Source organism: Siniperca chuatsi, linkage group LG12 (genome assembly GCF_020085105.1).
Source record: "Siniperca chuatsi isolate FFG_IHB_CAS linkage group LG12, ASM2008510v1, whole genome shotgun sequence".
Taxonomy (NCBI): domain Eukaryota; kingdom Metazoa; phylum Chordata; class Actinopteri; order Centrarchiformes; family Sinipercidae; genus Siniperca; species Siniperca chuatsi.
Genome location: NC_058053.1, coordinates 10,715,521 through 10,767,252, shown reverse-complemented (window position 1 = coordinate 10,767,252; position 51,732 = coordinate 10,715,521). Strand labels below are relative to the sequence as shown.

Sequence of the window (51,732 nt, the reverse complement as noted above, 5' to 3'; positions counted from 1 at the left end):
TGTTTTTGTTTGTTTTTTGTCATTGGAGTGGCCACTTTTCAAGGTGCCACTGCAATAGTAATGACAGTAGGGCTACCATTGTCTGGCTTTTCCTATTCCACCCCTGTACATAGATAGGCTACATAGATCTCTGGGTGCAAATATACACGTTGGCATTCAGGTGACATTCTTCTGTAGGCCAGACGTTCATATAGACGGGTGACACCACCGAGTTGACATTTGTCATTAATTAGTTTTCCGACGGGTGAGATACACTTTCCTGATCTTGATGGGCCATTTTACGAGGCACAACTGAAGGCAGCAAGAGAGTCCCGCCGTGACGTCACCCGGAGCCGTTGAGTCAGTCAGCTGAGGGAGGAACTCCCGACAACAGAAAGTCAACCAGGAAACCGAAGCAGCTAAACTGACCCACCGCCCCGGTGTGACGGCTTAACGGCGGCATTAACGATAGGAAGCACTCAGTATATCAGTACAGGATTTGTATTTAGTATTGAAGTTGATACAAAGTAGCGACATGGCTTCCCTTTTCAAGAAGAAGACTGTGGACGGTAAGTGCTCTGTGTAAAAAGCTAGCTAAGTTGTTTTTAGCCCTGCTGTACAGACTGCTGTGGTGTTCCCATCTCATATCAGCTATCCCCGTTTAACGCTAACTTGTATAACCTGTTCTGGGTCTAGTTGAGTCACCAGTCTGCTGACTGAAGTCTAAAACCAGCGTTGAAGCGATGCCAAACTTAATGTAGTTTAGGTGACCATGCTATTTCTGTCACATATAAGCTATGGCTGGATAACAATGTAACTCTAAACAACAATATGTGGTGTTACGTGCTTCAAAGGTCGTTTTAGGTTAGCTCCCACTTGCTGATGAAACTAATGTCGATAGCTATCTGTTAACGTTAGGTCCATATAGCAAGCAGGTGTCTGTATTGCTACACTGGAGCTAAGGTTAAGTAGGCTAATTGTATTTCATTGACTGAACAGAAACCGGAAACATAAACCCAAATTACCATAAAATGCATGTGAAAACGTTGAATATGTCATGTCAAATGGATATTACCAGATATAATACTTGTTTTAACTTGTATATTCTATCATTTGTTTTAATTTATTCAGATTAATCCAAGTGCTACTCTACCTCAGTTCCATCTCTCACACTTTCTTTCTCGGGAAGACATTAATTAAGATACATTACTGTCCTTTTGTGTTTGACACATAAACTCTAAAGTAACTGCCTTGCTGCGCTCTGGTAAAATAACTAAAATTTTATCCCAAAACAGTGTGATACAATTCTGTAATGTAAATGAAAGGCTGTTAAAATATGAGATTATGTCATGCTGTCTTCATACTTGGATGTGGTAATTTTAATCTGTAATATACAGGGATGTCAAAATTCTGAAAAGCCTTTCAATCTAAATATTTCAGTATTTTTCTCCAGGCTAGGTAATCAGCCTCAGAAGGTAAAAATGGAAAACCAGCCTCTCTTTTATCAAATTTAATGAATCAATTATTCTATTTCAAATGCTGATTATATTGACCCCTAGGGCTCGATTTACAGAGGGAGGGCAGATTAAACTTCATCTCTTCTGGACCCCAAACTTGTGTGTAGAGAATTACATAAACATATCAAATTATCTGCAGTTTTAAAAAAATAGGCTCTGTTGGTTAAGGCAAATCTTTTCACAGCACCGCCTACCTACTCCTCCCATCGCTGACATTCCAATTTCACCTATACCGATCATCTGTATACTGTACTTACTGTGCTGCGTTACCTCCACTCCATGCCAAGCCATATTCAGGTCTTCCCAGCTGTGACATTTCACAGTCTCCATCTCATGTTCTTAATTTCTCTCATCTCTCGCTCTCTCGGCACAGTGTCTTCGTTGCTGCCCTAGGTAGGGTGGTTGAAGTGGTTTCTGGTTATTTGGCGAATGGAGGAGGGGGGGTTAGATCACACATATTTGTAGGGCGATATCCCTCCCACTTTGAGACGTTGTCGGCACGTCACCTTCTACGTATACATGCGTCGTTCCCGCAAGTGGTTCAACGCACTGACGAGTCTTGACCAAGTTCATGATTGCTGAACTTTTCAGAAAGAATAAGCGTTTTTTGGCAAAAAAAAGTGATATTTCCTGTTATATTATGTAGCAACTTATGAATACAGAGCTGAATCAATTCTTTAGAAATGTATTGTTCAGTTCTTTATATTTTTTTTTACCAATATAATGTCTAAACTCTACACGTCTTCCCAGAGAACCTATTAATTGTTGTGTAATTCTGTACTCTATTGTCATCTGTCCGTTCTGTAAGAGGGATCCCTCCTCTGTTGCTCTTTCTGAGGTTTCTCCTTTTATTTCCCCTGTTAAAGGGTATCCGCAAATCTGTAATTAGTGATAACAAAATTAATTCAAATCGACATTATTAATTAAGTTATGTATTTATTTATCCTGAATCTTTACTTTATTTAATAATTGAAGATTCATTATAGATTTAAAATGTCTAAAAAGATATTGTGTGTCTATTGTGCTGTATATTGCATATCCAAAAGCGCCTCCAAATTTAAACTGAATCTGATTTAAGTTTTAAAGTAGCTGATTTCAGATAAATCTCAAAACTGTATTTCTTCTGTAGTCAGTGCCAAGTGTACAGGAGAGTGTACAAAGCACCACAACTGCCACTGTATTTGTTTTCTTTCTGTAGGTCCTGAAGGTGTGTGTGTGTTTCATGTTCTTATATACCGGTGCAGACTTTAACCTGAATGCACACTAACCCATGGGGACTTGTGTCACTGTGGGGACAAAAATTGAGGTCTCCATGGGTAGAGACTGCTTTTTGAAGGTTAAGACTTGGTTTTAGGGTGCAGGTTACAATTAGGTTAAGGTTAGGGTGACTGTCCCCCATGAGGATAGTGAAGCAAACATTTGTGTGTGTGTGTGTGTGTGTGTGTGTGTGTGTGTGTGTCACTGTTTGCTTCTGTTGTTCCTCACTCAGAAGTCATGGATGAATGTGTGACTTCAGGGTCATACTTTATCTCACATGATGCCACTTTGTGTTTGTGTGGGTGGCTTTGAGCTGACTCAGTATTGGTGTGAGCTGCCCGGCCCTTCCACAGTTGGCAGTGTCAGTATGCATTCTCAAAGTGCTGCTTATTAATCTGTGGTATTTCGCGTGCATGTGGGCGCACACTCAAACATGCCCACCATTGAGCCTCTGAATAGATGTTTTAGATTTCTTCCAAAGCCGTGCAGCTGACATAGACCCTGCCCTTTTTAACTGCATGGCAGTGAAAACGAAATCTTCTTTTCTGTTTTTTCAGTTCATTTTTTTTACCCCTTCACCTATACTGCACTGAAAATAAATAAGAAAAAAAGAAGAAATGGTAGAGGGCGGTCCATAATCAAACCACACAGAAGAAGAAAAAAAGATAGTACTCTATATTCTTGCTGCTGGTCTTTATATGCGCTTTCTGTTCAGCTGTCAGTCTTCTGATTATGTAGACAATGTCAGTCATGAGTGATGCCAGATTTTGAGACTGGAGTTATCTTACCACCACTCCACATGGCACATAGCTGAATATTTAATTTTTCCTTTTTTTAGGGGGGGTGGGGGGCCACCACAGGGGAGAATTTTGACCAAGCTAAAGTATATCAGCTTGACTTTCCTGTTGAAATTCAACTGATGTGAATCCATACATATTTGATAAGCTCAAAAGTAAAATTCCATTCATGTCATCTTGGGTGTTATAAATGTTCAGGTGTTTTAGCTTTTACGAAGTATGAATTGATCTTTCTTTTTTTCTGTGTCTCTCCTAAGATATTATCAAGGAACAGTCGAAGGAGCTGCGTGGCACTCAGAGACAGATCACCAGGGACAGAGCAGCGCTGGAGAAACAAGAGAAACAAATGGTGGGATTACACACACACATTCAAAGAGTCTGGGGAACAAAAGTGTGTCTACGCAAAGCATTTCCCATAGATTTCAACATATTGCATCAATGCTTTAACAAGACCCCCCTGCTCTCTGAACACACACACACACACACACACACACACACACACACACACACACACACACACACACACACACACACACGTAGCTAGAGATGCATATTACATCCAGTTCCTACAATCTGGGATTGAGCCCGATTGGTTAATGGATCTAAATGAATAGACAAGATTGATCTGGTGTGGTGGCTTTGCTTCAGGCAAGTGAGACCACTCACTCACTCACTCACTCACTCACTCACTCACTCACTCACTCACTCACTCACTCACTCACTCACTGACACACCACACACACACACACACACACACACACACACACACAGAGTTACACGATAAGGCAATATTCACAGGCGCCTATAACATTTCCCCTCTCTGAAAGATGAAAGAAGATGACTGTGTCCTCTCCCCTCTGTTGTATTAAGTAAATATCATACAGGACATAATTACCTCCCTGGGGAACCAGATTTTTATTCCTCATTAATGCTTTCTGCTAATTAGTCTAGTTTTTTTAAAAGCTGTTTTGCACATTCTGAATAAAAGATACTTTCGCTAAGAAATGGAAATGACCTACATTTGCAGTTTAGCACAATCATGACTGCCTGTTGCCCCCCACTATGCATGCAAATGTGAGTGTATGCACACACTCACACATGCAAATGCCTATACTGCATAAAAATGGCACAGGACAGAGGTTATCCCCCAAAAATGAAAGCACATTTTTAGTCCGATTGTTGATTTTCCATGTAGTTTTATAGGACTTGATAAATTAGAAAGGGAATGGAAACAGACATGTCAAGAAGGTCTACATTCAGGAAATCATGGCACGCAAAAGTCCATGACAAGTTTGCAAAAATAAGTAATGTATATTATTAAATTATTATTATTATTATTATTATTATTATTATTATTATTATTATTATTCAATGTGAATGTAAGGCCTTAAAAAGTGTTAAATACCTTACAGTCAGTTAAGACATATGCCATGTCTCTTCACAATGACGTTTTTTGTTACATCTGTTTTACTAAATCACAGTTGGACTTGGTTAGTAGTAGCAGACTGCATATTTATCCATTCTCTTTGAGGTCTGAGGTCTTAGTTTTTGTTGTTAAACTGGTTTTAGGTCAATTTTAGATCATGCAGAGAACATATTGAATTGTATGAATTTTGGCCTCCTGAAACAAAAATACACTGAAAACACAACCTGATTTTTAAAAATGTTTTGTAGCAACATCTGTAAAATTTGCACGATAGTTGGATTGATGCTGCTGTTGCAACACATTGTCCATCTGTTGTTCGGAAACATCTTTGGCCCTTCTTTATACATAAAGATTCCCAGTTCCTACCAGGCAAAGTCAACCTCACATTTGTGTGCCGTATTCCTCCACATCTAGGAGAGCACTATTTATCCATCACACCACTTCACCCCCTTCCTCCTTTTCTGACAGGGCAGTAAATAAGACATTATAAGCTTCTCATCAGCAGCAGTCCCACTGCTCTCATCTGTGTCTTTTCCCTGTTAAAGCATTTGTTTTTCAGATGACAGTGCAGTTGACATTATTATTGTTACTGTGTGCCTTTTATTTCCTCACACAGCTCTACAGTTTTGGCATGGCATTCATTTGAATTTTTTTCTGCTCACAAGCAAGCAAATATAGACTGAACCTAATGCACCTGTTCTGTGTGTGTGTGTGTGTGTGTGTGTGTGTGTGTGTGTGTGTGTGTGTGTGTGTGTGTGTGTTAGAAAGAAACAGAGAGACACTGAGCTGAGTGAGGAATGTTATTTGCTCATATATGAATAATTGATTGTTGTTTCCTGAAGATGCTTTTAGCTCACACACAAGAAATAAACAACACATGCTGGGGCTGTTGTACGTAGCAGTGCTGAGAGGCCTGGCTAGCTTACTGTAACCCGGAGCTCCTCTCTTGTCTCTTGGGATGCTCACACACACTCATGCCCACACACAGGATCCCTGTGGGCATCAGTTTATTTTCTGATGTTTACCAAAGCTAAAAGCATGTATTTGCTTGCCAGTGTGTAAGGCCTGATCCAGATGACTTTATTTACTATGTCTATATTTGCAAACACACTGGTCTCTCGGGAACTTTGTGGATATGTTTATTTGTTTAGCAATATATAGTGTGCATATGCATGCATGAGTACTTGTCTGTGTGTGTATTATGTGTTATATAGTACAGTCAGAGGAAATCATGGTAGCACTTTGCAGGTCATGAGATCAGTAGCAGCACAGATAAATTATTTACATAATAATGATAACAATATCATGGAACGTCAGTTAAAATGGTGAAAACGAGTAAAGAGATCTAAAATAATAAAATGTTCCTTCAAAAATGGTATTGGTGTGGATTGCCCATTTAATACCCTCCATGGCACAGACACAGGTCTTCTGGGTCACCAGTGATCTCCTTGTAGTTGACAAGGCTCCTGATTATTCCATCCTGATTCTCCACGATCTAAATGTGGCTTTTGACATGGTTAATCATGTCGTATTACTGAAACAGATGGAAAATTGGTGGTGCTCACTGATACTATAAAGCTCACAAAACATTACTTTGAAAAGAAATGTATCTGTTGTGTGAGGTAGCTGCTCAGCTACAGCTAATCTGCAATATGGACAGCCTTAAACCCTCTATTTTTCTTAATTTTTATGCTTATACGCAGGAACATTATTTCTAAATATAATGGTAATTTTCACTGTTAGGCCGATTACTTACTTACCCATGAAACCAGGAGACACTAGAGCTCTCACTAGCCTCAATGGATTTGTTCCAGATATCTACAATATAGTAAAATTTGGAGCTTTTAGTGGCTGCTCCATCTGTTTCCTTTTCTGTCATACAATACCATTCTATAACACGGAACATGGAATCCATTCTTAGAATTTTCATCCATATTTCGTGCATACTCAGACTAATGTGCTAAATTTGCATACTGACATTGCACATACTAAAATTTACACGCTAGTAGCATGCTCAAATTCAGACACAGCTGAAGAGTCTTGTTAGTGTCAATAAAGTGTCCTTATATGCCAAATTCTCCTCTTCCCCCTCCAGGAGGCAGAAATCAAGAAAATGGCTAGGAGTGGTAACAAGGAGGCATGCAAGATTCTCGCCAAGCAGCTGGTCCAGCTGAGGAAGCAGAAGAACCGCACATACGCCGTCAGCTCCAAGGTCACCTCCATGTCTACCCAGACAAAGGTCATGAACTCCCAAATGAAGATGGCTGGCGCCATGTCCACCACAGCCAAGGTAAGATCCTGGACCCTGTCCTTCAGTTCAACTGGTCTAAAGTCAGGTTTTAAATATTTAAATATTATTATACATCTTCAAATGAATGAATGAACTGCGCATTCCTTACAGATGGATACAGTGTATTTTCTAGCAAACAAAATGATGCTCTTATCTACAATATTTTAAAAGTGAACAGCTAGAACTCCTTTGTTGCATTATTTTGCCCACACTTCGCTTAATACTTGAATTGGCATTTAGACATTTGATAAACAACATTGTTTTGCACATGAACTAGTTTCAGTGTTTACTCGTATCAATATTTTAGTATTTTCATTAAAGTATTAATGTGGGATCTGTTCATGTTTAAAGCCAAGTCTCATGGCGTTGTTGTTAATGAAGTGTGAGAGGTAGTAGCTGGCCAGGAGCAATGTACTGTACAGAGTCAGACTTAGCAAACATAGACAGGTCAAATATAATTAGGCTTCAGATTAATGGAGTGTGATGAGGTGGGTGTGAGAGAGAGAGAGAGAGAGAGAGAGAGAGAGAGAGAGAGAGAGAGAGAGAGAGAGAGAGAGAGAGAGAGAGAGAGAGAGAGAGAGAGAGAGAGAGAGAGAGAGAGAGAGAGAGAGAGAGAGAGAGAGAGAGAGAGAGAGAGAGAGAGAGAGAGAGAGAGAGAGAGAGAGAGAGAGAGAGATGTTAGGGTTAGTTTGCTTATACTCAGATGCACACACACACACACAGATTTTTCTAGAAAAAAGTTGCAGCTTCCATTAAGTTTAATCAATGAATAGTGCAGTTTTGTCCCACAATATTGGGAGCTATGGGTTAGCATGGTTTGGAGCAGTATGCCAACGGCAGTAAAGTGGGATATATCTTATCTGTTGTGTCAGGTTCAGCTGTGGAAGTAAGCCACGTTTGTGCTGATCTTTCACAGGAAGGAAGGAGATGCATAATTTGTGAGATAGTCTTTTTTTTTTAGTATTTCTATTACCCTATTATGCTAATTAATGCAGAGCAAGTCTTCTAAAGCCCTTTTTCAACCAAACTAATATTTCCTTGGGACATACATTGATTTGTGCAGAAATCATCTGGACTTTGCTCCTTGGGAAACTGCCTTACCTGTAATATGAAAGGTAATTTACCTGGATGACCATGTGAATCAGACTTAAATTAGCTTAATTTAGTTTTTTGTACTTATTTTACCACCTTCCTATGATGAAAAAGAAGACGGTGTAAGAACTAACGCAGGAAACTCCAAAAAAACAGTCCGGCATGACGTTTTTGCTCATTTGCTACATCCTTTTACAGCCGTTTTGTTTCTTTGCTCAAGAGCAGCTCTTACAGTATGTTGCTTCTCCTCAGTACCAGCTTAAAAACTTTGAGATTAATTATCTAACCTTCTTTTAATAATGTGTACAGACAATGCAAGCAGTGAATAAAAAGATGGATCCGCAGAAGACCCTGAAGACCATGCAGGACTTCCAGAAGGAGAACATGAAGATGGGCATGACCGAAGACATGAGTAAGGACACGTAACACACACATGCACACACAAAGGGCTCTGGTATATTTACAGACTTGCAAAAACCAGATTGTCAGGATTTATGTAAGTGGTGTAAGGAGTGACATATGTTGCAATCTGTGTTTTGATGAGGGCAAGAGCAATATGAAAGTATGATTGTGTGACATGTTTATAGAGAGGCCTTTCTGATTTCAAGTGCAAATGCCAACACACAAGCATCCACACATACCTTTACTAGCTTGAATGCAACATTTTCAGCTATCTCACTCTAAAGTCCAAACTGTGACTGAAAATCAATGTGTTTGACTTGTACTTCATTGATCTGTCTGTCTTTATCTCCTCCCTCCCTGTCTCGCTATCTGTCCAGTCAACGACACTTTGGATGAGATCTTTGATGAGTCTGGGGATGAAGAAGAATCTCAGGACATTGTCAACCAGGTTCTGGATGAGATCGGCATTGAGATCTCAGGAAAGGTGAGAGAGAGAGAGAGAGAGACTACCACTGACCTACCTTAACTTTTTATACTACGTACTGTTTGAAAGCACTTAAGTTTTACACATGTAACTAATCTTAATCAAGTGCACATTCTCTAGCAACATGAACTGAACAATAAGTGTTCCACATGGCTTTTACTCGACTGTTAAAATGTATTCCAGCTGCCACATGGTGGGGCTAGCCCTCAGCTCTTCTAACTCCTATGTACTGTAGTCTGTGTAGTTGCCAGGCTGCCCATCTGCTGTGTGTCTGTCTCCCCCTGGGGGGCTTCATGAGTTATTACCTCTCATAACACAATGTACAAATACTTAAATATCCCCATAAACAAGCCCACAGCTGGAGAGAACAAACATGCAAGTTCCAATAAAACCTGCAAAACTGTGTTTGAATTTAGGGCGGGGTAATTATTTCCTTCTCCATCACAATAAAAGACTGAGCAGATAAATCTCTGAATGTTCTCATATCATGCACTTTCTTGGAAAAGCAAAACAATAAAAGCTTTTTCAATCAACCCTAAAGCTGAAAGGAAGTTACGAGACTCATAAACTATGGTAGTTTGGGATAAACTAACGTAACTAAATAAACAGCCATATGTGTTGTCATATTCAGTGAAATTATCGTTCAATGTATAATGGTTTTAAGTATGGAAAATAACAAAGCAGAAAATGGTTAATTTTTTTCAGAAAATACGAAGGTAATTTAATAATAGTTTGAATTAAGATCCTCATCATTTAATTATGCCTTTTGGTGGTGAGTGCCAGATTGTTGCAACACTTGTATAACACTAGTTAAAAAGCCTTAAGCACAGACAATAGTCGACTATTAACCAACAAACATGAAAAGTTAAACTTGAAAAGTGATTTCCTACAACTTCATCCTGTTTTATTCTTGCAAATGAAGGATGATTAATGCTGTAAAAAATAATGCTTGTGTAACTGACACCCACTTGCATTAAAGCTGAGGAGGGCTATAGTAATTTAAAGAGACAAGACGAAGTACATTGTCACAGCCCGGCTCAAGGGAAGGAGAAAGACGAAAGGACAACACGTGACTTTTAACTTTATTTATTTAACTAAATATAAGTTAAACAGTGCCAATATAAAGAATGTAAATCAGTAACATCAGCAGTGTTTTGTGTGTTTGAATGAGTATACAGTGAAGTGTAATGAACAAAGCCATACGCCCAAGGAGAGAGACAAACTGACTGAATCCACTAACTTATATAGGTGAGGAGCAGCAGGCACAGGTGATAATCAGTGATGCACTTCCTGCTTCCCTCCTAAAAGCGAAAGACAGCCCAAACAGTAAGTCAAGAGGGCTGTCACATTATGCAGTATGAATTGTTATGTGGAGTTAATAGTTTTCCAATATAATTGACAATAGTTATCAAATTTGAATGGATCTTTTACATTTGGCTTAGGAGCTGCAGTAGGCAGTTGTACATGGCAGCCAATCTTACAACAAGGGCCAGGCTTTGTGATAGTGTGTGTGTTAAGTTTGAATTGAATGTGCCTGCTAATGGGATTTTTCTGCCTATGTGCATTTCCAGATGGTGAGAGCTCCAGCTGCAGGAAAGAGTGTCCCCAGCGCCGCTTCCTCCAAGCAAGCAACCATCTCTGACGACGAGATCGAGAGACAGCTCCGAGCTCTGGGAGTGGACTAATTGTCTTCTTCGTATTGATGTTCACATTATAAACCTGTGCAACATTAGTACTTACTGATACAGACTGTCAGACACATTGCCTTTGTCATCATTCAATTGCTACAGGTGCAACAAAGGGTGCACAGCAACACAAACACACACACACACACCCACGCATTAACATTGACATTCGAAGGCATGCAGGCAGACAGATGTATATTAACACATACATATTCATGCATTCTTCGGTAGGCTGCCTTACAGATCATTAAGGCAGAACATCTGATCTATTTATGCGAAAATAATATTTATTATGACACAGGAGTGGCCACAGCCTGAAGGTGAACCAATAATAGATGCTTGCCCTAAAGAGTTCTGAACCACCTACACTGTTGTTTACCACCCATCTGTCTTTATAAGGGCTACAGTATATGTGACCTTGGCTTTTCCCAACTGATGTTTTGGCCAAACTTGAGTTAATCATATAATCTATCATCTTTTACATGACTGAAGATGGATGGTCTTTCTCCAGCAAGTTTAAATGAGTAAAACATAAGAGCTTAGGGGTTGTCAGTAACCAGATGGAACTTGTATTTTTCCCACTCACACAATTTACCTCCTGTCATTGTTGCCACTGGTTAATTTAAAGCCCAATCTGATTCACTTCCTCTGAAGCAAACTACCCTCCGCTATATGTACATGTTTTTCATTGTTATGTGGGTAAAATATCCTGGGGTGTCAAGAGATGGGACACAGTTACTTAGCCATGCAAATGAAAGGGAGAAAAGGCATTGTCACACAACTGGTCAGCTAGCTAATTATTAATTATCATGTTTTTAAAATCCTTAGGTACGCTACCATAGATACTGGAGATGATGTAACTCAGACAAACATATGCATGTGAAATGTGTAACTGACACTGATGCCTTCGGGCTAGGGTAAGGCCTTCACTTTACTTCAATATAATGCATGAGATGGTGAAATGGATTGATCTGAGGACAAGCATTTAATTGGCACCGCTGAAGTCGTGATGCTGTACAGATTGTGTGGCAAAACTTAATATACAAATACACATATCAAAGAGTCGATTGTTTGATGCTACTGGGTAATCAAATGAGTTTTTTTTTTTTTTTTTTTGCTTCATTGGTTCATGTTTGCTCTCTGATTGTGTATCTTATATTGGACATGGGATTTACACTGGTCCTGCAGTCCCTCTTCTCTTTCAGCTGCTGTGCAGTTACTGTCATTTGTTATTTTAAGCTGCCTCACTCACAAACATAAACGCACACTACAGCAGCAAAATGATGGAAGTGTTTGCTCTAATGACACTGTGATCCAAGAGATGTTTTCTCTTCTTCAGAGCTGAGGCAGACTCTATACAGTGATTTGTTAATGTCAGACAGCTTGAGAGTGACAGAGACATAATATTAAGTCTTTGTCTTTCTCTGTCTCTGGCCTTTTGTTCCGATATTGATTCCCATTGCCAAAACAAATTGAAAATGTTTTCATTCCTGCATGTATCTGACATTTACAATACATAACTCATTGAAATTTTTGTAAATCACTCTTTCCTCTACCTTTTTAACAGTCTATTGTGAATGTGAGCGGAAACAATGTTTTATCAGATTTTGACATTGAGTGCAGCTCCATGGTTAGGAAATTTCCACACTTTTTAAAAGGTGTATGTATACTCCTATTTGTTTCTTTAGTCATTGTAAAGTGACTCTGTAAAGGGTTTATGGCTTTTATAAGGAATAAAGTTTCTTCAGGTACAGTTTGGTGAGCCTCTATTATGTTTTTACCTTTTTTAAAGGACCATACCAGCGTTTTTGCAAGCTAAGCTCCTTAACAACGAATGTATACTTTAACTATACCTTAACTACATATGTATACTTTACATTTCTACAGACCATTTTCCAATTCATGCTGTATATTATAGGTATTCAGATGTATTGTTACTCCCATTCCAGACTGCCATTGGTTACCATTTCCATATGAATGGCAGACTTTTAAAACTTGCTCAAGTTCCATCACATCGAGCATCAAGTCTGCATTCATTTTTGTCAAAGTGGCATCATCGTAGTAAAGTGCAGACTTTTAAAATCAATTTGCAATAAAACTGCATTACCAAGAGTCTGCTAATAGATTTTTATATCATACAGAAATACATTGAAGTCAGTAGATGAGTGGAATGGTAGGAAAAAAACACAGCATGGTCGCTGTAAAAGCATTAACTGATATGTGATTTGTAGTATTTGAATAGCAGAAAACATGCAAAATCACCAGTATGATCCTTGAAGCACAAGACACCAGAATACAAACTGACTCAGAAGAGCACTTTGCATTTACTTAAGCAGATTTGTTTAGTAACGTATCACATTTATGCATTCAGATGTATGGAAAACTAATTGGCATCTTGTTAAAGTTAAACAATTAAGTTGTATGGCCACAATGTTCTCTGAATACATAAACAGTGAAGAAAAATACCAAGAGTCATTTTAAAGAGGTGTATCTTGAAGAGCAGTCGTATTAAGGCTTTAGGCATCTGTGACACCAGCACTAAGAAGCTTCTTAGTAGCTTTGTCCTATTCAGTATACGGCGGCAATAACTTTCCACCGTACAGCCTCAGAAATGTGTCAGCAGTCGATGACCCCGCTGCATTTATTTCCCCTGACAACACTCCAGTTAGACAGCTGTACATGAATCACAGTGCAAACTGCTTGTCTCTGAATTAAGATGTTTATTTATGAATCTGCAGCGACACACCCATGAATTGTACAGTTCAATGCTGTACACGTGACCAGTCTCTCTCTCCTAATGTATGTATTCATAGGGTAATATTACGACATTAGTAAAAATGAGCGATGGTACATGCATCTCTTCATGATACCCAGCTCTCCTTTATTGTCAGAAATGAATTAAACTGATTTACCTTCCAGTGCCTGGGAACTGCAAGACAGTTTCTCAGTACAAGTGCAAATTTTTGTACTAACCAGCTATGTCTTTGGCATATTTACTGGATATTTTCTGTCAAGTTGAATGAAGGCACTTCTTATCTGCCTACAATACATTCTTACACGGCCTATCATTTTCTACACTATATTAATGTGGCATTCTAATTTCCATCTCTTCCAGGCACCAATTAATAGTACCTGATGTACGTTGAATATAAAGATTTTGTCTGAGAGGTAAGTTGTGGTGTGTTGGCTTGTTTCTTCACTTTAGACATTTCACATCAGTCATCCCAACGAGGTCAGATTCGTGACTGGCTGATGTTCCTCTTTTTTTGCGTGACATTTTGTCAAGGCAGCAACAACAAAAGCATAACATCAACAAATTTGAAAAATCAAATCTGTCTTACAACAGAGAAACAGCAGACCTCAGATCCATTTGTTGACAAAAATGTCAAAAAGTTTTACATATCTCTGACTTCAAACCATAAATCAAAGAGTTTGCATACAGCAAAGTAGATCAACACAATATATTAGGTCTCAAATAAATAGGTTGTTTGTGTGAAACTTTAAATATATTACTGTTTTGACCACGGCTATATAAGTTGAATAAAACAAACATTTTTTATAGGACAGGTAATTAATGAGAGGACACAGAGGCATCAGTTTGAATCACAAATACACAAACAAATTCAACTACAACACAAACAAGAACAAAGTGAAGGACAGTATTACTAACATCTGTTTTTAGAAAAGCACAGGGCTTGTCTGTATATGAGTACTCATCTGCATTCTGGTGCTGATGGAGTACATTATATTTGGTCTCTGTGTAATTAATATACTTTCAGCAAACAAGGCACAGCTAAGATTCAGTACATTTAAATGTTAAGTCTGGTAGCTGCAGCGTCAAACCAGCACATAGTATGTGGTTAATGAAAACCTTTTACCTTCACAGTTTCAACTTCAAGAGAGAAAAATTACTGGCCGATTCAAATACTGTAAAGAAACATTTCTATTCAAGTAAATAAGAAAAACAAAACAAAAATGGCACACATTTTCACTAACCTCCATCTGACTAGATGTGAACTGCAACTCTTTGGCTGAACCATAAATTACGTCATCGCTCTTTGTGTTTTACTCATCTGTGCGATGCAGTTTGGACTAATTTTGGTCAAACAGGAGCTGAGGTTGAGGCTGGTTTTCACCCGTTTCTCTCTTTGGCGTCTGTTGCAGAACCAGACTCTGACCACCTCCTTCTCCAGATGGAGGCCTTTGGCTATCCGGGCTATTTCCTGGGATGACGGCTTACTTTTTTCCACAAAGCTGCGCTCCAGAGCCTCCTTAGCTCCCAGGCTGCAGTGGGGAACAAGGGAAAGAGAAGAGAGGATGAACTATGAATTAAAACATCATTGTATGGTACGCATCTAATCTTTGCTCATTACAGTTGATACCTGATAGTTGTTCTCCTTTTCCTCTTCCGCTCATTCATTCCTATTTTATCATTGTATAAGGCTGCAGGAAGGAAAAATAATATGTTGTTACTTTAGTGTGCTTGTGGGTTTCAGTAAGGATAGAATTTTAATTACTACAAAATAAAATTAAGCAGGTCAGCTGACCAATCATTTGAGTCACAGACTGACTGAGTGTATGCTAACTTCCTTTAAGCTGCTGGACCTTTGACTGACTTACTGATTTCCAGATCAACTGCCTAAGTATCATTGGAATGATTATCTGAACTATAACCTTTGGAATAAATATAAGTGTCTTGCATCTTAAACAAATCTAATACCTCAGCTGTTAAAATGTTCTTACACAATTTTTCTTAGACCAGTGGTTCCCAACCAAGGAGGTGAGTAACAGAATAGGAAAGAAGAAAGAACATAGTTTAGATAGTTTTCCCTCTTCAGGCCTTTAAAACGTATTCAAATGAAACAATCTGCTGTATGCATCATGTGATGAGGGGTCATGGGTAGATAGTACATTTTTTTAAGGGGTCATAAGGCAAATTAGGTTGGGAACCACTGTCCTAGATGATGTACAAGCCAGTGGAGTAGAGTGGATGTGTGTGACTCACCTCCAGCCAGCTCAGCTTCGTCAAGCCATTTAGCTAGAATGGCCTTGAGTTTGCAGGCATTCTTGAAGCTCAGCTGCAGATTTTCAAAGCGGCAGATGGTGGTCTGGCTGAACTCTGAGCCGTGTACTGCAGCAAGAGCCTCGCCTACGTTAGTCTGTGTGTAGCCTGGAGGTCAAAATGAAACAGAAATAGAAATATTTTATAGAATTCACACAAGCAGAGAAGCAGCAAGGCGAGTGCAAATTATTATTATTATTAAAATATTATGATTATCATTTTAGTAATAATACTCACCAAGTTTGATCCTCCGTATTTTGAAGTCGTTGGCAAACATCTCCAGCTCTCGTATCTGTGGGGAGTCCATGGCGGGGGCATCTTCTGAGTCCCGCATGTTCTTCCTTTGGGCATCACTTTTTATCTCTAAAACACTGGGGCCCCCAGGGGCCTCATCAGTTGAGAGGAAGGCCGACGGCAGTGAGGAGAAACCATGGCTTAATGCACAGGAACCACTGCTTAGACCATGATCCGGAAACTTGTACAAGCAAGGAGTAAGAGACCCTAGAGAGAGAGAGAGAGAGAGAGAGAGAGAGAGAGAGAGAGAGAGAGAGAGAGACGGGCAGGACAGAAAGAGAGAGGAAGCTTGAGAGAGGAAAATTAGTTGGTAGGAGTCACAAGGGAGACCCTCAGACGGTCAGAAGGGCACTGAAAGCAACATGGCCGCTATTTCCACATGTATCCTGAGAGCCTTTATTTTCTGTACCCTTCAAACAGAAGGGTTTGTCATACTTGGGTAACACACCACATGCTATAACCTTAACTTTCAAGATTCTTCGTTATTTCTACAGGCAGCTGTTAATGTTAAGTGGTTAGATGCAGTGGAGCTGGTGGCTGTTGCTGCTAATCACTAGTTTTTTCCTTTTGTTAGTATTAATGGCAGATGACTGCCAGAGTACCAAATGGATGAACAATGGTAATTTGGAATATGATGCTTCTCATTGCATTCACTCAGTTGATGCACAGCTGCAGTGGGGAAAAAAAGTTTAGTCCACTCTGAACTATCCCATAAAGATTGCTTGGTTTTTATAGTATAAACAGTGCTGAAACTGTATCTATATCGAGCAATGCAACACTCCCCTCTTGTGTTAGGGGGATTGTAGTGCAGTGCAAACGATATTATACAACTGCAATACCTGAATTTACAGATCCAGTGATAAGGGAGATTAAAAAATAACTAAATTAATAAAATAGATAAACAAATACATCCATACTTACAAAGACATATTGGACTCTCCCTGGAGGAATTTAGTGGCAGCAATGCTAAATGCAGTAACAGCTCTCACAACCCCCGTGTATAAAGTGATTGGGTTTCCAAAAGTGGAGTGGAGAAATGGATGCTGTCATTGACCCGCTGAATTGTTTAGTCATATCTATACACCAGCTGGAGAGCAATGTGGCAGATTCTACGCCAAAACTGTATGCATCAGTGATTTTCTCTTGTACTGAAGGTGTCAGGGAGAGGTTGGATTCACTCTTTTAAAATCTCTTCTTAAATCTAGGAGGTAATATCTGGGTACAGTATATGTCTGCCTATAGTTTCAAAGCCCTTTCCATAGAGCTTAGTTGGCAGTGTCTCTTAAATTGCTGTCAGTTTAGATGCTACTGTTAACATCAACACCTGAAAAGAGAGGGAGCACCCTATGAAAAGTATCCCTGTACCTTGTAGTTGTTTACTATTGGTGAGGGATTTGGGATGCAACTCTTTACCCCTGAGAACATCAACGGTTCTTATAAGATCTGGATGATTCAGCTAGAAGCATCCTGTTCTCCTCACCATGCTGGAGAAAGAGAAAAGACTTTACCTTGTTTGTGGCTGATGCCTGCACCAATGCTCCCTGGGGAGTGTACACACAGCTATGCTGCAGTGCACACAACAGTTGTTTGTGTGCTATGGAGACAGCGAGCCCCGTTCAAAACACATGTAGGCGAAGTGGGTTTGTAAAAGCACCTCGCGAGCCTTTGTGTACATGGACATGGACTAGCTGCTATATATGTGCACCATCCGAAGAGTGTGCATCAGCAGCTTTATGGTGAGCAAAGATAGAAAGCAAACAATCTGACAAACATACTTAATTCATGCTGTTGTCATTAAATTTATTTTTTTTTGCCCGCTGAACAAGCTGAAACCACAGCATTGATCACCCTATAAAGTTGTTATGGCTAACGTCTTAGCCAATAGTTACCTATTTATACATCCAGCAGATAGGGAGCAACATTAGCATTTGTTTGGAGTCGTGTTTCGGGCCACCTGATGAATGTAAGTCCATATTCACTTTAATTTTAGCTCTGTTTTTGGTCTCCACCAACTACTGAGGAAGATATCTGGCTCTTTAGCTGCAAAATGCTCCACTGTGTGCTATTTTGTCCTGGGCAGGTAGCGTACAATGGGTTTAACAGTGTGTCTTTGCTGCAACAGTTGCCTGCTGTGACTGAAAACAAGGTTGATGATGTAAAGGAGGCTAAAAAACTCCATATAGCTGATGGGAACTGCAGAGTTGATAACTCTCTGTGGGCTCATAAAGCAACACCTTTCACATTACACTTAGTCACTTCCATTGTTAATTAAAAAAAAAAAAGAAAGCATCTTAAAAATGAAAGGGCCATTTTCTTCTCTGACCTCGTCTCATTCACTTCACATAATTAGTTCTGTTTAATGCTATTAACTCTGTTCCTGCCCTTTCCTCTCACATATCCTTCTGCTGAGTGCTGCTGTTGACCACTTTGAAAAGTTTCATTTTGTGATTCATCAGAGGCAATTTCTCACATGCACACCTGACATGCCTCCTACAAAATTTCTTATATGTTTTTTATACAGTTGGTTTGTTAGTCTTCTAAATGTAAATACTTCCCCCATTTCAAGCTAAGCAACACCACTTATCTTCCCATATACCATTTACCTTTCTTTTCAAAGGATGTAGACAAAAGTTGCAAACAAGTTGACTGTTATATTTGTGACACCTTCAATCCGTCACTTGACAGTTCATTAAAGTGACAAAAGACCTCCTGATGGTAATAAATGTGGCCAGCTGTTTCATTTTAATCCTAATGTGTTTCAGCACAGCCTTTGATACTGCGGCCCATACAATTTTATTAGAACATTTACAGGAGAGGGCTGATGTCACCGGGTCTACACTCGAGTGGTTAAAATCCTACTTTTTAACAGTCTTGTCTGTTAAAAGAAGCAATCTTATTTCCTCTGCAAATGTTAATTGTTCTGTGCCACCAGGGTTACATTGTATGCCATATTCATTTTGGTCTCTATTTGCTCCTGCAGTTCAATTATACTTTCTTTAACAAAGAAATGCATCAAAAAAATTGTTTTATCTACTTGAGGCTTTAAAAGGTTTTTGATGTCTTCATTCTTTCTTTTTTGTCTTCACTTTTGTCAGTTTTTCATTATTTTTAAATTATTCAGAGGAATTAGTATGCAGGACACCTGTACAGTGACATCCTGTCTAATAGATTCTACTTGTTGAATATGTCTGGGTGCTTCTTATAGTCTGTGTTCATGTCTGGGGCACAGAAACTACAATGCTGTAATATAGTGATTTAAAACTACAATATGTCATGGCTGATCCTGAGTTGCTAAACACTGAAACAGAAGTTACTCCCCCCTCCAAGAAGACCATTGTCCCTGACTCACTCACCGTGTGCACAGTAACAATTACTACTTACCAATGATTTCAGAAAAGGAGGGACAACGGTGTTAATTTTACTTGGACAGTAAATAAAAATGTAATATTTATGATTAAATAAGCAACAATCAAAGTTTAGAAAATGTATCCTAAATCAATATCATCGCTCTGGCATTTTAGCTTTAATATGAAAAGTTGCAAACTTGGAAAGGCCATGATATCAATAATTAGAGGGAGCTCCCTTTCTGTTTAAATTAGACAACTGTTATAAATGACATACAAAATCTGCTTTACTTGATCAATTTATTTGGGGCTAAATGTTGACTGTCAAAAATATTTTGTGGTGTAAAAAGACTGATGACTGACTTGAAAAATTTTTTAATCTCTAAACACCAATACTATTCCTGCTGACAGTTTTCAAATAACCACTTCCACATTCATGTTTCTGCTCTCTCTGCAGGACAGGGAGGAAGTGGCAAGCTGTCTTTGACAGTTATGTTTAACAAGTGCGCTAAAGAGCTCCAGCGTTAGGCAAAGTAATCAAGTCTGAAATTGATTTTAACTGGCAGCAATTAAATGGAAATAAACAAATTGTCTGCTCAATTTAACTGCAGGCCAAGAGAGGGAATGATTATGTGTGTATGTATGTGTGTGACAGACTGATAGTCAGAGTGTGTATCTGATCATTACCTTGCAATGGGTTTGCACTGCTCACCATGTTTGGGTGAGGGACCCCACATGTCTGCAGGATACGAGTCTGAGAAATACTGGCAGAGAGCATCTCCTGAGCTAAAGAGAGAAAGAGAGAGAGAGAGAGACGTCTTTATTATCATAATCACTACAGGCGTTACCATGTACAATATATTGCAATTTCCATTTTCTCAGAACCTCTAGCATAGTCATCATTGTTAGTACGATTTTGTAATGTCACTTCTTCAACAAGAAGTTTTGAATGGATGCCCCGGACCCAAACAAGAGTCTGAAAATGAAATAAAGTGACACATGTGACACTTCAATGTTAACACCTGTCTTTCCTGTATGTTAAATAAATTACATTATTTTTAGTATGCAGATTGTGACTAGATAATGTCCACACATGACTGAAACTGAATAATATAGTGAGTCAGGCCTTTTCAGACTGTAGATTTTAATTTAAATGCCCCCATGATCCAACACCCTGATTAACATGACTGGATGTGATCGGACTGTGCCAGGTTGGAATGAAAAAAAAAAACTCCCATCATCCTCTTAATCACCCTCATCCTAATCATAATCATTGTCAGCATCAAATAAATACCACCCTCATCATTACCGTTGTCATCATCAGCATCACTGTTTACTGTCAACATACTGTCATAACAATTATCTTTGTCGACATTGTAATTTCTGCTAAGTATTATTTTCATCAGAAATATTTTGATTCAATCACTGCTGTAACTGATATTTCCAAATATACTAGTATATGACAGTTAATAGTTTAATCTATAATATGTCAAAAAAGTGAAAAATCACAATGTCTCAGACCCCTTAATGACATCTTCAGATTGCTTGTTTTGTCTGACAAACAGTCCAAAACTCAAAGATTTTCAGTAAACAATGATGTAAAACAGAGAAAAGAAGAACATCTTCACAGCTGGAGCCAGAGTATAGTTGGCATTTTTGCTTAATAAATGAATTAAATGATTAATTGACTATCAGAATTGATAATGATTTTTTTTTGTTGATTAACTAGCAGTACTAGATTAATTACAGCCTTGCAATATTTGTCACAAATACCATCACCACCACTCACCTGCCATCATGCCATATGTGGTCTGCTGGTTGCTGTAGTGACAGGGGGTGACTGGGTAATGTAGGCTCGGGGGTCCGTTGCCAAGAGGGTTGCCGAGGGAAGAGGTGGACAGGTGCATGTGGGGGCGCTTGGAGGACTGACCCAGTGACAGCCCAGATGATACTGATGGAGAAAAATGTGGTGACAATCTGACCGCAGAACAAAAGATCAACAAACTAAGAACTGGAGAGACGTGTTAGTTAGGATCTGATCTGAGTACAGGTCAGCTTTAAATACACTTCAGACTAGAGTTTGACTTATGTGGGGTTTCGAAAACTATTATCGAAACATCTGCTATGTGTTGGCATAAGATACACTAATATCTTTAAATTTGATTTCATAACAAGTGGGTTCCATTAACGTCATGGACATGCAGTTTGTCACGCAGACTAAAACTTTCCACTAAAAAGCCCATTAAAGAGAGAAGAGAGACAGAAAGAGAGAGAAAGATGAAGCGTCTGATGCTAGTGCAGACAGAACAGAGAGAGATGTGATTACAGTTCAAGTTGAACACATTTTTTCTTTAAACTAGACGCTAGAAATGTCAGCTACTGTGTCAGCTGTCGAAGTGGATGCTAATACAGCTTAGAATTGCTCTGTAAATACAGTCAAATTCACAACCTTCTAAAAAGTGGTCTGAAATGAACCTATAAAGAACACAGAAGTAGCAGCAAACCAAAACATATGCTTATAAAACCAGGGAAATTAGACAACAGATGGTTTGCATTGTTACATTTGTTATGATACTGATTCCCAGCTAGATTGGGACTTCTCTTTGAAACCTCTGCTTTTGTGGGTGCTCTTCTCTGCTAAGTGTATTTAAATATAGCTGAACATTGCTCTGGTCATGTCCTCTGCTTATAACACAATTATTCATGTATTCATCTTTTTATACAGCTTGGTGTTTACTTCAAGCACTAATGCATGCATCCTCTGAGTTAGTACAGTAATACAAACACTCATGTACTTATTGTTCTACAATCCTGCCATAATTGCAAATTTGACTTATTTTTTCATTTATTTTAGACGTCCACATTTCACATTTTGTTCATAGACTCATTGGAAGACAGAAAACAAATATAGGCCAGGTCAAAATTTTGTTGCGGCAAAGCAACATCCTCAAAATAGAAAAAATTGAAAAATCCATTTTACAAGATATGTTTAACCTGCTGCAATATAAATGTATTGTATGACTAATGTTCTTCATGATATAATCCAGTCTATTCTAAACTGTAACAATCAGCAGACACTAAAACCCCCAGGAAGTCTTCTCCATAATGCTCCATCGTGAAAAAGACTTTGGGGAGTCTGTCATACTGATAACATATCCTCAAACCAATTATACAGTGAGTAGAGACAGCTGGGCGAAACCAGCTGATTAGATACATTTACATAATTTGGATCGTCTTTGAATAAATGTATTTTTCAATCTAATTCATCCTCCCTATTCCCTGAGAACACAACTAAACTGCACCTTGATAAGGAGGTATCAGCAGGGGGGGGGGCGAGTATGGTTGGGTCAATCAGAGGTCTATAGGAGCAACTTGCAGCCCTACATGAGACATAGCTCACCTGCAGCACCCACAGGACTTCCTATATAATCAATCAATAGTTAACACAAGCAAATTCCTGTTGAATGCCCTCATCTATGCTTTGTCACATCAAGAAACGGCACAATGCCAATACCCTTTCTTCGTGTAACTTCACAAGGCTGAAGTGGAAGATTGAAGTAGTTCTTAGAAGCTGGGATTTAACATCATGTCAACATTATGTGGGGTATGGTCCATATCATTCAGGCACTGTAATCTTCCATTCTCCTCTTACTTCACAACTGTGAAAGCCTATTTTTTGCAGAACAAATTAGGCAAAGGTAAAGCACACACAAGAAGAGAATGACACAAAAGAAAATATGTTTGACATTACAGGACAGAAGAGTATTTGAGCCCAGTTTACCTGCAGAAACCATGCTGTGAGCATGGGAGGTGGTTGGCAGGCAGTCACTGGCAGAGGCGTGGTGCATGAGGATTGGCAAGGGTGAGTCTCCAGCAAGTGGGGTGAAAGAGTCGGCACTAAATGCCTGGCATGCCATTCTTCTCTGGCCCCTCTCGAATGGTCCCAATAGTACACTGAAGGTTGACGTGATCCCTTAACTGGTTTCTTTTCTTTGCTTTGTCCTCTCTTGCTTTATTTGGTTTTGTCTCCCATTGTTGATTCCCTTGTCCTGTGTGTTTTTTTGTCTTGTCCTCTTGAAATCTGTTTCCTTGCCTTCCTTTCTTGTGTCTTGTATAGTCTTGTCTTACTCTGCCTTGCCTTTTGTCTCTGTCTCGTCTTCTTTGGCCTTCTCTTGTTCTGCCTTGCCTTTTTTCTTACTGCGTCTTGTCTTCTTTCACCTCCGGTATCGTCTTCTTGTCGTTTTCTCCCTGGCTCAGTCAAGCATAGTTCTCACTTCAGTCACTTGGGAATATGCAGGTAGAAAACTGTTATAGGTTACCTTTTTTCTCAAAGAGAAAAGAATGTCAGCACTTCAGCCAGAACTCTCACAGTTTTAAGCACTCCTGCACCATCAGCCAAGACGAAGATGAATAGTGATGAGCTTCAGGTTCAAGTTACTACCACTGGTATATCTGTTCAAAGGTGTTTCTCAGCTACTGAGCTTTCTCTCATTGGGGGCTCTGCAATGTATGTCACTGTCTCTTTTTCTCTATTATAGATGCAGGTAAGCCAGTGTCTTTCATACCCTCAGCAATTTGCCTCCCTTGTCTACTGCAGGTATTTATATCCCACCCATCTAAAACTAACCACCCCTCTCTCGACCTATGAGGCCACCTATATCCCATCAAGCTGCTCACCCCCACCTACCAAATCCATGTCAGTGCTGTTATTACTTGTGTTTGTCCTTACCTGCGTTCTCCTCATCCCGTTTTCAAATCCAGGATTAGGGTACAGAGCGGCTGAGAAACCCGATCTCCACCTCTCCTCTCCCCCCTCTTGCTATCTCTCTGTCCCTCTTCCTGATTACAGGGCTGTGTTGTAGTTGTGACGGGAAAGTGTGCAGTGTAGTGAGCACTCATTAAAACAACAGTTTAGTTTTATGTGATAATAGATAATAAGCTTTGGCATGAAGCACAAATTGTCTCAAACCAATTGTTCTACTTTCTTTTGCATGTGTGTACCCTCACTACACATGCTAAACTCGACTTAGAAAAACACACTTCTTTTACCACAGAGATTGAATTGCCTTACAGCAGCTTTTAGGTGTAAATTGGATGTTTTTTGTTGGATAGACCCGGCTTCACCTGGAGGTCAGGAGCACTGCTTTAGCCCTACCCCATTAGCCCACAACCAAAAACTCATGTAGCATTATCCCTGAGTGAGTAGAAGAAAAGGTTAGCATTGTTTCACTTTGGTGTCCATATTGTGTTGAACGCAGAGTGCTCCAAGTAAAGACAACAGGTCTCATCGGGGAGGACAAAGGTTAATCTGAGGAGCGTGGCCACCATGTGCACTCTGTTGTGTCTGTTTGTGTTTGTGTTTGTCTTGGGCTCTGCTTCACTATTGTTGATGTAGGTGGGCAGCAGGTGGAAAATAGCTTGTGGGTGGCAGGCACGATTCGACTCGCTTAAAGTGTAAATTTGGACTGGATGCACTTAGTACTTTTGACAAAATCTCTCCACAAAACGGATTTTAAACAAACATTTTTCACTTAGGTTGCTGACTTTATTCATTCACTCAGTTATAGGGTAAAGAAATGCACACGTTAATTGTGTTAAAACGCCCAGAAGTTGAAAATTCTTTTCATTTTTTGATAGTATATGGACTTCAGTTTGACCCATTTCCATATTGAAAGAATCTTTAGAGAAATGTCTTTTAATTGTGGCAAAAATGTGTCACATTTGTAGGCATTAAAATCCAAATATAAATCCGAATGGCGATGACAGGGAGTCACTCTTTTCCATCTTCCCTTCAGTATGCAACCTTGATAGATGTGAATCTTAAATCAGTTGTTTGATTAAACAAAACCCAATGAGACTGAGCACTGATGAAGAAAGCCTTTGTGACAAATAGCCAAGCAAATCAAAATGGACTTTGACAAATCTCATTTCACCCGAGCAGGTTTGAAATGAATAGAAACCAAATCCCCAATATCAGGGAGACAACTGAATGTAACGCTGTGCGACAATAGAAAAAAACAATCTCACCAACACCAGTATCATCCTTAAAATACTTTTCTCTCTTCTTTCATTTCAGCCAGCGACTCCCACTCAGGCTAAAGACCATCTTCCCTGCTGGCAAATGCAGACTTATTTTTGCACATAGAGACTGAACCACCTCTGTTTTATATCAATCTGTAAGCTAGTGTAAATCTCCCACAATTTAGCAGCAAATAATTAAAATTATTCTTCAGAAATGTATACTTTATACGAAAAGACCAGATTAATAATTCTTCATGATTGCTGAATAAGGAACAATGGTGTACAATGATGAGGGATTAAAAAAAACAAGTGTTTTCATACTTGACGTGCAGGTTGTGTGTGTCTACCTGACCATCTCTGTGTGTGCTTATACTTTCATTTCCATTTTTAGCTGACATTATTTTGTTAAAACATTTTAACATTTTAACTGCAGATAAGCCTTACATGTAAGCAGTTGATGTGGTTGAATCAATAGTAAATGTAACCACAACATAAATACAGAAAGTAGACTATGATTGGGAAACTCTACCTTTAAAATATTACCTTTAGTTTCTATATTTGACTTATTGATCAGACATGGTCCAGTCAGAGTTGTCTCACTCTGATATGATGAATATAGTTGTCTGATTGCACAGGATGGGTATGGGTAATCAGTATATCTTACCCTGAATTGGTTCAACTGTAATACTTAATTTTGCTGCAGACAAGTACATAAAAATGTTTTATTGTTTTCATTCCAAATACTCTCCTTAGTTTCATTGGAGATTGCTGTTGTCCCATGGTGCTCTAAACTGTTTCAGAGGTCAGTCAGCTGAAATTCAGGAAGAAACACACAACACTTGCACATATTGGAACTATAGCATTTGGAAAGAAAATGGCAAAATGTCAATGTTGAATTTTGATATTTTAAAATACCAGCAAATGGAAGCTTCAAAGAGCTTAGATCAAACTTGAGTAGACTGAATGTGCTTTTAGACAGGTAAAAAAAAAACAATAATCAAAGAGTGAGGGAGTGGAAAAACCAAACCTTTCCCATGGATAGACAAGTAGCCGCACACACACACACACACACACACACACACACACACACGCACACACACACGCAGACACACACATACATATGCACATAAAGAGCCTAAACTTAATTAGTGAAGAGACTATGAGTCAAAGGGGTTCTCTTAAAGCACCTGTCCTAGATCCCCCTCCTCCTCCTTTCCCTTCACACACACACACACACACACACACAGACACACACTCCAAAGACTACTGATCCATCCACTGATGCAGTGGGAACAGAGTGCGCTGAGACATTCTCACAGGTATCACATCCGTACATACATTGTACCAGGTGGACTGTGTGTTTGCATGTGTCTGTGTGCATGTGTGAAAAGTGAGAGAAGGCATTGAAAGTGAGATGGCACATCTCTGGTTGTTTATTACGGTGGCCCTGAGAGCTCAACGCACTGCCACTTAAGAAAACATGCAAATAGAAAAAACATAAGCAAATTAAGAAAACATGTGCAGCATTAAGAATAAAATGCTGCAAAGTGAGAAAACACCCAAATACAGAAATAATCTGTTTTGCAGTTTGCTGCATTTGGTTGTGTTTTTTCACTTTGCAGCAGTTTTTCTAAATACTGCACGTTTTCTTAATTTGCTTGTGTTTCGTCTATTTACATGTGTTTTCTTAAATTGCAGTGCGTTGAGCTCTCAGGGCCATCATAGTTCATCCTGATGTGTAATAAACTTGCCAACATGTGAGTGCATGTGGAGGTGTGTGTGTGCTTATCTGCTTAAAGACAATGTTTTGCCCCTTTACACCACATAAAGCTGCAATAAACAAAGCACCATGACACTTCTTATATAAAACTTAATTGCCTGCTCATTAGCAGTTTAACAGCCTTTGCCGGCAAGACACAGTGTGTGTGTGTGTGTGTGTGTGTGTGTGTGTGTTTCTATGCATCATTGTACAGTAACACCAAGTGAACAATGTTAGCAAGTGTCAAGAACAATACATTCACAGTCAGTACTCATGTTTACCAGACGTACAGCATGTGTGACAAAAACAGACAATTATCAAATACAGTGTACACAGTCCATCACTAATGTAGGTAATCATTTATAATGTAATTTCTGTGAAAATTGAATTCCCCATGGACAAAGCTGAAAAGGTAAATTGTGTACTAATCACTAATATAGCTGATTATTTGATCATTTGGTCTATTATAAAATGTTACCATATAATTTCATAAGTCTTACAAGCTAACAATGCTTATAAATCATTACAAGTAATGATAAAGTCACATCAACCATAATATTCTTTGGATTTTCAGAGGAGTAGGAAAAATGTTTGGACATGGACATCATTGAATGGATTGCACTAAAACTATTTACAAAACTATTGAGTGTTAAAGTTTTTAGCAGCCTATGCAGTGTGTAGCAAAAAGTGTCAAAGATCTCTCTCAGCCAACAAAACTGCACTCACTGCCGCTTTGCAGTGTTTCCTATTTTTTGAGATTCTTACTTGAGAAAGAATTTCATGGGTGATTGTGGGTGTGTGCATTTTCTTTTAATAATACACAGTGAACTTTGTCGATTGACCCTACGCTACTAGCAAATTCTTCAAATAACCAACCTTGAATTCCTTCTCCAAACCTACATAAACATTTAAACTGAATTTTTTCAGAACATCCCTGTTTTTACCCAAACCAAACCATGAGAGTGGGGAAGTGGGAGTGAAACTGAGAGCTGAAAATGGCTTTTGTTTTGTTTTTGAATTTCTGCATCCATTCATTATGCAGGGATAAACTCTGAGTGAGGTTTGTTTGGATGCTTGAATACATCATGGCAGAGGTCAGCTCTCCTGATGAATATCAAGCGTACCTTATGCACCAGTCTGACCACCATCTGCCCGGAGCTGCGCCTGACTCACCAACCACAGCACAAACACTGCCCAAACACATCCAAGAGGGCTAATTTCATCAACATATTCAACAAACAGCAAAGGTTAACAGTCCATAGGAGGAAACAGGAGCAGGTTTTGAAACTGCAGATTACTATCTCTCCTCATTAAGTAAATGTCAGCGTCAAATATTTGCTAGTTAAATGACATTATCCCCACCTTCATTTACAGCTCTCAGTTTAGTATATTAGAACCACTTAACTTTGTTGTCAAGTGTTTTTGGTAATCTTCTGAGATTCTGTTTCTCCGCAAATGTTTTTTATTTATTTTTATTTATTTTTTTGTATTTTTCTCTTCTAAGAGCAGATATATTAATAGAAAATCAACAGTGTGCTCACTATAGCTCTGTTCAACAAATTCTCATTTATTTCTACTGTACATGAAGAAATTATAGCTGCTATACAGCTGTGAGTTGGCATTTGGAGGAGGAGGAAGAAGAAGAAGAAAGAGGAAAAAATGAGGACAAATGCAGTCCATCAGCCAAAGTAACACTTCTTTAATCCACACACCACAATGGGCGAGTAGACACTAGCATTTTCATTCTGCATCACCCAAGACTCACACTCACAACTTCAGACACTAAGGGCAAGTCATAATCTTGCTGTGCTACCTGCCAAGCAAGAAGCTGTTTGTTGGTTTCGGGTCAAAAGAGCAAAAAATGTGAGCGGAAGCAGCTGAAGCTTGTCAAGGGCTGAATAACAAGTTAATCATTAGAATCAGGTGTGTTAGTGGGGGAGCTACCTAAAACATGCATGGCAGCAGCTCTCCAGGAGCAGGGTTGATGACTACTGACATAAGATGTTCATCACCAGGGTCTTGAACTCCCTTCCTTTGTCACCAATGGCACATCATGAGCACACTGAGCTACCCGCAGAAACAGGAGAATCGGAGGTGGCTTCACACTAAGAGTTATGCAACCGCCAGGGTTGTGCTAACGGCTTGAAGGCAGATTTAAAACTAGTATCAAAAATTCAGTTATCAAGCCAAAATTCTGAGAATTTGTGGACTTTTTTTTGTATCTAGACAACATAGAGGTGTCGATAATTTATTTTTTACAAAGATTAATTGCTCCATAAATGACAAACTGATGTTTAAAGATGCTCTATTTCCATTGACTGCAATGGTTTACATGAGGATAGAATTCAAAATACTGTCAAAAATTCTGCTTTTGAGATACAATTCTGAAATTTACCACATTACATCTACCATGACTAATAAGAGATTTATTTTATTGAGAATTTGCAGAAGCTGTTTACTGTACTGTTTATGGTAAAACATTTTGATGTACTGTGGGCTCAATTTTTAAAATTTCAAAAATCTGGCTGGGTCGTTTGTGGAGGACAGTCTGAAGACAAATTTGGTGTCGACTGAGTGAAAAAATGTGGGAGGAGATAGGTTTAATTAGTTTTACAGTTTTTGAGAAAAACAGAGTGATGGGTAATTTCTGACAGCTTGAAGCATGTGAACTATTCTGCCTACATTTTGGTGAAAGCTGCAAAGTGGTAGCACGTACAACTGATTTGTTATGAAAGTTTTAAACTTTAGACGGTTGCTGTAGCGCCACCATCAGGACTATTGGCCCACAATTGCTGTTAAGGACATTTGGCACAGGACTGGACCTGTCAAATAATTTTGTTTATTTTCACGCATGGGAAGGCAGACTTCCTAGAAATAATAATAATGATAAACATTGGCAAATCCAAAGACGTGAAACACTTTCAGTCACACAAAATCATCATTAACTTAACCCTTAGCCCTATTTCAACAAGACAAATGGCAAGCATTTTAAATTGGCAACTAACCTTTGATTCAAAATAAGTGCTCCAAGTCTTATCTCTTCACCACTCGTCCTACACTGTTTGTATGAAAGGTTCGAGACAAGGTAATAAAAGTGAATAAACCATCCAATTTAGCACCAAAAGTTTTCAAATGTCCTTGAAAACCGCAGCATACAAGTGCAAAATCAAATCAAATCAAATACATGCATCGCCTAACATCTCCAATAATTATAATCCACTGTAAAGAGTGAGTAATGATAGCAGTGCAGTAAAAAAAGAAATAGCATAAACCTACTGTAAAATTCCAGCTGGGAACTTCTTTCTTTCTTCCATTTCTCTTGAACCCAGCAGCCACATTTCAGCCACTAAGCCTCAGCCGAGAGCACACGCTGTCCCTTTGTACCTTCTGAAAAACACGCAAACATTATTGGACTTGCTAAATATATTTATTGCACAGCATGCTGAATGTTTAAAGAGACTTTTATTTTACAATCCATATACAGTTGTGGCACAGGATAAGTTTCACCCTCTGTCTTTACATAGTCAACACTGCTGCTGGCATACTGCTCTTTGTGACTATTTTTTTCTGCTCTGCTCTTTGCAGTGCTCACAGTTTAAAGGAGAAACCAACTGAATAACACAACGTTGCAGAAGGATAAGTACATCAGACAGTTAGATGATATAGAAAAAGACTGACAGGAAAAAAGTGACCGTGACACATGTGTCTACGATGGCCCAGATATGCTAAAATAATAAAAAAGAAATGACGCTGGATGTGCTGGCTGTATAGCGGGAACACTGCTTAGATTGAAGACACATTTGAAAGTAACACCTGTTGATTTGAAACCTTACAAAATCTGTCTTCACAGGTTGCAGTGTACTTGCACTGAGAGAAAACTTTCTCACTACATAAAGTTCAACATAATTAGCCTTATGTGCTTTCAGAAATCAGAATCAGAATCAGAAATACTTTATTGATCCCCGAAGGGAAACTCTTTGTTACAGCAGCTTGCCTTTACGTCAGTGCACTCAGGAGAAAGTACTAGCAAAAAATATAATAATACAATACACTATAAACACTATAAAAACAGGTCAGAAAATAAATTAAGTACCAGGTGGGTATAAGTATAAGATAAAATAAGTGTGAATTACCAAGTGGGTTTACCGGTTGATGATGATAATACAGTATAATAATACAATGTAATAATATAAGTAATAACTAATAAGCAGCACCATGTAGTAGTCCTTTAAAAACTAGACTGTTCCTGATACACAGTGGCATGCTGTCCTATGGTTTGCGATGCAAAACGTTAAAATAGGTGCGACATAAAGTATAGAGAAAGTATAGAGAGTTAAAGAGAGTAAAACAAAGAACTAAGAGGGAACGCCTGTAAAAGGAGGGACAGAATGAAAGAATGAGACATAATGTCATATACAGTACATGATGTACACATTCACATATGCATGTGATGTAATCATCTTAATTTAGATCTTCTCTCTACACTGGCAAAACAAGAGAAAAAAGAAAAGAAATAAAATAAAAAATCATAAAGGGCGGATGTAGGCGGTAGCTAGGCAACAGGCACCAAGGCAGGCCGTTTACTCATGTGCCCCATAAGTCTACAAGCGTTATGAGTTTCCATCTATCCCCTCATTTGCTGAACAAGGGCTTTGCCCTATAGGCATCCACAAATGAAAGATGCTGGGGATGGAAAACCATCTTCATCTGCATATCATTCTCAGTTATTGTGGGTGGAGTCTGCATGGAAGAAAAAATGCAATTCTGTTCAAATGTAACAATTGTTTTTGGTGACTGTGATAACTACTGATACACTGCAAAAATGCCCTATTAAATGTCATTGAAAACATTCTAGGTATGAGCTTTCTTTTGCTTAAAACAAGCAAATTTGTCTCCCAACACAGTAAGTCATTTTCACTTGATGAGGTTTCATAAAAGTAAGTCCAGCTACCGCAAGTCTTAAACCAAGATCAAATTACTTAAAATAAGATGAGTGCTATTCCTAGGTAACAAAATTTCACACAGACTTGTATATCCATATATAGCCTTGCTCAACCACGTTCAGAACATACAATTTTGAACTGGGGAGTCTCTTGTGCTAACCATTGGTGCTGTGGCTCTAGCCATGGAAATGTCTTAGTCTTGTATATTAACAATGGACATTGTGAAAATACACATACAATGGAGTTGCTTTAAAGTTAGTCCTTTTTCATGAAGTGTCTACATCACTTCGTCTGTACCTGGCACACATGTAATCATTGCTGTAGATGTATGATATGCTTTGGTTTATATTATTTTGATCATCAGAGAAGGGTGTTAGGTCTAATAATTATTCTGCGATGATAGGATTGTATTGTATTGAATGTCCCATAAACCGTATGAAACACTGCTGTTATCAATGGAATGTGACAGGTTGAAAAAAATGAACTCATGCGAACAAAAGTCTAAACCTTGAAATTAAATTGCCCCAAGATAAAGTTGAGAATATACTGTCATACAAGCCATAAGACTAAAACTCGAAATAAGATGTTTTTGTCTTGAAACTTCAGAACTTAAAATAAGTGTCAAATCATGCTGGAGGCCCTGTAACAGATATGTACCTTGTATGTAGCTAAACATATCCCCAAATAAGATTAAACTGCGAGTGAAGACAAGGCAAATGGCATTTACTTGAATTAAGTCAAACAGCTTTGCATAGTCAGCACTAGATAATCCAATCCATACTCAAAACAAGTCAGACTAAATTTTCTAATAATAATCAAAATTTTAGATTATCTTACTTACTTAGAAATAGAGTTTTTGCAGTGAAGGCTACATGTAATTTGAGCCTAAAAAGCCTGAAATTTACAAAATCCTGAGTAACGCATTATACGTCTCTGCTGGCATTTGTTTTGCCATGTGAACTTATAAACATGCTTTAAATAAGAAGACATAGAACAATATGATAAATCATTCTGGTACTTCCGGGTTGCTGCAACTGTGGAGACCTGCAGCAGCAGCTTGTGTTCATTGACTGCTGTCTGGGGGCCAAATGTTCCTCAGGAACATTAAAACTTTAGCTTACTTTACCTTACTCTACTCATTAGATTCGGTAACTAAACTATTAGTTTGCTCTTGAAAATTAAATGTTTTAGACATGGCTTCTATAGTATATTACTTTATGCTGTAACTTTATAACGCTTAAGACTACAAGGTTAAATGTGGGCTCATCTTGGCTAAGATATGGTAAATTTCATGACAACAAAATGAAGCCTGTGCATTCAGCTTTAAAATTGCATTTCACCGTCTGTTTCCTTCATGTGCACAGTGTGCTTTTGCCTCACCTAACCACCAGGAGGCTACAGAGCAACAAAAGCACAAGAGAGAATTACAAAACGAGAAAAAGAGCAGAGCGGGATGGAGAGAGATCCTCTGAGCCCCCCAAACCTAGATGTTACCCCTGAGCCCATTAACCTCAGCATCATGTTTTGTCTATTTCTTCATGGCCACAGCTGCAAATTCAGCAGGGACACCTTTCTCACTGCCGTCCCTCCTGTCGACAGGCTCGTCTGTGTACAGTTCATTACACAGAGAAATTAAAGTTGGTGTTAGAGGGAAAAATCATTACGCAGGATCAGGGTATTTGTTGTTGGCAGGCTCAAGCTAAATGTATTTCTGATGATGACAGGCTCCTGACAGTCTGACTGATAAGCTGGTTAACTTCATGTTGGGTGATTTATTTATCTGGATCCACTCAGGCTTGTAACTTACTGACAGCTGTTCACATACAATGAAAGATAATGCAATATGTACAGGTACAAGCATCAAACAAGCATTAAAGTTAAAGTGTAGAATAAGGCTCAACAAGCTTTCAGGCATGCTTATCCCCTCTGTGCAGACAACAATTTGTACTATGTGCCTGAAAAAAAAGATTTACCTGTTCCATTCTGCTGAGCTACAAAGCAATAAGTGAATGTATGAAAGACAGTGCTGTAGTGCCATGTGTGTTACTATGCTTTCACAAGACTGTTTTCACAGTCTCCAAAATTGTGTGTGATACAATTGTTGTGATGTAATTTTTTTTAAACATGTAATGACTGATTTTTTTTAGCCACAGCAGAAACAAGTTGCAAACATCAACGTTGACATATTAACACCTTTTCAATTGATATGGTGAACTTGGTGAACAGTTGCTTATTTACACATCCAGCAATTAGGGAGAAACATTAGCATTCATTTGGAGTCGTGTTTCTGACCACCTGGTGAACGTCAGTCCAATATTCACACTCTTCTTTTAGCTCTGTTTTTAGTCTCTACCAACTCCTGAGCGAAATATCTGGCTCTTTAGCTGCTAAATACTCCACTATGTTCACCGGCCAGTTGAACTGGATTTAGACAAAACAGTCACTCAGCCAAGGCTCATTCTGAACACATGGCATTAATTGAACCAGTGGGCCTATAGACCATCTCTGCCCCTGACTGTCTTTGATGGTGCCATGGGGGGCAGATTAAACACATAAGGATAACACTGACAGGCACAGGGTCTGCCACTCGTACATTGATAAGCACCAGACAAGGCAGTATGGTAGGACAGCTCTGGGTTTAATATGCAGGCCAGGTCTTCTCTGTAGTGACAGGAAGACAGGAAGCATGAGAAAGCATTACATTTCCATGTGCCTGTGGCTTTACTCTCCTAAATTCAAAGAGCTGGTATGATAAAAGCAACATTGCAAGTAAATTAAAAGGAGTGATAATTACACAGATGATAACCCAAATATCAGTAGAGAATGGGCAGCACAATAAAACTTGAAAACAATGGGTCTTCTCTCCCTCTCTTTGTCAGCCCCTTTCTGCGTGGTAAAGACCAGAGCTCAGAGGCTCAGATCAAACGGTCGTGGTGATGAAAAGGGCAGGTCTCCGAGGGCTGATAGAGAAAGGAAGGGACGAGACACAGAGATCAGAGAGAAGGACCAAATGAAGACTAATTTGTCTTGATGATCCAGACTGTAGCAAAAAAGCTTCAAAGAGTAGCAGCATGAACTCAAGATCATTGGTCAGATTGGTATGATCGTACATAGATCATCTCAACGCACCACAGAAGGGCCTGTACAGTGAAATGTATCTTCGTCCTAATCACCTTACCTTTGAAGATATTTTCATATTAGTCACAGGCTTACATATTCCAGCTCAGCTATTGCTGTTGTCGCCTTGAAGGCCACCTCCGCAAAACTGTATTTGAAAGGAACTGAGCTGACTGGTTGGTATACACTCAAACTGCTGACAGCAAAGTGTTTGATGTTTATGAGGACCCTTCAAAACTTTAATATAATGAATATCCAGCTGTGTAAATGGAGGGATTAATGCCACAATTAATATGCTTTCATTATCTATTTTCCCTCATGCCAACCTTTGCCTCCCCCTAACACGCCAACGAGTTTTCTTATTAAGCTTCATGCCAGCCTTCTCTAAACAATTAAAGTGGATGGGAACAAGTTATTTGATTACAGGCTAAAAGTTGTTGTATATCTGTGACAAGTAAAGGTTAAACACAAAGAATATTGAACCTTGACATACTGGGTAAGATTAGGCCAACGACTCCAATGTTATTGCAGTAGCAGATATAGATTTGTTCAGGCATCAGTTATGATATTTCCAACAGCATTTGCTTCTGCACTAACTGTCCGTGTGGTGAAGAACACATAAAGAGAATCTAAGGTAAATATTGGATTTTTCATCAATAGTGAAATCATATGGATTCAGAGAATTAATGCTGCACTGACTGTCATAGTTATAGTTTGCCCTTACTGCATCTCTAAAGAACATGTTCCCATCTAATTTAGTGTTTTTTTGAGAAAGATAAAAGTATGGGAATAAGCAATGCACTGTGTGGCCGAGTGAAAAATACAAATGGCTGTAGAAATTATAGAAGAGTCTATTAGCTTGTTCGTCACAACAATCAACAATAAACACAAGGGAGCCCCTCCTACACACATATTTGTGCACTGCATGCCAGTAAATACACAATTATCAAGGCAAAGGGTGGAGAAAACTGTACCAGATACAGCAAAAGAAACAATGGGAGCGGTTGCAAATTTATTGTCATACAAATTCATATTGATAGGTGTTTATTTTGGCAATATCAGGGGCCACTGCACTTATAACCAACAACAATTTTTCCAACAAGTTCCCATAAAAATAGATTTTTTTTGTCTGTGCCTTCCGAAAACGAATGTTTTCTAAACTGCCACCTTTATAGTTAAAACTGCTCTAATTAATATTTTTACGTTAACAATAGATAAAATGACTGCATACAATATGCCTTTCCAGATGCTGCAGACGCTATCAACACCAAACCACAGACAGACACACAAGTTAGACACTAGCTGTTAGTGGAGCATAGTGGAGCATTTAGCAGCTGAAGAGCCAGATATTTCTTTAGAGTAGGTAGAGAGCAACACAGAGCTAAAAGGAGAGTGAATGTTGGACTCAGATTCACCAAGTGGCCAGAAAGATGACTCTATATGAATGCTAATGTTGCTCCAAGTCTGCTGGATGTGTAAATAGTGTTTGCAAAATACCCATATCAACTTCTCAGTTCTTTTAAATCAAGGCTGAAGACTTTTCTGTTTGCCGCTGCTTTTAATTAAATCAAATAATGATTTCTTATGCTGCACTGTAACTTTCACTCTCCTGTTTTATCTTGTATTTTATTTTCAATTGTTTTTAATTGTATTTAAATGTCTTTTTATATTGCCCTATGTTGCTTTTATGTTTTATGTAAAGCACTTTGAATTGCCTTGTTGTTGAAATGTGCTATACAAATAAACTTCCCTTGCCTTGACCTCCTCTTTTTCTGGTGAGGACAGTTAATTCTTTAGGCTTGTCTATGAATAACAGTCATCTACATGTATTGCTCACTGTCATGTTTTGTATAGCATGTATACAAAATACCATGTGTGTTCAGCTGATTGGCTTTAAATCGCAGCTCCCATTATGCTATTAAACCTCTGTGCATGCGCTTCCCTGATGTCTCACAGCATTTGCCACACTGACTAATAAAATGCTTCACCAGGGTGAGATAAGACTTGCTTGCTTTGAGAAAAAAGGAAACAAACAAAAACACACGACTATGCCAAAAGTTAATGAGTCACCATGGCAACAACAGATAGCACAGCAGCAGATCACTTGTCAATCAAAACATCTGATGTGATTACACCAGATCTACTTGAATTGCTGAGAAAAGCAGGGATGTGGGCAGCTTTTCAGAGGTATGGAACACTTTGGAATGTGTAGGTCATGTAGTCACTCTTTACTTATTATTACTATGTATAAGGACAGTTATAACCATGTATGTAAAACAGGAAGGGTTCTGTAGAGTACCAGTAAATGATAAAAAAAAAATAAGTTTCTCATAGGAAAGTGCCACAACAGAACTGATTCATTAAAGTACCATTGAAAAATGTACAGTTTTGGGGGATCATTTATCATTTATCATGCAACATCTGGTTTCTGATTTATTGATTTACCAATTCCAGCACAACACTCATGGCCAGATTTCATAAGCATCTTTTACATCTTGTTTTGTCGCATCGCTTTGCCTGCAGTCATGCGTGTTACTTATCAAACAAGTGCACCAATCTGGAGGCACACTTTGCCTGTTGAGGTAGACTGTACATGCACCAACAGGTGTATCAAAAACGACGATTGTGTTGGGGAAGAGAAACTTGAATTAACATTTATTCTATGGAAATCTCCATGACGGCAGACAAAGAATGAGAACACCAAACATCTAAGGAGCTGCAATGAATAAAAAAACTGTATTAAATTAACACAATAGACGTTTCAGCTCCCATCCGGAAGTCAATCTCAATCAATTGAGAATGACTTCCGGATGGGAGCCGAAACGTCTTGATTCTGAAAACAGTGTCCAGATGACTACGACTGAAACCTTTTCTACGATAGAACACTCCTGGACGAATGAGGGACTACACCGTCACAATATCTGACTCTTTAACAGCAAACAAAGAGAGGAGTTGTAGATTTGTCCTCATCAAATGTATCTTGATGTTCAGTGGTATGTGGTATTACTATAAGCAAGCACCACACTCTTTTGATAAAACAGCAATTTGGCTGTCAGTCAATTTGAAAGTGGTGGCAGGTTCCAATCCTGTGTTTTGTTTACATTTAGATCACAGACTGTGCCTTTGAACGCCATATACGTTTAAAATGTTCACATATTTTCCTGCAACAAATTATGAGAACACAATCAAGTAAAATGACATTAGATCGCATAAGAGACAATTACACTAACAAGGTCCTACTGCATTGCATGAAAATAACATGTCTATATGTCCACAAGTTAATTTGGTTAGCTGATCCATTCAAGTGAATATAGGACTGTGTCCAGCACAGGTCATTGTTTCATCTGTGGCTCTGACAAGGAGCAGAAACACTTGAGAGCACTTGATTTACAAAATGAGAATAAGCTTATGGCTGAGAGTGCAGGAGACTTTGAAGTATAAACGAGGAGTGGGAGCGGAAGAGGAAAGATATTTTGAAGTTGGACAAAATTGGAGGAGAAAAGGAATCGGAGAAGAGATGAGCTGATGTAATGTTGAGAGGAAGTGAGCCAGCAAAAGAAAGGGATCTAGGAGCAGATAATGAGAGCAATGAACTGATGAAAGTGGAAGAAGGAATGTCAAAAGCAGATTGCAACTGATGCCCATGCTAATAGTTTTTGGATGAAAAACATGTTTCTAATTTCATGCTGAAAAATGCATACCACCAGAACTTTACTTAAGTCGCCACTGAAACCAAGGATGACAATAATCTCATGTTTAATTAGGTGCCACCAATGGTTAAAGAAAGTTTCCAGTCATCCCGAAAGTGCAGTTTGGTCATTTCTACCTCAGGTGGTAACCAGTGCTGCAACTTTTCCCTCTGTCCTTTACCTGTCATAGGAATAAGGTCAGTGCATTCCAACAACACTGGGCCACAAAGAATAGGTAATGCAACACTGTGGCAAAACAGCAGGTGGAACAACAATGTGGACAAGGTTGTAAGCAGGGTGCAAACTATGGAGCCAGGGGGAGCTTGGCTCCCCTTTATAAGACATGAGCTCCCCTGAGGCGGGTCTCTAAAATATTGACAATATGCTGTTTTTGCCATGCATTTCTATTTTCATAATCATGGATCATGCGTATCATTAACATGGCGGCACAATAGCTTAAACGTCACTAACTTTAACTCAAAGATCAGAAAAAAAACAGGCCTCTGAGGTCGCCTCTGTTTTAAGGTAAGGGCTATTCCCAGTTAACTGTATTATTCACTGTCAGCACTGTAGCCTATTGTATGTGATAGGTGTTGATGAGGACTGGATCCCTTGTAGGCAGCCTGGACTATGTTTTGTTGGTATTTATAGTGCTCATGCATGCGTGTGTTGTTGCATTTGATGTCTTAACTGTATGTGATGGGTAATTTTAACCGTTGTTTATAGTTTATCACTCTGCAGAGTATACTGTGCCCTGCTATAGTTGGCCGAATTGTATCATACTTATTTGATTTCGATACCTGCATGGAGGTTTGATGTAGTTGATTATTAAATATCAGATGACACAAAGCAAGTAGGCCTACATGCTTGCAGCTGTGAATCTATCTCTCTTTAGCTTCTAGATGCTCCACTATGTACTACAGTGGGCTTATGAGACTCTCATCAGAGCTGTGAGACCTTTCACATGATCCATTGTTAATATAGAAATATTGATTAGTGCAGCTTTAAGTAAAAGTAGCAATACCACAATGTTAAAAATGTACTCATAATAGGTTTTTGACATTTTTATCTTCAAAGTGACTCGTAACTGTCAAATAAATGTAGAAAGAAAGAAGAAGAAAGCACAATGGTTCCCTCAGAAATGTAATGAAGTAGAAGTTTAAAGTAGCATAAAATGGAAATATTCAAGTAAAGAAGAACCTCAGAATTTACTTTGTTAATTTCACCACTGGGTGTAACCCATGTGATGTAATTCTACCAGGATATCAACTTTTTTTCATATTACAGTATGTAGATGCCAACTGATGTATTTCCTGAGGTGTTGCTGGTGCAATGGTGACATGCCATGTGTCAGCAAGGAAAGGAAATGAGAAAGCAGCTGTCATCCTCAGCAACACTTGCACATTCTCCATCAGATCTGACCTTGAGATGTGGTCCTGCTGTTGGGCTTTGACAGAATGTCACTCATTCAACTGGTTAGCATCTTTTAAGTAAAACGAGGAGGTACAGACAGGGCTTAAGATGAGCCAACACTTTCTTTATTTGTCGCTGCTGTGAAGTGCCTCAGGTTAAAAAGGGGAAAAACGAAAAACACTAGAAAGATGTTCTTGTCTTATCTTGTGAAACATACCAAATTCAGAATTCTGACAGTTTTATTGCTGTTTTATAATTTAGTTCAGCTTGATTTTGCACATGGCGCTTTTGAATATATTTCAGATTAACATCGAATATACTGTATTTTTCCTGCAGTGTGTTCCTGCTGAGATCTGCTGAGCACTTTGTGGATTTGTGGGATTTGAGAGGGAATGACAAATTGTAATCTGTTTCTGTGAATTCAGTCACAGTAAACTGGATAACTAATCTTGTTTTTATTTATTTCAAATCCCTAGTTGTTTATTCGGTCTATTGGCACCCCTCAGTCTTTGCTGCAAACAAAAGTTTGGCATGTAGTAATCACGGAAAGTATTTATCTTTAAGTTTTTAAACTTAACTAAACTTTGACAATCAATGGTCAAATTATATAAGTATGTGTGACTACTAGTAATTCAGCACCTCTGTCTCCTGAGAATGGATCACACATATAAATTCAATTATTGTTTCATTCATGTTCTCAGCCTTCCAAGGTGTTATTTATTGCAGTGACTTTTTTGATTTTTTTTTCACCTCCTTTTTAGTCATGCTAGCAACATGACTCCAGGGATGGCATTGTTAATCAGTTGGTCAGTCCACCACTTTGGTCCAGACTGAAATATCTCAACTATTGGATGGATTAACATGAACATTTGTACAAACATCCACTGTCACAAAAGGATGGTGGACATTATACCTGCTTAAAATGAGCATGTTGATATTATAATTGCGAGCAACTTCTGTGCATAAGTATAGCCTCACAGAGCCACTAGCAATGCTGTAGACTCTGTCTTGTTGGTATATTTGCATTTCTCACAATGCATCAGCCATCTAAATTAAATTTCAATTTAAAAAAATCTGGGTTTTTTTTCAAATTTCAATTGATGCATTTTGACTTAGCATTTTTTGATGTTGAACTTTTTGCTGCTTTTTATACAACCCTATATTCAGAAGTTGCCCTATTCTTTTGTTATTAATTGCTGCAACTTCTTAATTTTTCCACATGGTCATCAAAAAAGTTGATCTTATCTTTACTATATGATCAACAAAGTTATGTTTACATTCAGTGTTTCTCATCAAAAAATCTCAGTGTGTTTCCTTGAGACATGATGTGTTAAATGCATTTCATTCCTCATCTTCTTCACTGCCTCTGTGGCATGTTGCTGCACATTACCACCACCAACTGTCAATCAGCAGAATAGTGTGAAATGGCAGCAGGGATGTGAATGTGTGTCATGGTGCATGCACACGATACAAACAAAACAAGAATCTGCTCAGAAAAACATTGCTTCGTAGCGCTACAAATGGCCAAAAACTCCTCCAGGGTAACTTTAATCTCATTAACAGGTAAGGGTGATAAAACTAAAGAAAAAAAACAAAGACTCTTTGCCTGGTGGTTTGACCTCTTGCCAGTGTCACACGACAGAAAATGATCCCAGTCAGTGTTAGAAATAGAGTCAGTTGGTGTTGAGCTCCAGCAGTGCAGATACAGTACACAGCAACTTGCCTCTATTCGCAGCCCAGCTTGATGATGCACACACACACACGCACACACAAAACACACACTGACTGTGGTGTTTGTTGCTTCTACAGAAACAGAACATGAGAATGAGGAAAAAAAAGACCCCAGTAAGTCTGTAGCGTACTCTCCTCCACCATGGCTGACACATTTCAAATGCATCAGTGTCTCCGCCTTCTGGCATCTCTCTACGCATCTTTTTATCGCTACATCACATGATCAAAAGTTTCCACCATCTACTTGAGTCCATATGTAAGTAGCCTGGATCACTAGAACACATCCACACGTCTCATTGACATACAATCCCGATCATAACACAGTGATACTCCTAATATGCCCTTAAGTTTCTTCAAATTTAGAAAGAATCCACACCTTTCCACTCTTTATGACAGTATCACATACATAAACTGTTTTTACACTTTATATAAGCTTTATCCTTTCACTAAAATCCAACCAACATATTTGGTATTTTTGGAAACATGGGGATCTGCACTACTGTGCTTTGGATTGAAAGTTAAATTAATCTTGTATTACCATCTGTCTGGTGATTACTTTATCAGGTGGGTGCCTTCCTTCACTGCTGTTATAGCAAAACAGGCCAAGATTAAGTTTTACTGTCCCACAAAGCACAGCCCTCCACAGCTGCTTGCAACATTAAGTAAACCTGCACAGTTTATTGTGACTTTTTATATTATTGATAGCTTTTCCACAAGTTGCGATATTGATCTATTGTTAATAGTGTATTGTGGTTGTAGAAGGACAATAGAGTGTGAAATAAATATATTTTAGCCCTAGTGGTGTCATTATGTAGATATTATGTTTCCTTTCACAATATTAGAATCTGAATATTTAAATAAAATATGGCATCTGGTGTATCTGTAACGTATGGTCTTGTAACACATAGTCAGGAGACCATGTATTAGAGCAGGTTTAAGATTTTCTATCTCTCAAATGCTATCCATATATTCATCTTTCTCATCTGTCTCAACCTTGAGGTCTATTTATACTTGGGTACAAATCAGTTCTATTACTGATATTATGATTGATTTATGTTTATTACAAAATAAATTAACCAGGTTCGAAATATGTCTGTACCAGCCACCCGTATCTCCCACTTAAAAATACAAAAGTTGGTAAGTTGGTAATACTTTAAATTCACACGACAACTTGACAACTCTTTAACTGCTGGGGCAATGAGAATTTTGGCGAGCCAGAAAAGGCTTGGAAACTGTTCAAGTGCTAATATGTAGTCTTTAAGCCAGCGTCCTCTTGCAGATTTATGTGACACTTTAAGAGCCTGCAACAGCCTGTAGGTGGGAAACTATACTGGAACTTCCTCCCTGTGTTTCATTTGCATGTTTTGGATTCCATGTGTCCTTTCTTTAAAACCAGAGCTACCGATTGCTTTTGTTGGCTGCTTCAGAAGTTGTAATCCTGACCATGAATCCCCAAACTCCCTGAGTAAACTGGTGGTGCATGAGGCTACAAATCCATGGCAACAAGCTTCCACGGGATTTATACACAAGCAGCACAGCCTCAGCCCCAACTGCTCATTCTGTGCATCTTCAGTTCATATATTTTATCTACTGCATCTTCCAGTGGCACAGTTAGTTGGAAATAGTAATCAGTCCATTGAGTATTGGATCAAAATACCACATCAGGTCAGTGTGCTGACATTCTCTGTGCCTGATTACATTTTTCAAGCCACAGATTCACCAGCTCCTCCAATGTGAGAAAACAAAATTGAGGGTTTTAATAATAAACGTATTTATATATTTATATAGCACTTCTTAACAGTGTTACAAAGTGCTTTACAAAAAAGAAATAAAACCAGACAAGGCTTTAAGGACTGTGGTCAGTGCAACAATGACCAGACTGTACTGTACCAGACGAACTAAGACCTCCACCAAATACATTCTGTAAGCTGTAATTTTATTGAAACTGATTTCTTAGATGGCACAGTCCATTTAGGCCGTTCATAGAATAGTTAGGTGATATTAGATCCTTTACAGCTTGGCCTCATTCCTAAGGGTGCAGTTGCAATGAGTAACACAAGTGATTTTAAGAAAATTGTCTGTAAAATCAAGAAACAAAGTTCAGATGGCTCCCAAAAGAAAATTTAGGAGTGGCGCTGAAGTGCAGAAGAAGAGAAAATTGAAGATGGAAAAAACAACACAGCAGAAAGGTATGTGGTGTGAATCTGACAGTGTTTTTTCTTGCAACATTAAAATATGTTTTTGAACAAAATCGAATTAAACAGAACATAAACAGTTAATTTCAACCTGCCATGATGGCTAGAAATAATAAATGCATCATAACATTTAGATGCTGATGCATCTGAAATGTTTTTCATTAGAACGTGCTTATATTTTTTCACTGCTTGCTAATGTTAGCTAACCTGAGTAGGATTGTAAGCAAATAACCTCTTTGTTTGTAATGCTAGCTCTGCTTGTTACCTACCTACCTAAGTTTTTTTGCAACATTAAAGGCGTGTTTTTGAACAAATTAAACTGAACATAGCCACAATAATTTAAACCTGCCAAGCTGGTTAGAAAGTAATGAATGTATTATTAATTTTAGCTGAGCTGTTTTTCATTAGAAAAACTGTTCTAACTCAAACTGTTTTCAGAATCAAGACCTTTCGGCTCCCATCCGAAAGTCATTCTCAATTGTGAAAAAATGGACCGGGAACTCAGAAATTTAAGCTACTCCATGTTACATAAGCCCTGCCCTCAGGAAGGAGCCTACCTGAGTATCTGTTCCATCGTGGAAATAATTAGGTCAGTTTCAGGTGAAAATAGCTAGAGTCATTCTCAATGGATTGAGATTCATCCCAATTGAGAATTACTTCCGGATGGGAGCCGAAACGTCTTGATTCTGAAAACAGTGTCCAGATGACTACGACTGAAATCTTTTCTACGAACGAGCTGAAAGTTACTAAAAAGCTCCATAAAGGCAAGGGGATAATTCTCTGTAGGTTCATAACTACGAGAGATCCCTTTCACATTATCACATTGTTTTTGAATTGTCATTTGATTAAAATATTGATTATAGTTGCTTTAATCAAAATCTCAGTGAACGTTCAGATGCAATCAAAGAAATTGCTGGTATAACTTATAATTGCTTCAAGTTGAAATTACAAAGTCAAAGAATTTTTTTTTAAACCAATATTGCTAAATCTATCAACACATTTTGATCAAAGACATGTTTTGGGTATCTGAGCCTGACACTTAGAATTGTTCAGCTGTGAGGTAAATCTGGAATATTCTGCACTGTGGCTTTCTAATGAGCTCAGCACAGTGTTGGAGCTAACAACGAGTCACCACAGCTATTGCTCATGCTCGCTGCTGCAACACACAGCGTGTTTGGCCAATTAGAGAAAGTGTTTTCTGTGTGGAAACGAAAAGCATTCTGGTTTTTTGTCTCCAACTGCCTCTCTGGGAAAAAAACAGACAAATAAATGAGCCTGTGCACACGCACACACACACACACACACAAACACACACACACACACACACACACACACACACACTTTTACTTGCTCTATTATGGTGCAATAATGATACTTAAAGAAATGTATGCTAATTATAAAAATGCTCTAATCTGTTTATTGTTTATGTGTGTGCATGTAAGCAAGTGTGACAGTGCATTCTTGATGCCATGTGTAAAAAGCAAAATTGCTAGACTATTCCAGTGATGGAAATTTGTATGTGCACCTTCTTTCCTCTCAGCATTGTCTTGACATCATGAAATACCATCCTACGTCTGCGCCTCTCACTTGACATTTAGACCAACTGCAGACCGGAGAGTGTTACTGTACGTGAATCTGCTTTTGTTATTGAAGGACTGATAAGATCTGATAAAAAAGAGCTTGATTCTAATAACTCCCTCTCTGCAAGGACACACACACACAAATAAACTCACACCTTGCCTCAGTCCTCCTCAGAGCACTGGAAACTCCCAGATTGCAGCCCTTTGCAAGAAATGCTGTCAGTCGCTTGACAACTAGTGGTATAACAACTACAACTGGTGCAACTGCGCAACATTTGGGGGAGAGAGTTGACCTACCGGGCTATGAATGCACTGTGACGGACCGTAGCCATTTTTTGATGAAAAAGAGCAAAGATGCTCAGTTGAATTTCCCTGGATAGATTAAAAATAGAAGAATTGTACCATTTCTCAGAGAAAGTTAGTTCTTTGGGCTTTGAAGCTTTTTTTTCTGTAATTGCTAGTTGTTTCATTCCCTTTCTGGGTAATAGGCGCTGTGGAAATGAATACAGGTCCGTCTGGAGTGAGACTGGAGCAGGAAGTCATTCAGGCAGAGATAATCCTGCACCGGCGTGAATGAAGAAATACACACTCACTCTCTGTTTGGGCACACACAGATAATCAGAGCTCAGTATATCCCCAGCCATCTTACAGTACAGGAATGATCTTCGTTTTCATCTCCTGTCCCTTTTTGGTTCTTAACCCTCCAACAATGAAAAGGCTTTCAAGGCAATATTTAAGCTAGCAAGTTGCCTTTCATCAAACTGTTTTCCCGTGTGTGTACATGCTGCTTTTTACATTGTGAGCACTTCCACAAAAGCATCTGTCTGCTCTACCATAAAGAAGCTGCCATGTCTGTTTCTTTTGAGGAGATTAAACGGTGATTGGAGAGTCCTCTCCCACTAAGGCAGGATAGCCAAACATCCTACATGACCATACATTCTGACAGATTCAATCGCCCCTGCATATCCTATAGTTTGAGAGCTGGCTACTTACTGTAGCTTGAGCAGTGATAGTCATCATGGATGAACAGACAGAGAAAAGAGTGAGTCAATCACAAAGAAAAAGACATCATATACGTACTGACTGAGAGATCTCAAATAAGTGTAGTGTAGAAACACCCCGACAAGTGAGTCCATGACAAAGATTTCGACTGATAAAATAGAGAAATGAATTAACAAAAGAACAGAGTCTTGAAGATTACTAATATACAATTATAAAGAGGGCAGACACAGGCTTCAGTCAACAATTTTAACTGGACCTCAATTTGGAACATTAGCCTATGTTTTTTCTCTTCTTAACATCTTGCCCACAACCTTAAATAACAAATGTATTCACAATGAATTTATTTCACTTGTTAATGCAGTCACATGGTTTCATTTGCAGTGGGACAAAGTGGGACATTTTATTCACATCTTCAGGTATTCTTTCACACCCTCGGCTGCCTTAATAGGAGGTTCTGAATCACTTTCCTGGAAAGACACTTCCTTCATGTCCAGCTGCTCACTCCAGTGGATACCTTCCCTTAAAAGAACAAACCTATTAACTACAAACACACATACACTACTGCTCTAGGGATGGCAGGGTTGGTCGGCCTGTCACAGACTGAAGTATCTCAACAGATATTGAATGGATTTCCGTAAAATTTGGTACAGACATGCATGGTCCCCAGAGGAAACACACTTTGATCCCCTGACCTTTCATTTAGCGACATCATCAGGTCTATCTGTTTATCTAAAACTGTGGTTTATGACCAAATACCTGCAAAGCTAAGGACATTCCCACCAACCTCAATTGTACCTTGTGTTTAGTGCTAATTAGCAGATGTTAGCATGCAAACACACAAATGCATAACATCAACATGCTAGCATTATCATTGTGAGTATGTATAGTATCCATTAATTTCATTACTGTATGAAGAGAAACTTTGAATTTGCTTGACTGAATGTCTGCTTTTCATGCTGTCATCATTACATGGTAATATAGTTGTAATGCAGTTTACTTTGCACTGCATTACCACAAAACAGTAATGTAACCCTACAAATGTAAAAGAAAAAACAATGTTCACTGAACTATAGGGTATGCCTCAGTAATGTTATGTACATGTGTTTTGCAGTAAACTGGCTAAACAAGTAAACACACTATATCATCCTCTAACAGTTGCTGAAAAGACTCACATTATGAACTTGATCCTCATATCGGAAATGTGTGGACTCTGGTAATTTCCTCCAGTCCATCTCAAAGGGCACCGTTGTAAATCTGTTGTGCGGGTGGAAAACTATTGATTGTTTGGATTTTGATTTTCTGCCTTAAATCCCATTCAAGTTTGTTACATGGGTTACATAGATCATGATATACTACTCTATCTGTTACATAATTTACACAAAATAACGATTTTGACTTAAAATTACACATATCATAAAACTACATTTTCATTATTTCACTATTCCTCAAAATTGTATGCAGCATTTTGCTCACATAAATGTCTATATGGATAAGCATTATGTTGTGAATATACAGTACACCACGCATTTGCCATGATATTGCTCTCTCTCTCTCTTTTTTGTCTATTATATTTCATGTTTTAAAAATGGCTTCTGAGAAGAGACATGCAATGTAACTGAACAGAAATGAAGTGAGTTTAACAGTAATTAACCAAATGGAACATAATGCAAAAAAAGCAGCAGGAAGTAAAGCGAAGTAAAACAGATTTATTAGAGCAAAATGTAGCAGTGATAATGAGAAGATATATTTTAACTGGTGTGTGAAAGTCTAACTGGGTTTCACTGTTATACACCCCCACAAACACATACACCTACATGCCTCCTGAACCCTCAATCACCATTACTTGTGTTGAGACAACATGAGTTACATCTAATTTTCTGAACCACATTTATGAAAGAGAGTTTGACCACCCACTCTGCAGCTGTACAATGCAAAGCCTTGAAACTGAGGCATTCAGAAAGTCTGATTCTCAGTGTTACAGGTAGTGTCAAAGTGTTTCAGTCTGCCATTTGATTTCTAGGAGGCAGATGGTTGAGATGATATATGTTAAACAGTTAATATGGGATCCAAACTCAATCTGTCCTGCCATGTCTGCATGCGACCCACGCACATGTACACAAAAACACACATGTAAGCACAGATATCATTTGCATAGAAAGAACCCAACTTGTGCAGTGTCCTTTCTTACCCACCACATGTCTGAAAAGCTAAACACTAGGGGACAACTGTAACAGCTAAACAATGGCAGTGAGAAATATGAAGATAAGCTACAAGGTGCATTTGGATGAACGTTAATGGTTAAAAAACAGTCTTGGGTTTGCAAAGACAAGCTGTCTTTGTAAATGTCTTATGGAAAAACTTAGTTTGGTATCTGTTATCAGAGACTGGGAGAAACACACAGACACAAAACAAACAATAAGCAAATATGTTGGTCCTTCAGCTTAACAAAATAACTTTTAAGTCATTTTAGTTGTGATTTTTTTGTGGCATATCACAAACATGTTATAAAGTTTAGTGACACAAACCTGGAAACTCAGGAATCAACATTTCTACAATCTCAACATCATCATCATTTTGAATAGCATTTAGAACTAATAGAAAATACATTTATCAATACATTTGATTGCAGATGAATGCAGACTTTGTCATTCGTCTGTCTGAAAGCAATTCTCCTTAACTGTGCATAATGATGGGATCAACTAATGTATTGGCATTAGTTACTGATTAACAGACATTTCAGTCAGTCAGTCATTCCCATTACGCCAGCTGGCTCATAGGGCAGCAACAAAGTCCCACTGTCTGTCTCTGGCCTTCTTCTCCATGGTTCCCCAGTTTTGTTGGTGGTGTTGTAGCTCTCTCTCAATGGTCCTGCGCCATATTATTTTGGGCCTCCCTCTCTTTCATTTACCCCCTGGGTCCAATGTAATGCAACTTTGATTGTCCGATCCAGGTCCTCTGGTATCTCTGTATGTATTTTGTCTTGCTGAATTATTCTAAGAAGGTTGTTGTTGGAGATGGTGTGTGGACATAAGATATGTATGATTTTTTGTAGGCATGATGTATGGAAGGTAGATAATTTATGGGTGTCCTGTTCTGTTGTTTTACAGCATTCTGCTCCGTAGAGTAGTGTTGACAATACACAGCTTTGGTATATTTGGAGTTTGGTTTTGGAGCTGTATTGGTTAGATTTCCAGCTTTGTTTTAGTCTTGTAAATGTTGCATGTGCTTAATTTATCCTTTTAGAATGTGAAAGTGAATGTCTTGGCTGGTACCTCCATCGTGGTAAATGGTATGTGAAGTAATAGGTGTTTTCGATGATCTGTTCATTAATTCTTATTGCTTTTGATGTACTGATGTTGATGTGCATGACTTTGGTTTTGTAGCAGATGATCACCAGTCCAACTTGTTGCCCATAGGACTGGAGGACCTGTAATCAGTGAGGTTGAATAATAGTGACATTACACATCTTTGGCAGACTCCAGATTCTCCTGCAAAGCTGGTTTTCTTTGCCCGAAAAAGCTGTTTAAAAATTGTTGGATGATGTTCACTATATGAGAGGGGAAACCATAACTTCTTTAGCTATCACAGTGGATGCTGTCAAAAGCCTACTGGAAGTTGATGAAGTTTATGTATAGTTGTCGATGCCATTCATACACTGCTCAACTCCTGAGAGTGAAGACAGACATTTCAACATCTGTGTAAATTCCTCTGCGTACTGTAAAGGAAATGGCTGCTTTCTTCCACAATGTAATTACATTGCTTTTATTGTAGAACATTGCTTGGGAACAATATACAATTACTTTATTCTAGAATTGGCTATTTGCCAGCTAGTTGTAACAAGGTTTTCAAATTTTTGCATTCAGAACTTGAGTCATTCTCTCCCTTGGCCTTAGGCTGTACTTGTGTTCTTTAAAAACCAATTATTTCACAAACCTAGCAGCGATCCCTCAATAATTATGCATGTGATGAAAGCCTAGTGCAGCTGCTACTCCTGATTTGGCCGATCAGGGGAATTGGAGCAATGCTACTGAATGTCCACTTACTAGAAACCACCACAGAACAGCTGAATGGATGTCTCGTCATAAAGAACGGTTCCTACAGAGTTTTGGGCAGGGTAATGCATCTAAATTGAACTTTAAATAACTGTGTGCTTTAATTATGATGTACTATAACGACAGACTACAATGCCCTGTGTAAAAAAGGAGACCTTGACATTAAACTTGAGCTTTAATGTAGGTTCGGACAAATTTAACTACAAGAAATCCAAGAAATCAACCCACTTCAAAAATGTCAAATAATGACCATTGTAATCAGACTGTTTCACAAATTCTGCAATTCAGTATGAAATCCACACCAAAATCCTATATGGGGTGAGTGACATGAAAATGTGTCATCACCATGTTTTATGGCATCGTAAAGGGTTCTACAACAAGTGCAATGAACCATTTAAGTAAAGAGTGTACTCGGCATCAGACAGGAAGGCAGCTTCAAATGAACAAAGCAAACAAATTACCTGCCAGCCCCCGGGTCTGCTCCTCACCAGGCATTATCTGTGCCTCCATTATTTGATGGCATATGATCTAAATGAAAGTGGACGGAGAAAATGATTTTGGTGCAATTTTGCAATGACCCAGCCTCTGTTTACAGATCAGT

The 51,732-nt window shown here is 38.6% G+C and overlaps 2 protein-coding genes and 1 long non-coding RNA gene across 4 annotated transcripts in view; 1 reads left to right on the top strand and 2 right to left on the bottom strand.

Annotated features, from left to right (window-relative positions):
• Positions 1-318: 318 nt before the first annotated feature.
• Positions 319-12,682, top strand: chmp2ba (charged multivesicular body protein 2Ba). Its single transcript, XM_044216597.1, has 6 exons — positions 319-548; positions 3,808-3,899; positions 7,072-7,266; positions 8,668-8,770; positions 9,138-9,244; positions 10,816-12,682. Exons 1-6 carry the CDS (start codon positions 515-517, stop codon positions 10,927-10,929), a joined length of 645 nt encoding a protein of 214 aa, XP_044072532.1. The 5' UTR covers positions 319-514; the 3' UTR covers positions 10,930-12,682.
• A 362-nt stretch (positions 12,683-13,044) lies between these two features.
• Positions 13,045-30,788, bottom strand: pou1f1 (POU class 1 homeobox 1). 2 transcript variants are annotated; one of them, XM_044216595.1, is made up of 7 exons: positions 30,686-30,788; positions 21,419-21,580; positions 20,317-20,415; positions 16,229-16,492; positions 15,935-16,099; positions 15,312-15,372; positions 13,045-15,213 (listed from the first exon to the last, which is right to left on the bottom strand). In XM_044216595.1, exons 2-7 carry the CDS (start codon positions 21,534-21,536, stop codon positions 14,973-14,975), a joined length of 948 nt encoding a protein of 315 aa, XP_044072530.1. In that variant the 5' UTR covers positions 21,537-21,580; positions 30,686-30,788; the 3' UTR covers positions 13,045-14,972. The 2 variants fall into 2 exon arrangements, with proteins under 2 accessions (XP_044072530.1, XP_044072529.1); XM_044216594.1 differs by lacking the exon at positions 30,686-30,788 and adding an exon at positions 23,411-27,229.
• An 18,018-nt stretch (positions 30,789-48,806) lies between these two features.
• The window catches only part of LOC122885686, a 5,365-nt gene continuing 2,439 nt past the window's right edge, over positions 48,807-51,732 (bottom strand). Inside the window, exons 2-3 of the long non-coding RNA XR_006380171.1 lie at positions 51,593-51,659; positions 48,807-50,506 (exon numbers count right to left, since the gene is read on the bottom strand). This is a non-coding gene — a long non-coding RNA (uncharacterized LOC122885686). The remainder of the gene's footprint in view (positions 50,507-51,592; positions 51,660-51,732) is intronic.

Bases quoted from the DNA above. Each gene is read 5' to 3' on its own strand.
- pou1f1 (XM_044216594.1), bottom strand. From the start codon at position 23,546: ATGGCATGCCAGGCATTTAGTGCCGACTCTTTCACCCCACTTGCTGGA. The intron at 20,416-21,418 runs GTGAGTGGTGGT...TTCTCTCTTTAG, and splicing joins CACATATGGCATGATGGCAG to CTCAGGAGATGCTCTCTGCC. The intron at 15,373-15,934 runs GTGAGTCACACA...TCCTTCCTGCAG, and splicing joins CGAAGCTGAGCTGGCTGGAG to CCTTATACAATGATAAAATA.
- chmp2ba (XM_044216597.1), top strand. From the start codon at position 515: ATGGCTTCCCTTTTCAAGAAGAAGACTGTGGACG. The intron at 7,267-8,667 runs GTAAGATCCTGG...TAATGTGTACAG, and splicing joins CCATGTCCACCACAGCCAAG to ACAATGCAAGCAGTGAATAA. The intron at 8,771-9,137 runs GTAAGGACACGT...CTATCTGTCCAG, and splicing joins GGGCATGACCGAAGACATGA to TCAACGACACTTTGGATGAG.